Consider the following 72089-nt stretch of genomic DNA (forward strand, 5'->3'; position numbering starts at 1 on the left):
TACAGAGGCCAGTCACCTTCATAATGTTATTACCCTGCAGGTCAACCCTATATCTGAAGGTTAAAAGCTTTATCTGACCTGATAAGTTCATTCTCATAATTCTTTTTTTTGTAGAAGGCGAGTAGTAATAAAATATTTCCCTTTTTTCCCCCCTCAACGACCGCTGATACGCCTTTTAATGGCGGTAGTTAAGGGTACTTAAACCATAGCGCCGTTAATCAACGTTGCTGTGGAAAAAGTGAATAGCGCCCCCTAGAGTTGGATTTTCTCCAGGGTCTCGGCTGCCGTGAGTAGCCGAGACCCCAGAGAACATGATTCTGGTCGGTTTTTACCGATCCCAGGGTTGCAATCGCAGGTATTAACCGTATGCCGGCGATCGAAAAAAAAAAAAAAAAAAGAGTCTGCTGTGCCATTTAATTTTTCTGTCGCACATCAGAGGACAGAGAAATAGGGTCCCCGATCGCCCCCCAATACTTACCAGTGTCTCCCGGTGCTCCTCAGCCCTCCTGCTTCCCCCCATGGGTGCTGCCATCTTCTTCAGGTAAGAAAATGGCAGGCACCTGCTCAGTGCGCCCGCCGAGATCTGCCAGCCGGCACCCGGCAACAATAGGAAGGTTTTTCCTATTGGTTCATTTTGGTCACTGTGATAGACCCCATCACAGTGATCAACATAAAAAAGTAAATAAACCCCCCCTTTATCACACCCTTAGTTAAGAAAAATAATAAAATAAAGAAAATGTATTTATTTCCATTTTCCAATTAGGGTTAGAGTTGGGCTAAAGTTAGGGTTGGGGCTAAAGTTAGGGTTGGGGCTAAAGTTAGGGTTGGGGCTAAAGTTAGGGTTGAGGCTAAAGTTAGGGTTGAGGCTAAAGTTAGGGTTCAAGTTGGGATTAGGGTTGGGATTAGGGTTAGGTTTGGGATTAGGGTTAGGTTTGGGATTAGGGATAGAGGTGTATTGGGATTAAGTTTGTGGTTAGGGTTGGGATTAGGGGTGTGTTGGGGGTTATGGTTAGAGTTGGAATTAGGGTTAGGGGTGTGTTGGGGTTAGGGTTATAGTTAGGGTTGGGATTAGAGGTGTGTTGGTGTTAGGGTTGTGATTAGGGTTAGGGGCGTGTTGGGGTTAGGGTTGTGATTAAGATTATGGTTGGGATTGGGATTAGGGGTGTGTTGGGGTTAGGGTTATCTTTGGGATTGGGGGTGTGTTGGGGTTGAGGTTGTGATTAGGGTTATGGTTAGGGGTGTGTTGGAGTTACGTTTGGAGTTAGAATTGGGAGGTTTCCACTGTTTAGGTACATCAGGGTGTCTCAAAACGCGACATGGCGCCACCATTGATTCCAGCCAATTTTGCGTTCAAAAAGTCAAATGGTGCTCCATCCCTTCTGAGCTCTGCCGTGCGCCCAAACAGTGGTTTACCCCCACATATGGGGTATCGGTGTATTCAGGAGAAATTGCACAATAAATTTTGTGTTTTTTATTTTACACTTGTGAAAATAAAAAAATTGGTTCTTAAGTAAAATGTTTGTAAAAAAAAAAAAAAAAAGTTAAACGTTAAGTTTTTCCTTCCACGTTGCTTCAGTTCCTGTGAAGCACTTTAAGGGTTAATAAACTTCTTGAATGTGGTTTTGAACACCTTGAGGGGAGTTTTTAGAATGGTGTCAATTTTGGGTATTTTCTGTCTTGTACACCCCTCAAAGTGACTTTAAATGTGAGATGGTACCCCAAAAAAATAAAATAAATGGTTTTGTAAATTTTGTTGTAAAAATGAGAGATCGCTGGTCAACTTTTAACCCATATAACGTCCTAACAAAAAAAAAAAAAAGTTGTTTCCAAAATTGTGCTGATGTAAAGTAGACATGTTGGAAATGTTATTTATTAACCATTTTGTGTGACATATCTCTCTGATTTAAGGGCATAAAAATTCAAAGGTTGAAAATTGCAAAATTTTAAAAATTTTCACCATTTCCATTTTTTCCATAAACACAAGTAATATAGAATAAATTTTACCACTAACATGAAGTACAGTATGTCACGAAAAACACTCTCAGAATCAGCGGGATCCGTTAAAGCGTTCTAGAACTATAACCTCAGAAAGTGACAGTGGCCAGAATTGTAAAAATTGGCCCGGTCATTAAGCTGCAAATAGGCTCTGTCACTAAGGGGTTAAATTAGCAGTTCTGAGTTCCTTATGTTTGTGTCCACTCTGTCTACATACATATAAAATGTTGATATCAGCACAGGATGACTGTTCAAGCCAAGAAAGGTGCTTGGTGCATCAGGGCGGGAAAAATCATTTAAGTGCACCTTCCCACCTGCTTGGTATCCACCTATATCCGCCCTTCTCTGCTCTATAAACAAGCAGGTGGGAAGGTGCAATCTAATGACTGACCGAGCAGCGGGACTTCATTTGAACAGTCATTCTGTGCTGATACAGCCCCTTTAATCCGGTTGTGAATTCAGCCATGAGGCAGTTTTTCTGTGAGCCAAGGTTGTCCAACAGGTATCTTGTCTATCAATAGAATGATATGTAACAGAAGTATACCACAACATCTCCCTATGTATTGTATGAGCACCCCCTATTTGAAGTATGAGCCCCCACATAGCCTGCTATAATATGAGCTCATACAGTGTGAGCACCCCCACAGTTTCTCTATATACAGCGTCACAAAGCCCCTAAATACAATATGAGCCCCTAACTAGCCTCCCTATATACAGTATGGGCCTCCATATAACCTTCAATATACAGATTAAAAAGAACAAAGAAAAAAACATAATACCTCACAGGCGATCTGCTCAAATCCCCGATGCACTGACTCTGCACAGCAGACATGATGCAATGACGTAACTGCATCTGCTGTATTAGACACAAAAGATGTGGCACGGTGACTCAGTGGTTAGCATTGCCACCTTGCACCGCTGGAGTCCTGGGTTCAAATCCCACAACATCTGCAAAGAGATTGTATGTTCTCCCGTGTTTGTGTGGGTTTCCTTCCACACTCCAAAAACATACTGATAGGGAATTTAGACTGTGAGCCCCATCGGGGACAGCGATGATAACGTGTGCAACCTGTAAAGCGCTGCGGAATAGGTTAGCGCTATATAAAAATAATTATTAATTATTGGTGGAAGAAGTCGGTGGCTCTGTCCTGAACCAATGCATTCACCATTGTCGGCATCCTGAGGATGCGAATAGCGGTTACATAGGAAAGCAGACGAGGGCATGGTCGGGCCTGTGGGCCCTGGTTTTCAGCTGTCTCGATCCGTACTTTGCACAGGTCTGCCATAGAGTATAATACATACAGTATACCGGCATGTCCATACTGTGAAAAACACAAAACAGGCAAGTGTGGCTACACAGAGAAGATTAAGTTCTATTCTCTGTGTAGCCGATCTCTTCCAGGCACTGGGGTCCTGCAGGGAGCAGTCACCACAAATTACACAGTGAGCGCACCGTTATCACTCGGTAGCACTTTAATTGATATCCTGCTCGGCAGCGCATGTGTGTGTACACAATCACTGGAGTATTATTGTATACTAGATGGTGGCCCGATTTGAACGCATTGGGTATTCTAGAATATGCATGTCCACGTAGTATATTGCCCAGTCACGTAGTATTTTGCCCAGTCACGTATTATAATGCTCCATGCAGTTATGGCCCCATAGAGGCCGGCTGGCCTCGACCAATCAGCAAGGCGGGATTTCCGAGACAGACAATTAGTCCCTTAGACAACACAATGGCGGCACTTGACAGCAGTGGAGGACAATGATGATTCCAGAATTCGTGGCAGACTGTGCCCGTCGCCGATTGGTCGAGGCCGGCTGGCCTCGACCAATCAGAGACTGTGCCCATCGCATCCCAGCGACGCGGGATTTCCAGGACAGGCAGACAATTAAACCCTTAGACAATTATTATTGTACTAGATTGTGGCCCGATTCAAACGCATCGGGTATTCTAGAATATGCATGTCCCCGTAGTATATGGACAATGATGTTTCCAGAATTCGCGGCAGACTGTGCCTGTCGCTGATTGGTCGAGGCAACCTTTATGACATCATCGTCGCCATGGCGACCAATATGACATCTACGTCGATACTGTGCCCGTCGCTGATTGGTCGAGGCGAATTCGCGGCAGACTGTGCCCGTCGCTGATTGGTCGAGGCAACGTTTATGACATCATCATCGCCATGCTGTGCCAGTCGCTGATTTGTCGAGGCCTGGTGGCGATTCTAACGCATCGGGTATTCTAGAATATGCATGTCCCCGTAGTATATGGACAATGATGATTCCAGAATTCGCGGCAGACTGTGCCCGTCGCTGATTGGTCGAGGCAACCTTTATGACATCATCGTCGCCATGGCAACCATTATGACATCTACGTCGATACTGTGCCCGTCGCTGAATCAGAAACGTGGGATTTCTACGTCCTTTATGACATCATTGTCGCTGTGCCCGTTGCTGATAGGCCTCGACCAATCAGAGACGCGGGATGTCTATGTCCTTTATGACATCATCGTCGCTGTGCCCGTCGCTGATTGGTCGAGGCCTGGCGGCCTCGACCAGAGACGCGCGATTTCCAGGACAGACAGACAGACGGAAAAACCCTTAGACAATTATATATATATATATATATATATATATATATATATATATATATATATATATATATATATATATATGCAGTATTGTCTCATTGCCCCTTTAACACCTCAATGGCCAAGGCCTATTTATTCAAATCTAACAGGTCACCAAGTAATTAACTCCTGAATTCTTCACCATATCCCAGCTATTCTGATGCTTTTTTTTTTTTTTTTTTACATATTACATTTTATGTTAGTGGTAAATTTAGGTCAACATGTTTTTGTTTTTCTATGAAAATATATGAAGTTTGACAAACTTTAAAATTTTTTAAATTTTTAAACTTTGGATACTTATGCTTATATACCATATAGTTATACTACACAAACTAGATAAATACTGTTCCCAAAATATCTACTTTGTCAGCATTACTTTTCAAACATCCATTTTATTTTGTTAGGATGTTAGAAAAGTCAAAATATTTAAAACTGATGTCGGGTAATTTGTTAAACTTTTAGCTGCTTCATAGGAATTACTGCAAAGTGAACTGAAAAAGTAAATAAATTTCCACTAAAATATTGTATTAGCCCCAAGTTTTTCATTTTTCACAGTGGGTGATGGGGGAAAATTGACCTCACAATTTGTTACTCAATTTTCGCAATATCCCATATGTAGTTAAAAACTGCTGTTTGGGTAAATGACAGTTCAGACGGGTAGGAGCGCCATTTGATTTTTGAAGCACAAATTTGGCTGGAATAGATTGCAGATGCCATGTTGCATTTACAGAGATCTCGAAGTGCCAAAATAGTAGAGCCTCCGCTCAAGTGACTCAGAGTTTGAGAGCTAGACCCCTCAAGAAATTAAACTAGACGTGTGTTGAATATTTTCAACCCACAGGTGCTTCACAGGATTTTATTACATTTGGATGTGAAAACAAAAAGTTGTTTTTCCAAAGTAAAAATGTTGTTTTAGCTGCAAATTTGTCTTTTTCACAGGGTGTAATGAGAGAGATTGGACCCCAAAATTGAATATGCAATTTTTCCCATAAGTAGAAATACCACATATGTGGTCTACTCAAAAACTAAAGTGTGCGCACATGGCAGGGCTTGGAAGTAAAGGAGCATTATTTGATTTTTGGAGAACAAATTTGGCTGGAATAGATTGTGGATATCCTGATGAATTTGCAGAGCTCCTGAGGTGCCAAGAAAGTAGAAACTCCCCATAAGGGACCCCGTTTGGAAACTAAACCTCTCAAGGAGTTGATCAAAGGGTACGGTGAGCATAATGAACCTACAGGTGCTTCACAGGATTTTATAAGATTAAGCAGTTGAATGACAAAAAAACTGACTGGCACATTTTTTTGTCACTTGTATGTTAGCTTACTGACTGAGCACTCCGCCCTTCAACATGTGATGAATTTAATTATAGCAGGTTCCTACTTACCCATAAATGCAGGCATTGCTGAGAGGTATCCACATTCACCCAGAAATTCAGACATCAGCCTAAGAGGTGTTCACACACGTAGGTTTCCATCAGTTTTTGAGACCACCTTGACGTTGGTTGATGGGCAGATATAATTTGGCCAAATTTTATGCTAAGCGTCGCAATTTTTTTCCTAGTATTCAAAAGCCGTATTGCTATTCATATTTCATATATTTCACATTGATATGCCTTAGCGTGATAGAATGCAACCTTTTTTTGAAAATTAAGCAGTGACAGTGAAAAATTTGACATCAAATGTATAATTCTCACAAGGGTAATAGGAGACAATGGAACCCAAAATTTGTTATACAGTTTCTCCTGAAAGCAGGGATACCCCAAAAGTGGCTGAATATCACTGTTCGAGAATACGACAGGGCTCAGATGGGAGAAGCACCATTTGACATTTTGAAGGGTTGTAAATAGAGCCTAAAGAAGGATTAAAAGAAGGAAAAAAAGCAAACAAAAACCACCACACTGAGGTTATGTTCTTACTTTATTTTATATTTGGATAACAAAATACATTTTCTCTGTAAACAAATAGCACAGAAAATAGCATAAAAAAGTTTAACAATTTATATTTTCAGTTTCTGCGCTCCATTTTCAGACTTTATTGAAAAAAAAAAAATTTTTTGTTTAGTGAAGTTCAACTTTTCCAGTCTAGACCATATGTGCTGTAAGCTGTAAACCATTTATCATGAAGACCTAGTCTTCATGGAAACATTTTGATTTGTGAATATTATGCTTTGCAATCATGGTAGATATGCATTATTGCTACGTATGTACTAGAGGGAGCATCCATACTGCATGTGTATGTTGTTGGATTTTTTTTGGGTGGGAAACCACATGTAACCACCTATACATGTGCAATTTATTATGCTTCATATATTAGTGACAATAACACACCTTTTTACTGTAATTGCAAAATGTAATAAATTGCACTGTAGAAATGGCTATGGAGCCCAGGCCTAAGCCAGTTAGAGGATTTTTGGGGGTTGCACAGATAAATTGGGCCGTACTCTATAACACACCAGTACCTCAATGCTAAAATATAACCAGCAAAACATAGCAAGATACCTGCAGCCTATAGTACACAGCTGCTGCAGACGTTTCTTACAACCCGAGCTGGAAGAGAAATTAAACATAAAAGAACAAATCCAATGTACAGTGGGGAACATAAATATTTGATACACCGCCAATTTTGCAAGTTTTCCCACCTACAAAGAATGGAGAAATCTGTAATTTTTATTATAGATACACTTCACCGCTGGGAAACAAAATCGAAAAATAAAATCCAGAAAATCACTTTGCATGATTTTTAAATAATTAATTTGCATTTTATTGCATGAAATAAGTATTTGATCACCTACCAACCAGCAAGTATTCGGACTCTCACAGGCATGTTAGTTTTTCTTTAAAGGGAACCTGTCACCTCAAATTGGTGGGATATTAAAACGAGTTTTTACCGGTCAGATGGATGGCGTATCCTCGTCATTTCTCCACCCCATCCGTCCCCGTTTTCCGCAATATTTTAGTGAATAAGAGTATGCATGCGCCATAGTTGGCGCGTGCGCCATGCAGTCTTTAGTGGCGCACGCGCAGTATGCTTTGCCCTACTGCGGGCAAAGCCGAAAAGCATTACTGCGCACTATGTCCTGGAAGTATTTCGCTGTGTTCCGAGACATAGTACGCGGGAGCATGCACAGTAGTGCTTTTCGGCTTTGCCGGCAGTAGGGCAAAGCATACTGCGTGTGCGCCACTGAAGACCGCAAGGCGCACGCGCCAACTATGGCACACGCATACTCTTGTTCACTAAAATATTGTGGAAAACAGGGAAGGACGAGGTGGAGAAATGACGAGGATACACTGCCCATCTGGCCAGTAAAAACTCATTTTAATATCCCGCCAATTTGAGGCGACAGGTTCCCTTTAAGAAGCTCTCCTACTTTGCACTCATTACCTGCAATAATTGCACCGGTTTGAACTCGTTACCTGTATAAAAGACTGCTGTTCACACACTCGATCAATCACTCTCCAACCTCTTCACCATGGCCAAGACCAAAGAGCTGTATAAGGATACCAGGGACAAAATTATAGACCTGCACAAGGCTGGGATGGGCTACAGGCCAATAGGCAAGCAGCTTGGTGAGAAGGCAACAACTGTTGGCACAATCATTAGAGAATGGAAGAAACAATTGGACTGTCAATCTTCCTTGGTCTAGAGCTCCATGCACGACCTCGCCTCGTCAAGTAAGGATGATTCTGAGAAAGGTCAGGAACCAACCCAGAACTCCACGGGAAGACCTGGTCAGTGACCTGAAAAGAGCTGGGACCACAGTCTCAAAAATTACTGTAAGTAACACACTACCCCGTCATCTATTAAAATCCTGCAGGGCACACACGTTCCCCTCTGTTCACGCCAGCCCATGTCCAGGCCTGTTTGAAGTTCACCAATGACCATTTGGATGATCCAGAGGAAGCATGGGAGAAGGTCATATGGTCACATGAGACCAAAATAGAACTTTTTGGTATCCAGAAGAAGGATGAGTACAACATAAAGAACACCGTTCCAAACCGTGAAGCATGGTAGGGGAATCATCATACTTTGGGGGTGCTTTAAAAGGGTCAGGGTGACTGCACTGTATTGAAGGGATGATGGATGAGGTCACGTAAAAGTGAGATTTTGGCCAACAACCTTCACTCAGTAAGAGCATTGAAGATGGGTCATTACTTGGTCTTCCAGCATGACAATGACCAGAGACACACAACCAGAGCAACTAAGAAGCACTTCAAGGTCCTAGTGTGGCCTATCCAGTCTCCAGACCTGAACCCAATAGAAAATCTTTGCAGGGAGCAGAAAAATCAATGTTGCCCAGAAACAGCCCCGAAACCTGAAAGATCTGGAGAAGATCTGTATGGAGGAGTGGGCCAAAATTCCTGTTAACAGTTTGTGCAAACTTGGTCAAGAACTATAGGAAATGACTGATCTCTGTAATTGTACACAAAAGTTTCAGTGCCAAATATTAAGTTCTGTTTTTCTATTTTTATCAAATACTTATTTCATGCAAATTAAATATTTATAAATTATACAATGTGATTTTATGGTTTTATTTTTAGATTCTGGCTCTCACAGTTGAAGTGCACCTACAATAAAAATTACAGACCTCTCCATTCTTTGTAGGTGGGAAAACTTGCAAAATCAGCTATATGTCAAATTTACTTATTTGCACCACTATATAGCCGAAACAAAAAACAAAACTAAAAAAACAAAAAAAACAAACCACCATTACAATAGTAATTGTTTGCTTAATGCTATCCCCAATTTAAATCATTGGTAATAAAGAGCTTGCACCTGAAGGCTGCCTGTAACCGTTGCCTGTACTTCAACATCAAATCAAACTAGTCCAGATACATTTACACAACATTTCTGCTCAAAACCCATCCCTTGGTTTTATTAATAGCACACATGATTTTGAAAAACGTCTTTCAGTGCTGCTAACATCATCTTATCAATTAAGCTAACCAATAACTATCAATTTATCAGATTTTGCAAGAACTGGTGTGTAGCAAGACAATGGAAAATAATATAATTAAACTGATGATTTAAAAGGACCTTTCCCCCCCCCCCCAAAAAAAAAAAACCTGGCCACTTTGTAATGTAATGCCCCCTTCTCCCCTGAAAATGCCGGCTTTCGATTTTCTAAAATCTGCCATACGGTTCCAGAGACATGAGCCTTTTTATAGTGCTACTTTTAAAAAAATCTACCAAGGGGGAGTTGCTAATCCGCATATCTAGGGGGTGTGGTTCACCCGTTTCTCTAGGGGGCGCGACTCACCCGATTCTCTAGGGCGTGGCTCACCTTCTCTAGGGGGCGTGGCTTTAAGCTGCTCTCCATAATTACCCTGTGAGCCACGCCCCATTGAAAAGACAATAAAAAGTGGCAATAAAGTGCACATCTCTGGAACTCCATGCCAGATTTAAAAAAAACAAAAGCGACTTACTCAAGGGAGCAGCAGGAATTAAAACAAAAATACTGGCCACTTTTCACCCCGTGACAGGTCACCTTTAACAGCTGGAAACCAATTACGACACCTTAGTGTTGACGGCATTTCCTTGCAACAAAAAGTGATGTTCATATGGCATCAGTCATTAACACAGATTAAGACCCCGCCTAATCACCTTCCCAAGGCTTTGTAGATTTTTGTTTGTCGGTTACTGCCCCAATAAATCAGAAAAGCAATGTTACAAATGTTGTTGATTAAAAAAGATCATACCGATATAGCTCCTCCGCAAACTAATATGCCTCTATGGATTTAGGCAGTGAACCAATAAGTTCTGTTACTGGTCACTGCAGTTACTGGTTGCTACACACCCTCTACCTGCCAACTACAGACCATGGAGGAGCCAGACAGAAGAACGGCAGGATCAGACCAACAACTGGGTTTACAAGGTATAACCAAAGAGATGACATTTTGCAAAGAAGCTGCATACACAAAGCATTGCTATATTAGGAGTGTTGTCCAAAAACTTATCTAATCACAGGATAGGCGAGCAAGGTCTGACCACTGGGGCACCACCACTACAGTCAACCCCATGCTTCTTAACTGCTGGACCCCAACAAGAGGAATCTGGATAGGGCTAAAATGGGCATTCTCGACAGCCGTTCCAATGAAAGTCTATAGGACCGACAAACAGCTGAGTACGGAGATCAGGTTTTCTATCAGCCTCAAGTGTTCAAATGAAGCATCAGGGTAGGATCACACGACCGTCTTCTCTATATCCCAGCAAAATGGTCCGATTACTCTCATCAGAGTGGCATCAATTTTTCCGTAAAAGTAGAGAGGAGGGTGGTGGGTGGAGGGGTGGGAATTCTCTCTCTCCATTCTGTTAAACAGCGACGCTGCAGCGATCCGGATCGTTGTCGGTATCGCTGCAGCGTCGCTTAATGTGAAGGGGCCTTTAGTCTATGAACAAAACAAAAAAACATACCAGGACCGATTTTTTTCAAGGTCCCATAGACCTGCATCACCGATTTTGATCAGGTACTTGGATCAAAAAAATCAGACACGTTCATTTTTTTCTCGTAACGAGTGGTCCTTCAAAGAAATTAGAGACATGTGCACATCCAGATAAAAGGTCATAAGTATGAAAACCAAGGATAGCGCTTGTCTGAGAAAATAGGATGTGTGCATGAGCCCTCAGGGAGCATTTACTCAATGAGCTGGGACTCAGCGATCAGACATTTTTCACCTGTACTGTAGAACATGGTGGGACAGACCCTGTAGGACAATTTGCAAAATCCATCTATTCTCAATTTTTACATCAACTGGAAAAATCTATAGTATGGCCACTCATGTGCACATACTCTAAGTGAAGACAGCTTAGATTACCAACACAATACTGGCTCCAATGCTGCATTCACATATCTGCGTGTCATGGTCTGAGTAATAATGTATGGACTGTCTGCCGTGGATCTCCTGACCCAAACTTGACAACCTCTTTTATACCTGTCAGTTTTGGGTCAGTATACCCGCAGCCAGTCCGTGCATCATGGTCCGCACACAGACCGCACAAGCGGATGTGCGAATGTAGGCTAAAGATTAGTTGCTTTCTTGTAACAGCACTCACTTTGGTCAAAATCTCATTTTGTGGACAAAAATCCAGCTGTTCCTTGGGCCAAGGCGTGGATAGGTAACACTTAGGTCGGATTTACCTACATATGAAATAATACACAGATATGTCAGATAATTAGGTCTCTGAAATAGGCAGCTTACCACATCACAAGTGATGAGGACTGGCAAGTCATGGTGCAATCAGAAGCAAGAAGTGTTTTTCTTGGTGCAGCAACTGTACAAAGACAGACAGGAGACCACCACGTTCCACATTTCCTCCTCTTATACCCCCCACACTGCAATGCTGGCACTGATTGGCAAGCAGCTACTGTGGAGCAGGTAATCGGTGTAAACAGACCTGTAAACAGACTTACATTTTATCCTCCGTCACCGCATCTCGTTCTAGAAGGATTTCCATAAACATGTTCAAGTATCTGAAACAGGCCATATTTTGGCTGCACATGTAAACTCCCCTGATTGCACCATTATTTCTGTCCCGACAAGTGGGTAATGTCTGCATATATGGGACTGTGCCATTTACACTCACCAAGTCATGTCCGGATTTTCAGAATTCTTAAAAAAAGAGCACTTAATAGTTGAGAACAACAGCTTAGGCGTTTAGTTATCGTGCATACAATAGTTTGGCTCAGTTTCTTTATAAATGTCATATAAGATGTTACATAGATTGAAAAATATATGTTTACCAGTGGGCCAGTTGATAACATTTGATAGCACGCAGTTGCTCTGTAAATCGTACAGCATAAATCCACAATGTTACAAAAAAAAAAAAAAATTATGAAGATTGCACTGTATAGCTTCCATTAAACTGGTGTGCATGGGCTTATTCTTCGTCTCACGAACAGACTTATTCCACATGGTTTCCATTGTAGTCTCTTAAGAAAATACTGAAAATGAAGCAGCCTCTTCCTGCATCCATACAGACAAGTGAATGTAACCTTTGGGTTACTGCTGGATATTGCACAGTCAGATACAAAAAGGAAAATGCCCAAAGGCTCCACTTCATCTGATTTTTTTTTTTGCTTGGAGGAGACCGAATTCCACCATTAACAGAGATTGTCAACAACAGGTAATAAAACTGTAGTGAATGAGAAATAATAATAATAATAATAATAAAAAAAAGTCAAAAGGATGTTTACAGGTCAGTCCGCCAACGCTGATGAACTTCAACCTCCTCTGGCACTACCAAGAGCAGCTCGCAGTTTTTGCCCCTTAGTTGCTGATGTAAAAAATTTCTGCCAAGAGAAAATCAGTAGATTAGCAAAAAAATAAATGTTCTGTTTCTTCACAGTAGTTTAATGCAAAATAGAAAACATACAAATTTGTGAGCCTCTGGACATGACTGGGTCGAAGCAACGGAGCACATTCATAAAGCGAACAGATGTGACATCACACTGGGCCAAACTCTGCTGAACTGTGTTAGTTATAATCAGGCACCGCTCTGCAGCAGAGATCACAGCACTATGAGAGGATGAGTGCTGCTGTTCATTTTTGCAATGAGAGAGAGTTTACTTCTGCTGTTCCACGTTAGCTCTGGTCGCCTGTTGAACACCTGCAGTTTTTTTAAAAGAAGGTCACAGTGATGGAGAAGGAAAAACACCGGATTCAGGTCAGAAAGAAGATGATTTTACTATCACCTTCTGCACCTCTCATCCTTCACCAAAAAAAAAAAAAAAAACACAAAAAAAACCAAACAGACGCCTACAAGACCAGAAAAAGTGTAACTTGTCACCCTGCTCCTCCCCGCATCTCCAACACAAGGGACTCGCCTCAGGAAAGATAGCGTGCAGGTGAGTTGGGTACCACCTAGAGAATAATTTATACCCGACCTCTGAAAAAAGTATAGCAGAGCGAGGATTTCTGCGTTACGGTGAAAATACAATTCCACTGATATTTCGTTAGAGATGGACCCAAACCTCCTTCCCATTGGGTTTGAAACGCTTTTTAGGCTGCGATGGGGGTTCGATAAGCAAGGAGTATGAGAAGGATTAAGTATGTCTTAATGGTCCCATATCCGAGAACGAAATCTTAAAAGGTTCCTTGACATTACTGTAAAAAGGTCTAGGTGGAAGTGAGTGGAAAAAGTGGGAAACCTTACCAACTCTCCAGGTACCCAGGGGAGACAGGGAAGAGAGGCTGAGAAGGCATTCCTTTGAAGGCCAGATATGTACATCCTTAAAGTGAGACACGTTGCAGCAACCCCCATTTAGCCAAGCAGGAAAAACTGTCCTCTAACCCCAGGGAAAAAAAGGTGGATTACCCAAAATAGGGGACATAGAGGAAGAAGATAGCAGTAAGATAAAAACAGACAGTGGGATGAGCACAGCAAGCAACACTGGCCCCAATCGTAGGGTAAGACTTTAGAGTTTTCACCAAAAAGCAGTCAAACCAACCCAAGCTGTTGCTCCCATTCCAACATCAATCCAGAATTCTAGAGTGGCAAGACGTTATATAATAGGATCTGAAATCAGGCAAAGCTATGCCTACTGAGGATGTAAAACAATTTATTGGGTTTCTGCTGATACGGAGAGGTTTACACACCATATGAACTTGGTTTCAACTGAAGCAAGACTCCTGAAAAAGGATGAAGGAACCTCAATCGGAAGGGCTTGAATGACTTACAGGATCCTTAGAAGGATGTTCATCTTAAAGACTGCACTTCTACCAAACCATGTAAAAGCATTCCTCATCTATCTTGAGCAGTCTTCCTATAAAAATTGAAATAGTTTAGGGAAATTAAGAGAGTCAAACTTATGTCTCTAGGCTACAATATCCCAAAATTTTTTATAGCTGACTTAGCCCATTTAAAGCTGAAAGCAGCTTTAAGAGGCAGTAAAACGGAGGAAAAAGTTTTAATGTTCAGATCCACAAATTTGGAGAAATTGATTTTAAAATTAGATAGGCCACTGTGTGTATGGAATTCTGCCATCAAGTTTGGGAGTCACGTGGCCGATTTATTAATGAAGAAAAGCAGATCATCTGCATAGGCCGCGATCTAATACGAGGAGCCGCGAATACATGGGCCTATAATTTTCATGTTGCACCAGATCCTTCTGAGGAACGACTAATGAGAGTATGAAAATTAAAGGAAGTAGTGAGCATCCCTGATGTGTACCATTACGAATAGCAAATTCCTGAGACATGACTCCCATTTTCCTTTACCTGGGCAGTTGGCTTTGTGTACAGAGCAGAAAATCATCTAAGCATCTTTGACTTCAGCCCTATACTACAGAGTGTCTCATTCAAGAAGGTCCAGTTTACCCTGTCAAAGGCCTTTTCCACATCAGTAGATAGAAGCATAAGAGGTTGTGAAGTCCCTTTGACTATGAATGAGGTCCAATGCCTTAGTTGTATTGTGAAAATATGTTGCAAATTCTTAGTAGTAAGCTCCTCCTCTAGACTAGATGTTTGGTGTGCGTCTTCCAAGCATCTCACAGCTGCTACTCAGAAGAGGAAGACTGTAAGAAGTGGTCCGATTACTTATATGATGGTGAGAAACTGAATAAGGACGATGTTAATATTTGACAACAGTAAATTTATTGTTACGAATTGGCCATTTATGAAGGAGTCGGAGTTGGAGTCGGAACCTGATAAAATCCAGGAGTCTGTGTCGCAACTGCGGCTCACCGACTCCACAGCCCTGCATTTGAATGCGAGACTCGAGGTCCGCATTTTGTGTTACCGGATTATTTGAATGCACAGAGTTACAGGGAGTAACAGAAGCTTTTATCGGCAACGCGGGAATGAAAATGTTTGCGCTGTCACAACTGATACATGAAGAGGAAACATAAGTGTTGGATTTCTGTACCCAAAGGGCTCTAGCTAATGACTTCATTGCCTAAGGGGTACTTCCGTCTGTCTGTCTGTAACTTCCGTAATGGAAATCCTGGGTCGCTGATTGGTCACAGCCGGCCGCGACCAATCAGCGAGATTGGGGCGGGAATTAAACACTGCTTCACTTTTTACTATTGATGCTTCCTATGCAGCATCAATAGTAAAAACATAGAATGTTAAAAGTAATATAAAAAAAATAGAATTATTCTTACCGTTAATTCGGTTTCTAGTAACCCACCACGACAGCACACCTGGAGGATGTTACCCCTTTCCTAATAGGGACAGGAAATTGACAAGAGGTTAAATAACCCCTCCCTCATCCTCCCCTCAGTGTTATTATAAAGGACCACAGGAGAATGAATGCTTGAAATTATATTTATTCTTTTCAGAACGTATATTAAGCAAAGGGAGGGATTACTCCTGCTGTCGTGGTGGGTTACTAGAAACCGAATTAACGGTAAGAATAATTCTATTTTCTCTAGTAACCCCCCACGACAGCACACCTGGAGCAGTACCCAAGAGTAATTTTAGGGAGGGACTACAGCACTAAGGACTTTTTCTCCGAAGGCTAAGTCTTCTTTTGACATCAGGTCAAGCCTGTAATGTTTGGAGAACGTATGGACCGAGGACCATGTAGCCGCTCTGCATATTTGCTCGATGGAAGCACTGGCTTTCTCGGCCCAGGAGACAGCTGTTGCTCTAGTAGAATGGGCTGTAAGCTTTCCTGGTGGAGGAAGGCCCTGAATTTGATAAGCCTCCAGGATTGCTCTTTTGATCCAATTTGCAATTGTGGATCTGGAAGTCTTCTTCCCCTTATTCTGGCCGAGAAGATGAATAAACAGATTTTGATCTTTTCTAATCTTTTCTGATGCATGAAGATAATAGAGTACCATTCTTCGAACATCCAAAGTATGGAAATGTTCCTCTTCCTCATTCTTTGGTTCTTGATAGAATGATGGAAGAATTATCTCCTGCGATTTGTGGAAATCGGAGACGACCTTTGGGAGAAAGGATGGGTCTAATCGTAGGATAAGCCTGTCCTGAAGAATCTTCATGTAGGGCTCGTTGATTGACAGGGCTTGTAGTTCACCCACTCTTCTGGCTGTTGTTATAGCTACCAGGAAGGTGGTTTTCCAAGCGAGTTTATCCATGGTTATGGAAGATAAGGGTTCAAATGGTGGCAGTGTAAGTCCTTTCAGGACTATATTCAGGTCCCAGGATGGAACTATATTTATGGGTCTTGGAGATATGCGGGATGCCGCCGTCATGAATCTTCTTACCCATCTATGGTTGGCTAAAGACTGGTCAAAATAAGAGCTCAAGGCTGCCACTTGTACCTTGAGGGTGCTGGGTCTGAGACCCTTCTCCAGCCCATCTTGTAGAAAATCCAGGATCTTGGCTAGGTTTGGTTTATCTGGGTTAGGTTGCTCAGGAGCACACCACGAGATGAACGTCTTCCAGATCTTTTGGTAAATAGAATTAGTTACCGTTTTGCGACTTTTTTGTAATGTTTCAATTACTCTCTTTGATAGTCCTCTAGTTCTCAGAATTGAGAATTCAGAAGCCAGGCATTTAGGTGTAGCCTCTCGGGATCTGGATGCAGTATTGGCCCCTGGTAGAGAAGGTCTTTGACCGGTGGAAGTGCTATTGGCCCATCTATCTTTAGACTGATGAGGGCCCCAAACCAACCTCTTTTGGGCCAAAGTGGAGCCACTAGGATCACCTTGAGTTTTTCTGCCCTTATTTTCTGCAGGACTTTTGGAAGGATCGGCAATGGCGGGAACGCGTATGCTAGCGAGAATGTCCATGGCTGGACCAATGCGTCCACAGCTAACCCCGGATTCATCGGATCTAGCGAGAAGAACTGGTCTACCTTTGTGTTCTGACTGTTCGCGAACAAGTCCACTTCTGGCTGTCCCCATCTTTTGACTAGTATCTGAAAGACTTCTGGGTTTAGGCTCCATTCTCCTGGATGGACCTCTGTTCTGCTCAGGAAGTCGGCTTGTACGTTTATCTCCCCTTTTATGTGTAGGGCGGATATGGAGAGAACATGTTCTTCGGCCCACGAAAATATTCTTGCTGATATTCTTTTTAGATCTTCATGTCTTGTACTTCCCTGGTGGCGAAGGTGGGCAACTGTTGTCATGTTGTCTGAGTATATTTTTAAGTGGGAATTTTGTACAAGAGTTACCGCCGCTTTGAGAACTTCTTCTACTGCTTTTAGCTCTTTGAAATTCGAGGATTGTTGTGCTATTTCGGCTGACCAGAATCCCTGGAATATGTGCTGGTCTACCGTAGCTCCCCAACCTTTTCCACTGGCATCTACTGTTATGGTCACTGCTGGGACCTGCAACCAGGGAACTCCTCTCATTAAGTTCTCTTTTTGTAGCCACCATGTTAATGAGGACTTTACATGCGGTGGTATCCGGATCTTTTTGTCTAGAGAACCTGGGGATCCGTCCCAGCTTGACAGAATATGAGTCTGAAGTATCCTGGTGTGGGCTTGAGCCCATGCTACCATCTGGATGCAAGATGTCATGGTACCTAGGACCGACATGGCCCATCTTAGAGATACTCTCTTCTTGTCCCGCAATGTTCTTATCCTTGATGTAAGCAGGGACCGTTTTTGTTCGGGCAAGAAAGATGTTTGTCTGTGGGAGTCTAATAAGACCCCTAAAAAGATCTTCGTTGTGGACGGAACCATATCCGATTTTTTGGGGTTTATCACCCAACCCAGGGATGACAGGATCTGGACTGTTGTTTGAAGATGTTCCTGTAGAATTGGAACCGTGGGAGCCACTACCAAGAGGTCGTCGAGGTATGGGATTATGCATATCCGTCGACTTCTGATGTACGCCATCACCTCGGACATGACCTTTGTAAAGATCCTTGGAGCTGATGATAGTCCGAATGGGAGGACATTGAACTGGAAGTGGTCTATAACTTCTCCTCTGGTGACTGCAAACCTTAGAAATTTCCGATAGGTTGGATGGACTGGGACGTGATAATATGCGTCCTGTAAGTCGATGGTTGCCATGACGAAGTCTTGCCCTATTAAGGGTACTGTCGATCTGACGGACTCCATTCTGAATCTTCTGTAGGTTACATATTGATTCAGCGGTTTCAGATTGATTATCATCCGATGGGTTCCGTTTGGTTTCCTTATCAGAAATAGGCTGGAATAATGGCCCTTGTTTCTTTCGTCTTTTGGGACTGTGGAGATCACATTGTTGACTAAGAGATCTTCTATCCCAGTTATCAGGGTGGACTGTAGCTTTGGTGTTGATAACGTTGTAGTTTTCATTCTTTTTTGGGGATATGATATAAACTCTATTTTCATCCCCTCTTTGACCAATCTTAACGTCCACTGATCCACACCGATCTCTTGCCAGACTGGGAGGAAGTTCGAAATCCGACCCCCCACTATGACGGCGTCATTGCTTTCTCTGGTTTTGGGGTTGTGAAAGAAAAAGATTCCTGTCTTTCCCTCCTTTCGGATAGCTCCAGCGACCTGTTTTACCCTTTCCTCTGTATTGAGGAGTAGGCTCCTGCTGAGCGCGGAAGGGTCTTTTTCTAGGGTTTCTAGGTTCTGGTAAGGTCTTTTTCTTGTCTGAAGCCTTCTCCAAAAGGTCATCCAAGGCTGGTCCAAACATATACTTTCCTTTAAAAGGAATAGAACACAGCCTCATCTTGGAAGTCATATCCCCAGACCAGGATCTTAGCCAGAGTGCACGCCTTACCGAGTTTGACAGTGCGGAAGATCTCGCCGTCACTCTCACGGATTCTGCAGAAGCATCTGCTAAAAAGCCTGTTGCTTTCTGGAAGATAGGCAAGGAGGCCAGAATATCTTCTCTCGGAGTACCTGAGGACAAGTGCTCCTCTAGCTGCCCCAGCCAGCGATGCATCGATCTAGCCACGCAAGTGGATACTGAATTGATGTTCAGTAAAGATGCTGACGTTTCCCACGACTTCCTTAGTAGTCCGTCCATCTTCCGTTCCAGAGGGTCTCTCAGTTGGGAGGCATCCTCGAATGGTAGCGTGGTCTTTTTGGCTACTCTGGCAATCTGGACGTCCACTTTTGGGACTTCTGACCAGCATGACGCTGTCTCGGCATCCACAGGAAATCTGTCTTTAATTTCCGCTGGAGTAGTCAGCTTCTTTTCTGGGGATTCCCACTCGTCCAGAACTAAATCTCGGATGTTTTGGTGAATAGGAAACACCTGACGCTTCCTAGAACGAAGTCCTCCAAACATCTCTTCTTGCACTGACTGGGCCGTCTTCTCTTCCTCAACCTCCATAGTTTTCCTTACAGCCGTAAGGAGTTCTTCTATATCCGATGAAGAGAAGTAGTATCTCTCTTGCTGGACAGTTTCAGAGTCCAGGGATAATTCACCCTCCTCTGGGGGTTCGTCCGACGTCTCTCCCTGAGAGTCCTCCTGCTCTTCCTCCTGTGGATTAAGTTTCCTTTTCTTAGCCTCAGGAGGGGCACTAGGAGATGGTGTAGGCTGGGAAAGAGTGGCCAGAGATGTTTTAATCTCCTGCTGGATTAAGGTTTTAATCTCCTCTATCAGGGATGGCCGTTCCTCGCTGATAATTTTGTCTGTGCATTCTTTGCACAATGATTTCTTGTATGAAGAGGACAGCTTCTTCATACAAACTGCGCATTTGCGGGTAGTTTTTGTTTTGCTTCCTGATGTGGGTTCCTTGTCCCCCTAAAAAGAAAGGGGAGAAGGAATCATAAGACTACAACCCACATCAGGGAATGGACACCCGGGGCCAGACTACTCACTGGGGCCGGGATGGTGCTGTGTTCTGCAGGTGCAGAGCGCGAGGAAGCAGACATCTCCATAGTCTTCACCACACAGTGGTCCTACCTGCGATGTCTTCCTGTCCAGGGCCTGAATATATAGGCGACCGGACGCAGCACCTGTCCTCCTGGATGAGGACCTCCTCCTCCGGTGTCCGGAAGTACGTGGGGGGAGAACGCCGACGTCTTCCATGCTATCTCCTAGCGTTCCTGGCTGGAACGCACGAGGAACTTCCTGATTCAGAGAAGCCGGCCGGCGTCTGACGTCATATCCGGCCGCCGGCTTCAGACCGGAAGTACCCACACACGCGCGCGCGGTGCGGAGGAGGAGAAGGGCTGGAGAGCTCAGAGAGGCCTCCAGCCGAAGAACGCCCCAGACCTTACCCGCAGGCGCGGAATGGCGGCGGAGAAGAGTCCCGAGTCGGAGGAGACGGGAGCAGCGACAGGGAATGGACGCAAGTCTGATCCCAGCTGCCCGGCCAGATTATCTGTATTCCCCCCCGGTGACCGCTGCCGGCACAGTGCACCTGGGATGACCTCTTCATCCCTAGTAGGGACAGGAAAGAACACTGAGGGGAGGATGAGGGAGGGGTTATTTAACCTCTTGTCAATTTCCTGTCCCTATTAGGAAAGGGGTAACATCCTCCAGGTGTGCTGTCGTGGGGGGTTACTATAGAAAAAAAAACAAACAAAAAAAAAAAACAAAAACATTATATTCTCACCTTCCGAAGTCCGCCGCAGCCTTTCCCACTCTCGCTCCGGTCCCAAGAAAGCATTGCGGCAATGACTCAATATCACTTAGCGATCTCGCGAGATGATGACGTAGAGGTCACGCGAGACCGCTACATGATCACGGGTTATTGCCAAAAGGCATTACTGGGAACGGAGCGTCGCGAGGAGCATCGGTAAAGGCCTCAGCTGGATCCAAGGGCCGAAGGAAGGTGAGTATATAACAATTAAAATAAAAAATAGTTTTGTTTTTTTAACAGGGATATGGTGCCCACATTGCTATATACGGCGTGGGCTGTGCTATAGACGGCGTGGGCTGTGCTATAGACGGCGTGGGCTGTGCTATAGACGGCGTGGGCTGTGCTATATACTACGTGGCTAGGATATACACTACGTGGGCTGTGTTATATACTACATGGCTGTGCATTCTAGAATACCCGATGCGTTCGTATCGGGCCACCATCTAGTGTTCATAATAATGACGAGTACATTTAGAGAGCACAGCTTTTGCCTTATATAAGATTAGAAAGAGTGACTTGCGTCTAACCAGCAGTGACTCAACTGCTGGGGAACGATTATGTGGCATTTCCACAAGTCGCCAATCTCCCCCAGCGGACAAGCAATCTATCTCCTGTGCATGTTCACATTTTATATAGGCCCCATGCTTAATAGCAATCCCTTTGTCCACACTCTTGTGCCTCCCATACAATACAATGGTCTGTTTCCTCAATAGATTTAACAGCAAAGTATGTGTCAAGACAGAGACTTCTGTAGGTCCGACTTCACGATAGTGTCATCGGAAAGAGACACATTCAAGCGCCGGTGGCTGGTACAGGTTTTTCACGTACGTGTTTTATATGGACGTGTGAAGGAGGCCCGATTATGGGAGAAGTCCGTCAGACATTATATGTCTCACACTGGTAACACCTAATTTAATGTAAAATAATCTCTGGAGGCAGATTCTCGGGGAGATCAGTGTCCGGTCCATAGATCTTATCAGCTCATTTACATTTTTACATATAAAAAGAAAAACCCATGGATTTCTCTGGAATAAGACATCAGACTGCACATATCAAGTTAGAATTTTATTCAGGTTTTTATAGACTGTCTAGGAGGGTTAGGTTAATTCTACTAAGATTCCCATTAATGACTAGATATCATCTTTTTAAAAATGTACTTCGGTTACTCATATACCTGACTATAATTCTACAAAATCCAAGACTTTCTGCAAACATATTTCAAAGAATTGCTGCCATTTTGAAGGCAGAGGGCTGTCACACTAAATATTGACTTAAGATTTTTCTTCTTTATTTTTTCATTCATTTTGCATTCTGTTAATTGATAAAAATAAACCATCAACACTATTTTATAAAGCATTCTTACTTTGCAGCATTTTTTCCCCACACCTGCCTAAAACCTTTGCAAAACACAGTATATCTACATTCCTCCACATTGATATTGCAACACTAAGAAGGGAGAGTTGTGGAACTATGGAAGTCACAGGTTGGATAGGCAGGTTAATTATATGCAAATGATGAAAAAAAATATTCAAAACATATTGATTTATTCAGTATCAGGTATGAATGCCACGCACACTGGCATCTTCATCTGTCCTCGGCACTGCTCCGATTCGGCTTCTGCAGGTTGTGACCTAAAGGATTGCTCATATGTTTTCTAGGTGGCCTGGAAGTCATAACTCAAGGCAAGTATGAGAGCCAGAACGCGGCTCTCAAACTTACATTGGGGCTTGTGACTGTTACCTCTGACCTTCAGTCAGAAGTTGTGGTCACAAGATGGCGGATCAGGACCAGAACGGCACGGATAACAGTGGCTGGTAAATATATATTACTAGGGTCAGGGAAATTACATTAGTTGCACCACTCCAGTGGTGAAATTAAAAAATTGCTTAAGTGGCGCATTAATTGTTGACTGAATAAAGTTTTGCCATGTTGAATGCACTTGCGTAAATCATCAAGATCCGAGGTTGGCAGCTCCCTATGCTTTTGGTGACCAATGACATCACAGATGTGCACGATAGAAGACATGTCCAGAGACGCTGCAGGCTATGGTACCACCTTTAGCCCACACAGGCTGCTCACAACACGAGCAACATACAGTCTGGCGTTGTATTAAATAACGGCTCCTGGGACACTTTGGAGAAATGGTGGCACCAATGGTCCCACAGCCAAATCAATGTAATGCAGAGTTATTGTACCTGGAGTGAAGACTAGAGGGGTTTGGCTACCGTACATTATGCTATCTGTCATGCAAGTAACAGTCCCAGAATTATTGTTTCACCATTAAAACACGCCAAGGCGTCTAAGGCATCTCAGTGCACTCCAAAGACATACTGATAGGGAAATTAGATTGTGAGCCCCAATGGGGACAGTGATGATAATGTCTGTAAAGCGCTGTGGAATTAATAGCGCTACATAAGTGAGTAACATAAATAAAAGGTACCGTATTTCTGCACGTGACACTTGATACTGAGTAAATCAAAACACTTTGAAAAATGTTGTTCCCATTTTCAATCGTTTGCATATCATTAACATTAGAAATGAGCGAATCATTTTGAATGGAGTTCTACAAATAAATCGGCATGCGTCAAAATTTGGACTTTTGGAAATTGGCTTCTACAAGGACTAGCAAAATGGTGGCCGTGAGGTGACTTTTTTTCTGAACCATATTGGGCCATCACCTTACCACTCACCTCTCCAGACCCTCTGCTACTCAACGCTATCCGTCTGGTCCTCACCACATCTTCTGATCCCTGTTGCTCACAATGGAATCCTCAAAGATCACGAACGCAGAGTTAACTTCCTGCTCGCTTGCGCAGAACCCTCCCGAATGCCTTAATGGGCAAACACTAGCAGAAACAAAGACCCCTCCTCAAAGTGAACCAAGGACTTGATTATGCAAATATTTTGCTCAGAAGTGTATGCCACAGTAAATATGGCGCTGGTATGGTATATGGAGATTTATAGGGGCATTTATGGGAAAAGCCACTGAGCTGGGGAAGTGGACAACCTCTTTGATAGGCACCACCTGCTGTTCAGAACCACACTGTGCACACCAATCCAGTTTTACCTTTCACTAGAGCTTGCGCAATGGGTTTTCAGAAGTAGATAACTGTAGATATTTTTGGTATAGCACAAATGAGGTCCCCTGAAAATTCGATTTAGAGGCTGCCCACTCCAACTTTCCAGGAAAAAGATAGACATGCATATTTTGTTACTTCTATCTGCAAGTAAAGAGAATGCACTACTAGGTTTCACCTGGAAATGGCGCATGACATTCTTGTGATCCACAGGATCACAGGCCAAAGTACTTTACGGACATTATCCAGAACATTCCAGCCACAGATTATCTTCCTCTAAGGCTATGTTTCCATTGTACAAAAACGGTGGATTTTCCGCTGCATATTGGGATGCGGAAAACCTGCTGCTTCACAGCGCCACCAAGATATATCTGCTGCTTACATTGACCCAAGCTCCGGATTTAGGTGAGAATTTAACTTTTTGCAATGCAAATAGTGAAATGTCTGTCTCTCCGCTGCGCCATCTCATTGCGAGGTTGTCTGCAGTGGAAATGCTACCTGGGACCGTAGGCCAATAGTCATCCTTGCTGGAAAAAAAAAACCTCCTCAGATTCTGCTGGGAAGCCATGGTTTCACAGATGACTAATTATCCAGCTTACCTTAGGTCATCGTCATTGCCAATCCTCACAGGCCTCTTTAATTTGGAATCTAGGTTGAAGTAAGTGCCACCGACCTCACGCACACATATCCAATGCTGCCTCTTAAGGGGCAGCTTCAGGGGTCCCCAAGAGAGACTGGATGGAAGATTCATAATGAATCCAGTAACATTAGAGAGTGAAATCAAGCCAACATCCCTACGGAGAGAATGAGAAACAATATTAGGAAAGAAAAAACAACAACACAACCCATAACATATATTTGAATCCATGGTGCTGTACACGGAGTATCAACGGTGCTATATAAAATAATAGTAATAATAATAATCCGACATCCGGAAGGAGATGCAGAAATTTTATTAGGAAAAAAAAACCTAAATTCTTGTGTTCAGCATACTTAGGGCACATCCTGATCCGCCTTACATTGGTAAATTCCATCATAAACACTTACACAATGACTCAGAAAATGAAATCATAGATACACGGGATACGGGAAAATCAGGAAAATCCCTTATAATAATCGACAGTAGTGCTTTAGGAAATTAAGACAATGTCCGATTTATCTTACACCAGTCTGAAAGCCCACATACAGCTGGTGAAATAAGTTTTGGACTGGTCACCAATTTTCAAAGTAAATATATTTCTAAAGGTGCTGTTGACATGAAATTCTCACCAGATGTCATTAACAACCCATCCAATAAACACAGGCAAAGAAAGAAAACCATAGATGTTCTTAAAGTTATGTGTTGTCATAGATGTAAAGAATTTTTAGTTTAAATACGAAAATTTGGATAATAGTTTAGAGGTAATCATATAAAAACCCAACGTGAATTTTATTAAACCTCATATAAAATGCCACCAACCTGTGGCTACACCAAAAATCAACAAACAAACACACACCGTGAAAAAACTAGTGTGGGGAAAAAGACATTCCCTGCAAAATGTCTAGGCTGCGAGCTGCCTAACAGCAGGGGTTGCCGCCCTAGGGGGAACGCTGTGGCGCCCCCGCTCAACGATGGCTGACCCTGGGGTCCCTAGAAACACCCTAGTGTTCCCAATGGGCCCCTCTACCCACACATTGATGTACTAAAGGTACCCCTATCCACTATACATAAAGCAAACCTATAAATAGGGAGTCCTAAACCCCAAACCTGTGTAATAAAAACAATAGGAGGACATGTAATAGGCTGTTGACGGAGAAGGGATGCAGTTTGCACACTTATTCTGCGACTCTTATAACAACACGTCCCTTAAGGTACCTTCACACTTAACAACTGAACAACGATAACGATAGCGATCCGTGACGTTGCAGCGTCCTGGATAGCGATATCGTTGTGTTTGACACGTAGCAGCGATCAGGATCCTGCTGTGACATCGCTGGTCGGAGCTAGAAGGCCAGAACTTTATTTCGTCGCTGGACTCCCTGCAGACATCGCTGAATCGGCGTGTGACGCCGATTCAGCGATGTCTTCACTTGTAACCAGGGTAAACATCGGGTTACTAAGCGCAGGGCCGCGCTTAGTAACCCGATATTTACCCTGGTTACCTAAAAAAACAAACAAACATTACATACTTACATTCCGGTGTCTGTCGCGTTCCTCGCCGTCAGCTTCCCGCACTGACTGTGAGGGGCGGCCGGAAAGCAGAGCACAGCGGTGACGTAACCGCTGTGCTTGACGGCCGGCGCTCAGTCAGTGCGGGAAGCTGACGGCGAGGGACGCGACAGACACCGGAATGTAAGTATGTAATGTTTGTTTGTTTTTTTTAGGTAACCAGGGTAAATATCGGGTTACTAAGCGCGGCCCTGCGCTTAGTAACCCGATGTTTACCCTGGTTACCCGGGGACCTCGGCATCGTTGGTCGCTGGAGAGCTGTCTGTGTGACAGCTCTCCAGCGACCACACAGCGACGCTGCAGCGATCGACATCGTTGTCTATATCGCTGCAGCGTTGCTTAATGTGACGGTACCCTTAGTATATAATACTGCAATTCACCTCAACCTGCATTGTGGGGCACATTCACATGCATTGAAATCAATGTTATCTGTCAAACAGATCACAGCCGGTCTAGTGTTCAGATAAGCACCCCTTGGACCAAATTAAGTATCCCACACAGGCATGATGCCAGAAAACAAATACCATCCAGTGCTCATGTATATAATAGATCTATATCCCATACACCTCTGTCATATTCCATATGGAATGTATTACAAAGGTAAAGGCACATATGAGTAAAGTCGGTACTCATCGTCAGGTGAGGTGCCGTCCGCCTGCTGTCTTGTATAGCCTCACCCTTCCAATCCACACATGCAAAGGAAGCAAACCATAGATGTTCTTAAAGTTATGTGTTGTCATAGATGTAATTGTAAAATCTATAAAAGCCATCTCATAGTTATCATACATTAAATGGAGCAAAATTTAGCACTATATTAACCTCCATATGACCTCTGCAGCAGGAAGCCTCCCCCTGCTGCAAACAGGTAATTAAAGTTGGTTATTTGCTGGATCGCAGACCAGGCATGGCAGACAGGGAAATTAAAGAGACTATAGATTTATGGCTGGTGGAGACAACTTATCAACCATGGTCTTACTGTGACCTGAATGGCAAGCAAACTGATCGAGTACAGACTCCAGCATGAATATTGTGGTTTATATGAATGACATAGACATGATTGATATAAGAGACATATTTCAGGTTGGCGCCGTAACACTCATTAAAATGATACCTGGGTGATGAAATCCGCCTTGTGCTTGTTTAATCTTTATTTGTAGTTTTCGGTTAATGAGATTCTCGCTCTTCGGGGCGTCTATGTGGTGCTCTGCTTAGGTATTCATACTGATGGCTTATGGCAGGTCACTGATCCCTCACTTAGCTGCCCCCTATTTCACATACTGAATATATGGTTTTAAAAAACTAAATTTACACTCAGCCGCCGCTGTAGCATGACGGCATCTATAATATCGATTTAATTATTTTATTTTGAGATATAAGTAAATAAAAAAAACCTTAAAATGGTGCCAGCCACGCCTGCGCAGTTGCATCTATCGGGTCGACAAAAGCTGCTACCGTGCAGGATCGGCCGGCACAATTTTAATCAGTATAACGGAGCCAACCTGACACGGTCTGTAGGTTACTCAGCACAATCCTGCTGACAGGTTCTCTTTAATACTTCATACAAAAGCATGGTGATGGCAGCTTCTCCTATATGGAGAAACTACTCGCATGCATCGCTCAGGTGAGATTTTGGCCCTTTCTTTCACACAAACACTCTAAATAATAAATACATTCCATACATTTTCTATTGGATTCAGGTCAGGTGATTGGCTCGGCCATTCTACAGCTTTATTTTCTCTCTCTGAAACCAAGTGAGGGTTTTCATGACTGCGAGTTTGGGATTATTGTCATGCTGAAGTGTCCACCCTTGTTTCACCTTCATCATCCTGGTAGATGACAGATATTTACCAAGAATGTTGTGGTACATTTGTACATCCATCCTTCCATTACATGAAGCTTGCGGTGCTGTATGCTGTAAAACTGCCTCACACCATGATGTTCCCACTGTTAGTATGGTTTCTTTTGTTTTTTTTTTTATTGTGGGGGGAGGGGAGGTGACATGCAGTCCCTTTTGACCTCTAAACATGGTGTGTATTATGGCATCCATACAGTTCAAGTTTGGTCTCATCTGATCAGACTATATTCTCACAGTATATGACAGGCTTGTCTAAATGTTGTTGAACAAACTTTAAGGCTATGTGCGGATTAGGCTCAGGAATTTTTTGTGTGGATTCTGCGTCTCTTGGCAGAAAATGCAGGTGCGGATTTGTCACGTTTTCTGTGCGGATTTTTTGCGGTTTTTACCCCTGCGGATTTCTAATGGAATGGGTACAAAAACGCTGCAGATCTGCAAAAAAAGAAGTGACATGCTCCTTCTTTTAATCAGCAGTGTTTCCGCACGGAATTTTCCACACCATTAGCACAGCGAGTTTTCTCATTTACATTGTTCTGTAAATCACTTGTGGATCTGCAGCGTTTCTGCACGGTAAAAAATGCTGCAGATCCGCAGGAAATCCGCAACGTGTGCACATACCCTAAAAGCAGTTGAAATTTGAACTTTTTATTCAGCACTTGCGTGGCATACAGGCCATGAAGGTCGAGTGCATTACGTCTTGTTTCCTTTGAAACAATTGAGAGCGCAAAGATTGCAAATTAGGTTTATTAGCAAAATTTACAATGCGGGTTAACCAATTTTGTTTTTAACTCTATAGCAATTAAGAAATCATAAAATTACATTTTTGCATAATATTTACACAAAAAAAGTTGTAAATGTGCCTTACAGGTTATAATCAGAAGGGTAAGAAATCTAAATGTATAATAGTAACAGTTGGGCTACTTAAAAGCGAAAAAAAACAAAACCCTACGGAAGCAGTTTAACAAAGTAAAGCTATTCATGGGCACACAAAACCCTAGAAAAAACATTTACCTTTGCGAGCTGTACTTTGTTAAAGCCTTTAACCCCTTCACGACATGCGCCATACATGTACGGCGCATGTTGTGTCGCTCCCTTTGATGTGGGCTCTGGCGGTGAGCCCACATCTGTCCCGGCAGATATTAGGTGTTTTTAACAGCTGACATGTGCCCGGAACTGCCACGGGTGGAATCGCTATCCACCCGTGGCTGTTAACCCGTTAAATGCCACTGTCAAACAGACAGCGGCATTTAACGTGCGCTTCCAGCCATCATACCAGAAATCCGTCCAACGGTGACCCCATCACGTGATCGCGGGTCACTGATGGGTCGGCATGACAACCAGAGGTCTCCAGCAGACCTCCATAGTTGTCAATGCCGGATTACTATGAGTGCCACCTGGTGGTCGCCACTCATAGCAAGTCAGCAATTTTACTACATACAGGTGATCTGATCATCGCCTCTATGTAGCAGAGCTGATCGGGTTGTGGCAGCTTCTAGTCTCCTATGATTGTCGAAGCATACCAAAAGTTAAAAAAAAGCTCCCTAACAAAAAAAAATTTGGTTACAAAATTGTGCTGATGTAAAGTAGACATGTGGGAAATGTTACTTATTAAGTATTTTGTGTGACATATCCCTGTGATTTAAGGGCATAAAAATTCAAAGTTGGAAAATTGCGAAATTTTCAAAATTTTTCGCCAAATTTCCATTTTTTTCACAAGTAAACGCAGGTAATAGCAAAGAAATTTTACCACTATCATGAAGTACAATACGTCACGAGAAAACAATGTCAGAATCACCGGGATCCGTTGAAGCGTTCCAGAGTTATATCCTCATAAAGGGACAGTGGTCAGAATTGTAAAAATTGGCCCGGTCATTAACATGCAAACCACCCTTGGGGGTAAAGGGGTTAAATCACCCCCCTTTCAACCCAATCAAAATAAAACAAACAAAAAAACCATACACATATTTGGTATCGCCGCGTTCAGAATCGCCCGATCAATATATATATAAAAAAAAAAGTTAGCCTGATCGCTAAATGGTGTAACAAAGAAAAAAAAAAAAAACGCCAGAATTATGTTTTCTTGGTTGCCGCAACGTTGCACTAAAAATCAATAACGGGCGATCAAAAGATCGTATCTGCACCAAAATGATATAATTAAAAATGTAAATGTCAACTCTGCGCAAAAAATAAGCCCTCACCCAACCCGAAATCACGAAAAATGGTGACTCTACAAGTCTCGGAATATGACATTTTTGGGGGGGGGATTTTTTTTTCACCACTTAAATTAAAAGGAACCTAGACATGTTTGGTGGCTATGAACTCAATGACCTGGAGAATCATAATGGCAGATCAGTTTTATCTCTCATACTGCGCCTCAATCTTGTCATGTGCTCCCATCCTGCGCCCCCATCCTGTCATGTGCTACTCTCTTCCTGTGCTCGCATCCGGTCATGTGGTGCTCCCATCCTGCGCCCCCATCCTGTCATGTGCTGCTCCCATCCTGCGCCCCCATCCTGTCATGTGGTGCTCCCATCCTGCGCCCCCATCCTGTCATGTGGTGCTCCCATCCTGCGCCCCCATCCTGTCATGTGCTGCTCCCATCCTGCACCCCCATCCTGTCATGTGTTGCTCCCATCCTGCGCCCCCATTTTGTCATGTGCTGCTCCCAGGGCCATATTTAGAGTTTCTACTGCCCTAGGCACTTTTAGTACTGCCTCCCCCTTTGGTGAGTATGACACTATCAGCAGTGACTTTGGCAATAATCGCTGATGTGAAAGTAGCCTTTTGCAGCAGATCCAGCAGTTTTTCCACATCTGCCGCGCAACGGATCACTTATGGCAACACTGCGTTCGGCCTCATTCCATATGGGACTTGCGGACATGTGCGGCACTTGCGGTTTTGCCGCGATCCGGCAAATGCGGTACTTGCAGCAATGGAAAAAAACGCTACTAGCAGTGTTTTTTGTATCACCGCAAGTGCAAAACCGCAATTGCCGCACATGTCTGCAAGTAGCCATCACTACCTGTCCCTGCACCTTCCTAGCTCATCCCTAACCATCCCTCTCTGACCTAAAACTACACTATAAAGCTTTAGAAAAACAATTAACTGACATATTCCTATGATAATGAGGCTCCAGGCTACGGCGTAGACTGGGACGGGCAGTCTCCGGATCTCCATTCTCTCTGTGCACACCCTCAGTCCCTGCCTCACTGCCTGTGCACAGACATCCCTCCACTGGACCCGGTAATCACCGCTCGCAGTGGCATACCGGCCGAGGTGTATTTAGGTTTTCTGGCACCCGGGGCAAGAAATCATTTTCGCGTGCCTTCCCTCCGCCAATGACATATGCGATTTGCACACTCAGTCGTGTACCAACGAGCTCCTCTCCCTAATGCTCTCAATGTTCAGTGAAAAACAGAGAAGCAGGAAGAGAAGCTCATTGTCACAGGACCACAAGTATGAAAACCACATATGAGTGAAGTGTCCATGTGACGACTACTGGAACCTGCAGAGCTGAATCCTGACATCGCAGCTTCTGAATTCTCGCAACTAATGCATTGCACACTTTTAGGATTCTCCCTTGCCGGTGGACAGTAATGTCAGCACAAGCATGTGACTTGTATACTTCTGACCACATTCCGACTAGACGTGCCCGGCCTTACTCAGTTCATTTTCATTGACTGAGGCCACATATGTCTAGTCAATGTGATCGCATTAATGTAAATCGCCAGTATGAGAGAATCCTGACAGCGTGCAGGGCGCACTCTGAGAATTCAGAAGCCTGCAGTCACAAAGAATGACTGCAGACTCATCACAAACCTGGACATCCCCTTTAATGCTCCTAACATAAAAACATGAGAGTTAGTCAGTATCACAAATAACATTTACATCCAGGGACCTTATAGATGACGTAGTCTCTGGAGCCGTTCTCCTTTTCTTCATCTTGTTCAGACCCCATGATGAGTTTTCTCATCCACAGCCATTTCTGCAGACTTACATCTTCTCGGCTCTTTTGCGGAAAATCTCCACATGATGTCCTTAAAGATACAAGTGTCATTATAATGCTCCTGAATAAAAAATTGCCCCTCACTATATTGTCTGCACAAAGTATGACCCCCACACTGTCCCTCTTATGGTACATGCTCTTCACACCGACCTCTCCTTTCTATATACTGGTCCCGTCTTCACACTGTCCTCCTTTCTATATACCGGTCCCCTCTTCACACTGTCCTCTTACACTGTGTCACCCCTATAGGGCCTAGTATTTATACTCCATCTTCCCACCCTGCGTGCATAGCTTCCCCCATCCTCCCCCCCCTGCGTGCATGGCTTCCCCCATCCTCCCCCCCTGCGTGCATGGCTTCCCCCATCCTCCCCCCCCTGCGTGCATGGCTTCCCCCATCCTCCCCCCCTGCGTGCATGGCTTCCCCCATCCTCCCCCCCCTGCGTGCATGGCTTCCCCCATCCTCCCCCGTGCGTGCATGGCTTCCCCCATCCTCCCCCGTGCGTGCATGGCTTCCCCCATCCTCCCCCTGCGTGCATGGCTTCCCCCATCCTCCCCCGTGCGTGCATGGCTTTCCCCAGCCTCCCCCCCCCGCGTGCGTGCATGGCTTCCCCCATCCTCCCCCCCTGCGTGCGTGCATGGCTCCCCCATCCTCCCACCCTGCCTGCGTGCATGGCTCCCCCATCCTCCTCTGCGTGCATGGCTCCTGTCCTGTCATACTCACCTTTCTCTCACCGTGCGGCGCAAAACTTCCCGGCAACTCTGCAGCGTCTTCCTTCCTGTATGAGTGGTCACGTGGTACAACTCATTAAGGTGATGAATATGCGCATATTCATCACCTTAATGAGCGGCATCAATTGACCGCTGAAGACAGGACAAGCTGCCGGCGCTGAGACGAAGTTGCAGCCACCGCTGGAGGAAGGCGAGTATGACGTCTTCAAGGGGGGTGAAGGAGGGAGGGAGGGAGGAAGGAAGGGGGGGGGGGGGAAGAGGGAGGGAGGAAGGAGGGCGGGAACTTGACCCCGGACTTTTATTTAAAAAAAAAAAAAAACTTCCTCAAGTGCGTCCCCCCGCATCCTGCCGCCCTAGGCACGTGCCCTCAAGTGCCTAGTGGCAAATACGGCCCTGGCTGCTCCCATCCTGCGCCCCCATTCTGCAAAGTGCTGCACCCATCTTGCGCCCCCATACTGTAATGTACTGCTGCCATCCATATGCCCTCATTCTGTCACGTGCTGCTCCTATCCATATGCCCCGTATGCTGCTCCATAAAGGTTGATGGCCCCATAACATAATATGCCCCGTATGCTGCTGTGATTAAAAAAAAAAAAGTTACATACTCCCCTCTCGTCGATGGGCGCCGAGTGCCAGGGGCCTGAGCAGGTGGGGACACCGGCGCGCTATGGGGTTCAGGTGCTGAAGTCGCTGCTGGATCATGCCCCCGACACTTGCGATATTCACCTGTCCCCGATCCACCGCTGCTCTGTCTTCCGGGTCCTCTGGCTGAGACTGTTCAGTCAGAGGGCGTGCACTAACCACATCATCGCGCCCCCTGACATGAACGTCAGAGCCAGATGACGAGGAAGACAGAGCGTCGCGGGGACAGGTGAATATCTCCTGGCACATCTCTGCTTCTCCGTCGGAGATAGCGGTATGCGTTCAGTGTTTATGCATACCGCGAACTCTGTGGGGTCCAGACTGCGCAGGCGCTTGCGAAGTCTGTAAACGCTTTGGACAGAGTGATGCTCCCAGAGTTATGTGTATAATAAATATATATATATATATATAATTTTTTTTTTTTTTTTTTTTTTGTCAATTGTGGAGAACCATATACAAAAGTATATATAGAAAAAAAATCCAAGGAAGTGACATCATGATCATTAAGAAAGAAGCCATGCAAGAAAATACATTTAAAAAAAAATAAAAACAAGAAAACAATAAGTGAATAAATAAATCTTTTATACATAAAGAAGTAGACAATTATATAGTAGATGAGAAATTGTTGCATAAGGGTCACTTCCATCTTTCTGTCTGTCCTTCTGTCACGGATATTCATTGGTCGCGGCCTCTGTCTGTCAAGAAAATCCAAGTCGCTGATTGGTCACGTCAAAACAGCCACAACCAATCAGTGACGGGCACAGTCCGGAAGAAAATGGCCGCTCCTTACTTCCCACAGTCACTGCCCGGCGCCTGCATACTCCCGTCCAGCCACCGCTAACACAGGGTTAATGCCAGCGGTAACGGACCGCGTTATGCCGCGGGTAACGAACTCCGTTACCGCCGCTATTAACCCTGTGTGTCCCCAACTTTTTACTATTGATGCTGCCTATGCGGCATCACTAGTAAAAAAAATGTAATGTTAACAATAATAAAAAAAACAAAAAAAAACCTGCTATACTCGCCCTCCGTAGTTCGCCGAGCCGCTCGCGCCTGCCGCTATCTTCCGTTCCCAGCGATGCATTGCGAAATAACCCAGAAGACTTAGCGGTCTCGCAAGACCGCTAAGTCTTCTGGGTAATTTCGCAATGCATCCTGGGAACGGAAGATGGCACCAGCCGCGCCCCCATCGCCACAGTGCCGTTGGATCCCAGGGGTGAGTATGTATCTATTTTTTATTTTAATTTTTTTTTTTTTTTTTTTTTTTAAGAGGGATATGGTGCCCACACTGCTAAATACTGCGTGGGCTACAAGGCTGCTATATACAACGTGGGCAGTACTATATACTACGTGAGCAGTACAATATACTACATGGCTGCTATATACTACGTGGGCAGTACTATCCCCTTGAAAAAGCTGTATACCAAAGAGGCGAAACGTGCGTTGGGGCGTCTTTAAGATCCATCCCGGTATCATCAGCCCATCCAGCTCTGTTACCCTACCTTATAACCTTTTGGTAAGCGCTGCTCCAGTGTATTTACTAAGTCTATGTAGACTACTTGGTCGCTGCATGTGCTCATTATATGGAGAGTCAGTGTATTGCCTTGGAGTATTTTTCTATATTTATGGGGGGTTGATTGTGCCGGGGATCGTCCATACATCCTTTGTTTTTTAACTTTTGTACTGTTTGTCACCTGACGGATTTATTAATAAAGTATTTTGTTCTTAACCCTTTATACTCAGTTCTCCTCCGGTTCTCATGTATTTATGGAGTGGGTTAATATGTGGCTCCCTTTTGGAGAGGCATTTTGTAGCGTAATTTACACATGACATAGTCACTATGTGGGTATCCGGCATTCTGATGTTATACTACATGGCTGCTATATACTACGTGGGCAGTACTATATACTACATGGCTGCTATATACTACGTGGGCAGTACTATATACTACATGGCTGCTATATACTACGTGGGCAGTACTATATACTACATGGCTGCTATATACTACGTGGGCAGTACTATATACTACATGGCTGCTATATACTAAGTGGGCAGTACTATATACTACATGGCTGCTATATACTACGTGGACAGTACTATATACTACATGGCTGCTATATACTACGTGGACAGTACTATATACTACATGGCTGCTATATACTACGTGGACAGTACTGTATACTACATGGCTGCTACATACTACGTGGGCAGTACTATATACTACATGGCTGCTATATACTACGTGGGACTGGCCAATATGCTACGTGTCTGTGCTGTATACTACGTGGCTCTGTGCTGTACACTATGTGGCTGGGCAATATGCTACGTGACTGGGCAATATACTACGTGGCTGGGCAATATACTACGTGACGGGGCAATATAGTACATGGCTGTGCTATATACTACGTGGCTGGGCAATATACTACGTGGCTGGGCAATATACTACGTGGCTGGGCAATATACTACGTGGCTGGGCAATATACTACGTGGCTGGGCAATATACTACGTGGCTGGGCAATATACTACGTGGCTGGGCAATATACTACGTGGCTGGGCAATATACTACGTGGCTGGGCAATATACTACGTGGCTGTGCAATATACTACGTGGCTGGGCAATTTACTATGTGGACATGCATATTCTAGAATACCCGATGCGTTAGAATCGGGCCGCCATCTAGTAACACAATATTTTCGATGGAGAGAGATATATCTATCTCAAACTGTATTGATTAGTGAATACCTCTCTAGCGAATATCAATTTCCATGACTCAATAAATCTATTAATAATCTACCATGAACCTCACTACTAATTATTCTACTAATGCTATTATTATTTTCAATTTTTAGTTGTTTTCCCTAATCAGGATGTCACTTCCTTGGATTTTTTCTATATATATATATATATATATATATATATATATATATATATATATATATATATATATATATATATATATATATATATATATATATATATATATATATATATATATATTTGATTGTATAAGGTTCTCCACAGCTGACAAAAGCCTTGGATGGGCTGAAACGTGTTGTGTGGATTATGTGGAAGACGATTAAGTGAATTAACCTGCTTCATTTCTATATCCGCACATGCCCCATCAGAAGAACGGAGTGCCGTTCACCCATGTACTTTAATTGACAAACACTGACTGTCTCTAACCCGTGGCTTCTACAGGACAGGAAGCCATGATGTCCCGTTACTCAGAACTACGACTGGCTGTAGCAGTCAGGTGACTAGAGCGGAACATCATCCGCGGCACATCACAGATCAGATGACATCACTTCCTCTCCTGGTGGCGGCCACAGCTATAGCCATGGGGTTAGGGCTAGTGAGGATAGCCCATCTTAAAAATGTATAAACTTCCATTAAGATTAAAAAAGTTCTTTTTTTTCTTTGGAAGTCAGTCAACCTAGTTTACATAAACTGTAAAAGAAAAAATACACATATACCTGCTATGAAAATGCACACTCTTTCTCTAATACTCCAGCGTTGGGGACCCCTTGGAACGCCCCCAATGGTCTACTTTGCTCCAGTGAAGCCTTATGGTAGTGACAATTTACTATTGTGGCTAATCAATGACTACACGAGGACCTGCCAGCAGGATATCTGGCCCCTTCATATAGGCCTGAGTGTAAAGCGCCTTTAAACGCTTAATATGGTCACACCTTACTAGTAGTATCTCATTGGGATATTCCTGAGAAAACCATCCTTGACGTTTTAATAAGTGCAGCAGGACTGGGAACTTCGAGGTCTGCTGTGCTCGCTCCCATTATAGGAGAAAACGTAATTGTGGGAAGACCTCTCCAATCTTAGTGCTCGATTACTGTGAGCCTCATGTTGTTGAATGTGACAGTTTCTGCCAGTTATCAACATACCCTTACCATGTCCTAAAATCATTGTTCCAGCGACTAGGTCATTCACTCCGATACCTGCTAGCGGGGGTCACAATACTTTATAGAGGGGTCCTAGTGTACAACACAAGTGCTCGTTATACAAGATTACACCGTTACCTTCTCTTATCCCACCAAACGGCTTCATAACCCTTTGTCTGCAATGCTGCCATAATAACATTAACGTCATAGTTTCCATTTCCCAACATGTTTTTCTTATGTGGAGTCACCAATGTATTGGGGGACAATCTGCAAAGAATCACAAACATAACAAAAGAGATTTAATGGCAATAATACAAGCATTGTGCAAAAGTAAAAATCCATTAAAACAAATCAATAAATAAAATCAATAAGCCAGATAATGTGAAAAACAGCCACAGTGAAATGCAACAATACAGCACGGAGACTCGAGCACATCAGAGCTCTGTATGACTGGTACCGTGACTTTAGGAGGGCAGAATACACTTTTAGGCCTCCATCACATGTCCGTGTTCCCAGTATGTGTGGTAACCATTGTTTTCATGGATACACCACATGGCCATTATGATCTATGGGGATATGCACATGTCCGTGTTTTTTTTGTTTTTTTTTTACATGAACTGTGTGTCTGTGCACACAAGGAGACATGTCCGTTTTTTTCCAGCAGCGAGGATGACAAGGGCCAAAATAAGTCTATGGGTCTGTGAAAACCGCATACAACACACAGATGACATCAGTCTGATCTGTGCGCTGTCCATGTTTAACATTGCATAGGACAAACTTTCTCTTCGCCGGGGTTTGGAAGAAACTTTACATGCATTTTGATTTTCTTTCTTCCAGGAATGAAACAAATCCCCCTACTTCTAAGAAATAAAAAACAGACCTGTAACTTTCACTTTTCCATCGATGAAGCTGTGTGAGGAAAGTTTATGTATTGCTTTATGTAACATTTACAGTACTTTCGGTGACGTGACAGCATTTGCTTTGCCCTTATGATTGCCTTATATAGGTTGTTGCATCAGAGGTTGTTTTCTGCTTTTCTTTTTTTAGAATCTGCAAGTAAGCTGGATGCTAAGAGCTATCCCAAAGCCCTCCAACATGCACCAGTTGCCAGATTCAATATATTCGATGTACCTCCTGCTCTTTAAAAACGAAAATTAGGAGACCTTTCTGATATTGGCAAACGGCCCACCATTTCCTCTCATTTTGCATATGCAAGAGACTTTGTACACCTTAAAAGTAAATCTGTCAGTAGGATAAACCCTCTCAAGCCATCTATTTGGGCATGTAGGTCATAGGAAGCTGAATAAAAGGATATCTTGATATCTGTGATCTGATGTTTTATTACAAGAATAACGTGGATATCTCTGGATGTATATGAGCTGTTAAGATCTATGGGCTGGATATAGATCTGCACGAGAATCTGCCTTCAGAGACTATTTTGTATGAAAGGAGGCATTTACCAGTGAGTCATGTAATGACTGACAGACTGATCTCCATGCCTCACTCTGGTTACATATATAGGTATGAAAAAAAGCACAGCAGCACTCAAATGCCAAGACATAGTGTCAATGGAAATAACTATCAATGTGACTATCAACCACGGCAAGGTGACACTTCTCTGCTCGGTCCTACCATAACCCTACCTTATCCTACTGTATGCGCCATTTTGGGGCTAAGAAGCCTACTTAATGGACAAACATGTCTGTCTTGGGCTGCAAGCCTACAATTTGAATGGGCAAGTAGAATTGGTTGAGAACACCTGCAGGTCAATGAACTGGCCAATTTATGCGCTAGAACCTTCGCTTTTTTTGTAAGTACATCTTGCTGAGGGACAATGCAGTTGGAAGTTGTTATTTCCGTTGATACTATGTCTCGCCATTCACAGAGTGCTGCTGTGCTTTTTTTAGACATAATTTGCAGTCACTACAGCTCGCACCTATTCACACTGAGGAGGTTTCGGTCACTTTTTTTTGTATAGCTGATCTGGGGGGGGGGGGGGAGGCGGGGTGGCTACCTCTGCTCTGACACTGCACTCCTCCTATTGACCTGCAGGTGTTCTCAACCAATTCTACTTGCCCATTCGAATTGTAGGCTTGCAGCCCAGGATAGACATGTTTTTACACAAAATTAAACAGCGTACGTTTGGATAGTCATGCTAAATAAATGTACCCCAAATGATCTGAACACACAACACAATCTTAATAATAATCTTTATTTTTATATAGCGCTAACATATTCCGCAGCGCTTTACAGTTTTTTGCACACATTATCATTACTGTCCCCGATGGGGCTCACAATCTAGAATCCCTATCAGTATGTCTTTGGAATGTGGGAGGAAACCGGAGTACCCAGAGGAAACCCACGCAAACACGGAGAGAACATACAAACTCTTTGCAGATGCTGTCCTGGGTGGGATTAGAACCCAGGACCCCAGCGCTGCAAGGCTGCTGTGCTAACCACTGCGCCACCGTGCTGCTTTATCTTATTCTACAACATTACGGCACTTTTTTTTTTTTTTTAAATCTTTCTGCTCTTTGTGAATTTTCCAAATGTTTAACCACCTACAGGTGTTATTGAATCAATGGTTACCACGTGACTTCCTCCCAAAAGTTTTGGAACCACTCTTTGTGAATCACTTCTTATACTAGAACTAAGGGCCAGTTGTCCCATCTGTGGAATCTCATTTTATATAGGGTTTTAATATGAAGAAATAAACTAAATTTTATCAATGTTTGGACACTGGTTTCTCCTTCCTCAAAGTTCATCAACTTTGCTGAAGGGGGCCAGAGCCTGTGTCACAAAGTGACTGCAGACTTTCATGCAAAACTTGGACAACCCCTTTAAATTGCACCAATTATTGTGGTAAAAAAATTACTAGACTTAAGTAAGCCAACCAAAAGGTGGAAGAAGCAAAGAAAGTAACGTGTGCACTAACGGTGAGCGAACATGCTCGGATAAAGAGTTATCTGAGCATGCTCATGTGCTAACAGTGTATTCAGCGTGCTTAAATAATATGTTCGAGATCCCGCGGCTGCACGTTTTGCGGATGTTCAACATAATAAAGTTGTCCCAATATTCCTGACAATAAAGATCTATATTTCACAGGTATTTCCTTAACTTCTCACCTCTGGAATATTTCCTGAAGGGCTTCCCGAGTAAATGCTCCAGCATCCTGGAAGACATTGTTCAAGGCATGAAGGGCACAGAGCTCCCGGCGCTGCTTTTCGTGGTAGATGTGTGCTGGCAGAGGCTCCTGAAACTCACTTCCAGATTTCGCCTTATCCCCTTTCCATGGTACACAGCTCATGGTTGGAAATCACAGTTGGGGCCAAGCCACAGCAATGATGAGGAGATCCAAGAAAAGCCCTTTAGAGCGAATGTGCACAGCAGGTCCTAGTATGGCTCATGTGATTTATACCCCATGTTCTTTCACACACGTAACAAGAAAAACAAAAAACAACAGCGCCTTGTTCCTTTATGAAAATGGTCCAGAGCAATATTCCTTGTGAAGTAGGAGAATAATAAGAAAAAGGGGTTCTTAAACCTTTCATTAAGACCGGAATCTCTCTCCACATCTCTCTTTTTCCTCCATGCCACCGTGCTCTTTGGGCTGGCACAATCCCCTCTTACTATTTACATGGGTTTGATAACCTGATTAAAGAAAAGGAAATGGTTAATTTCATATAAAAAGGCTTTGTTCACACAGCGGGGGTTTTTTGCTGCAGGTTTTCTGCATAAAAGAAGCTGCGTTTTACAGAACCAGCAACAGCTTATGAGATTTTAGAAAAGGTACCGTCACACTAGACAATATCGCTAGAGATCCGTGACGTTGCAGCGTCCTGGCTAGCGATATCGTCCAGTGTGACAGGCAGCAGCGATCAGGCCCCTGCTGTGCTGTTGCTGGTCGGGGAAGAAAGTCCAGAACTTTACTTGGTCGCTGGACTCCCCGTAGACATCGCTGAATCGGCGTGTGTGACACCGATTCAGCGATGTCTTCGCTGGTAACCAGGGTAAACATCGGGTTACTAAGCGCAGGGCCGCGCTTAGTAACCCGATGTTTACCCTGGTTACCATCGTTAAAGTAAAAAAAAACAACCGCTACATACTTACCTACAGCCGTCTGTCCTCGGTGCTCTGCTTCTCTGGTCTGGCTGTGAGCACAGCGGCCGGAAAGCAGAGCGGTGATGTCACCGCTCTGCTTTCCGGCTGCCCGGCGCTCACAGCCAGACCAGAGAAGCAGAGCGCCGGGGACAGACAGCGGTAGGCAAGTATGTAGCGGTTGTTTTTTTACTTTTTAGGATGGTAACCAGGGTAAACATCAGGTTACTAAGCGCGGCCCTGCGCTTAGTAACCCGATGTTTACCCTGGTTACCGGGGACCTCGGGATCGTTGGTCGCTGGAGAGCTGTCTGTGTGACAGCTCTCCAGCGACCAAACAGCGACGCTGCAGCGATCCGGATCGTTGTCGGCATCGCTGCAGCGTCGCTTAGTGTGACGGTACCTTAAGTCCATGCAGACTTTGTCCTTGCTTTAGGCTATTAATATTATTTATTATTATAGGGCCATTTACATGTGAGGAGGGGTATACATAATAAAAACAAGTATATTATTCACATGCTTTATTTTTGCGGCATTATTTTCTGTTGCCAAAACCTATTCTCTTTTCAGTAAAAACGCCATGTCCAAAACACAGGATTTGCTGTGCTTTATTCTGCCGATTACGTGTGATGTCTATAGTACATGTTTAATAAAGGTCGTTTTAGTCACCAAAACTGCAGCAAAAAACAGCAAAGCTTGCGTGCTGGTGTCTATGGATGAAAAAAACTTGCCATAAAACACTGAAATAATGGACATGCTGCAGATTTGAAAAAAAGCTATGCGTGCTCAAATTCATAGGAGGAAAAAAAAATGAAGTGTGCACATGAGAATTCTGAAATCCCATAGCTTTTGGCAGTACTGTAAAGTGCAGCTTCTTTTCTGCAGAAAAACAAAACATAGCATTTACATACCAATGTATTAGAATGGGACTTGGCACAATCTAGGCACATGCTGAAGAAAACCATTTATGCAGCAGTCGGACTTCCGGTAGTCACGTACTTGTTCCATCAGTGTTTGGCTGTGGACATGTCAGGTTTTTTGCAGACCAAATGTGAATTGTCAGATTTTGATCAGACTCATGGATCAAAGTCAATTGTACAAGTCTGTGGTTGTTGAAAATTACGGACAGCACACATTGGGTAGGAGAGGCTTCGAATGTTTTTTTTTTTTTTTAGAGGGAACCTGTCACCAGAAAATCATAATATAAACTGTGCAGGAGGTGTGGGTTAAATCCGCGCTGCATTAATGATGAAGTTCCAAGGATAATAAATTTAGACGGTGGTTTATTCAACGCGTTTCTAGGTCAGTGCGACCTCTTCTTCAGAAAGTTCCACATACAACATACAGATACAACGTGCTTACATTGTTTAAATACGTACAGAATTCAAAAAACGGCACCAAGTAGTCAGATGACATGTGGTGTCAAAGTTCATGATTCACAAAAGGTTAAAGCATCTTTGTTGGCACAGGATTCATTGAAGGATAATCTCGCATTAATTTAGGTTTACAGGATATCAAGATAAAAGAGATGGTAATCAGTTGGTTAAATTAAGGTACCGTTACACTAAACAATTTACCAAAGATCACGACCAGCGATACGACCTGGCCGTGATCGTTGGTAAGTCGTTGTGTGGTCGCTGGAGAGCTGTCACACAGACAGCTCTCTCCAGCGACCAACGATGCCGAAGTCCCCGGGTAACCAGGGTAAACATCGGGTTACTAAGCGCAGGGCCGCGCTTAGTAACCCGATGTTTACCCTGGTTACCATTGTAAAAGTTAAAAAAAAAAAAAAAAAAAAAAAAAAAACAAACACACTACATACTCACATTCTGGTGTCTGTCACGTCCCCCGGCGTCAGTTTCCCGCACTGACTGTCAGCGCCGGCCGTAAAGCAGAGCACAGCGGTGACGTCATGACGTCACCGCTGTGCTCTGCTTTACGGCCGGCGCTGACACAGTCAGCGCGGGAAGCTGACGGCGGGGGACGTGACAGACACCAGAATGTGAGTATGTTGTTTGGTTTTTTTTTACATTTACAATGGTAACCAGGGTAAATATCGGGTTACTAAGCGCGGCCCTGCGCTTAGTAACCCGATGTTTACCCTGGTTACAAGTGAACACAACGCTGGATCGGCGTCACACACGCCGATCCAGCGATGACAGCGGGAGATCCAGCGACGAAATAACGTTCTGGACTTCTAGCCCCGACCAACGACATCACAGCAGGATCCTGATCACTGCTGCGTGTCAAACACAACGAGATCGCTATCCAGGACGCTGCAACGTCACGGATCGCTATCGTTCAAAAGTTGCTCAGTGTGAAGGTACCTTTAATCGGTTAAATGTCTCTTCAATGAAAAAAGAGAAAGAAAAAAAAAAAAAAAGAAGAAGATAGCTGATAGGAACCTGTGAGATGAGGTTCCCCAGTTACCAAGTTCTGCTGCATAATGCACAGGCTACTCAGCCACACAATTCATTTCTTTGCGTATAAAAGCTATCGATTATTACACTTGAATTCCGCCTTAAACAAAATGTATTATTAAATAAAATAGAAATCTTTTATTATTAAAACAACTACTAAAAAATAAATAAAAATATATACCGCATATATTTCTAAACTGGTTGTTTCTATTTCTTTTTTGGGATTGTTCCATTCTATAATATCGGGATTGAAATAAAGCAAAAAGTCTGCTTGCTGCTGTAGACAAAAGGAAACAAAACCACAGCATAGCAGCAAAAAAAATCAGCTTTGTCATAGGATCGCCCCCCAAGTAAAAGTATATCACTAGCCCCCTTGGCGACCATACACTTTTTATATTTCAAATAAATAATTTCATTAGTGGGGATTCTGAATTAGATGATCGTTGTGCATGTGTCACCTATTTTTAAGAAAGAAAGCCCTTTAATTGTCTAGGACTATATATCTGTCAAAGTTTCTTATAGCACGACCTACTTTATAACTTATGTGCTTCGTATGTATATGGATGTGAAGCAAATGTCTTTTGAGTGGACTGTCTGTGCGATGTGTTTATTGTGCTGACATTCGTTTGGATTGTGACTTCTATGACTTAATGAATCCCCACTAATGAAATTATTTTTTTGAAATATAAAAAGTGTATGTTCGCCAAGGGGGCTAGTGATATACTTTTACTTAGGAGGCGATCCTATGACACAGCTGATTTTGTACTGCTATGCTGTGGTTTTGTTTCCTCTTGTCTACAGCAGCAATCAGACTTTTTGCTTTATCTCAATCCCGATACTATAGAATGGAACAACCCCAAAAAAAGAAATAGATTTAATAATAAAAGATTTCTATTTTATTAAATTAATACATTTTATTTAAGGCGGAATTCAAACGTAATAATCGATAGCTTTTATACGCAAAGAAATGAATGGTGCGGCTCAGTAGCCTGTGCATTATGTAGCAGAACTTGGTAACTGGGGAATCTCATCTCACAGGTACTTATCAGCCATCTTTTTTTTTCTTTCTCTTTTTTCACTGAAGAGACATTTAACAGATTAACTTAACCAACTGATTACCATCTCTTAAAAGGGAACCTGTCACCCCGTTTTTTCAGATTGAGCTATAAATACTGCCGAATCCAATGCGCGCACGTGAAGAAACAGCGCACGATCTGCGCTATTACCCTTGTCAGGAAAATGGCCGCGGGATGCCGCGTGTGCGCAGATGGAGATCGCGGCGGCCATTTTCCTGAAGGCGAGATGCAAACTCGGCTTTGGGAAAATGGCCGCCGCGATCTCATCTGCGCACGCGCGGCATCCCACGGCCATTTTCCTGAAGCCCCGTGCAGCAGAGCACTCCATCTGCGCACGCGCGGCCCCAGGAAGATGGCCGCCCCCACCGATGACAGGGGTAATAGCGCAGATCGCGCGCTGTGTCTTCACGTGGGCGCAGGGAATTCGGACCTTGGACATGCGCACACCACTACGCCACCAACGGAAAGCTGGAGAAGAAAAGAGCGCTGTGAACACGCCCACCTGACCAGACCAGCCTGATTGACAGGCGAAAACGGCGACTTTGGTAATGTATTTCTCAGCATACATGGGGAATCAGGGTACACTACATACACTATAGTAACGCACAGCGCAGGCCCTATTTAACAGTATTTATAGCTCAATCTGAAAAAACGGGGGTGACAGGTTCCCTTTAAGAACTGACACATGGACCAAACTCTGATGAACAACAGTCCGTGTTTTTATGAGCAAGAAAAACCACCAGACATCTGATTGGGCCTTAATTGCACGGAGGAGGAGGAGGAGAAGGAGGAGGAGGACGAGGAGAAGGAGGAGGAGGACGAGGAGAAGGAGGAGGAGGACGAGGAGAAGGAGGAGGAGGACGAGGAGAAGGAGGAGGAGGACGAGGAGAAGGAGGAGGAGGACGAGGAGAAGGAGGAGGAGGACGAGGAGAAGGAGGAGGAGGACGAGGAGAAGGAGGAGGAGGACGAGGAGAAGGAGGAGGAGGACGAGGAGAAGGAGGAGGAGGACGAGGAGAAGGAGGAGGAGGACGAGGAGAAGGAGGAGGAGGACGAGGAGAAGGAGGAGGAGGACGAGGAGAAGGAGGAGGAGGAGGTCTTCAAATCTCTGCTGTATTAAAGGTGGAATTTGACATTTCTCCTCTGAACGTCATTCTTCGGTCTGATCGCCGCCATCTCCATATCATCGTGTAAATTGTGATCATGAATAACAAAATCACAATATGGGAACTTTCTCATCAGAGCAAAATATCTTCACACTAAAATGCCAAGGTCATTAGAATGGCCCTTATCACTGTACGGAAATCCAGACAAATCAGCAGTGGGAAAGCAGTGTGTATACGACTTTACATGTCCTGACGGAAAGGTAGGAAAAATGTCAGGGAAAGGGTCCAAAACTGATATCAGGAACAAATAGTGAAGTCTGTCCACCAATAGCGAAAGCCGCCAGTGAGAAAGGGGGTCTGACCACTGTAGATAGCAGTCAGATGAACAGACATTGTTCCAATCCCCCCACATGCAAGGAGGCTCGGCCAAAGTTTTATGCATTTTTTATGTTGCTGCTAGCTACCAGTTCTCTCCAGAGGGGGGAAAAAAATGGTGCTGCAATTCAATAAGCCCAATTTTCTCTTCCTTCCCAACCTACAGATTGGCAGATTAAGGTGGCTTTAATGGGTATGTCTGGGCATATGATAAGTACAATCCTGGAGATAGGACAAGAGTATCAGCTGTCATCAGCGCCTACAAAAGAGGAGCTGTCCCACAGTACCGAGCAGTGGCCGCTACACAATGAATGGTGCGGGACTGTGCAGCTCCACTCAGTGTTTACATCAGCGGATCGTGGAGTAGCAGGTGTCAGACCCCACTGATCCGATACTGACCTACACTAAGGATCGGTAATCAGCAGCACATGCCCAAACAACCCCATTTACTTAAAAGGGTTGTCCACAACTCAGGCAAGCCCATCTCTCTCAATCAGCAGTTTTCCCCCAGCAAAATAGTAACACTCAGGCCACAGTCACATATTCAGTATTTTACCTCAGTATGTGTAAGCCAAAACCAGGAGTGGGTGATAAATACAGAAGTGGTGACGTGTTTCTATTATACTTTTCTTCAGATTGTTCCTCTCCTGATTTTGGTTTACAAATACTGAGGTAAAATACTGAATGTGTCTTTATAACTCACCATTCTAGTGGCACCTGCGCTTGCTTTCCCGGGGATTGTGTGACATTATGTGATGTGATCCCTGCAGCCAATCAGCCCTGGCTTTCCCGGGGATTGCGTGACATTATGTGATGCGATCCATGCAGCCAATCAGCATTGACTTTCCCGGGGATTGTGTGACATTATGTGATGCCACCCCTGCAGCCAATCAGCCCTAACTTTCCCGGGGATTGCGTGACATTATGTGATGCGATTCATGCAGCCAATCAGCCCTGGCTTAACCGGGGATTGCGTGACATTATGTGATGCGATCCCTGCAGCCAATCAGCATTGACTTTCCCGGGGATTGTGTGACATTATGTTATGCCATCCCTGCAGCCAATCAGCCCTAGCTTTCCCGGGGATTGCGTGACATTTTGTGATGCGATCCCTGCAGCCAATCAGCGCTGGCTTTACTCTCCCGCCTTCAGACAAATCAGACATTAAGAGTAAGTGAGATCTCTGGCTGTCGCTCACTCCAGCACAGGCGGAGAGTGTAAGTGTTATTATACTGGCGTTCTGATTGAGAAGGGGTTGTCCAAGTAGTGTACAACCCCTTTAAAGTTTTGGGGGGTCTTCACATTACAATAACTGCTGATCTAACCAAGGAAACATTTCCACTGACCTTACAAGTCCTTCTGTTGCTCACCCTGGGTACAAGTTTTCCCTTACAAATTAAAAGAAATGACATGAATGGCTATAAATTCAGTGGTGGACATATACAGTAATTGGTGCAACCTATATAGGCGTACAGGGGCCCAAACGGAAAGGGGGCCCATTTCCAAAGCACATAGAACTGTGCATTATGATGAGCTGATGGAACGGGCCATATAATGATCTTGCACAAGGTCCTCATGGAGGTAGACTAAGGAGGTGTTAGTGGGATGGAGGGGCTGGAGGCCATGGGGGGGCAGGGACAGGCTGGAGGCCATGGGGGGGCAGGGACAGGCTGGAGGCCATGGGGGGGCAGGGACAGGCTGGAGGCCATGGGGGGGCAGGGACAGGCTGGAGGCCATGGGGGGGCAGGGACAGGCTGGAGGCCATGGGGGGGCAGGGACAGGCTGGAGGCCATGGGGGGGCAGGGACAGGCTGGAGGCCATGGGGGGGCAGGGACAGGCTGGAGGCCATGGGGGGGCAGGGACAGGCTGGAGGCCATGGGGATTGGGGGCAGGCTGGAGGCCATGGGGGGGGGGGGACAGGCTGGAGGCCATGGGGGGGGGGGGACAGGCTGGAGGCCATGGGGGGGGGACAGGCTGGAGGCCATGGGGGGGGGGGCAGGCTGGAGGCCATGGGGGGGGGCAGGCTGGAGGCCATGGGGGGGGGGCAGGCTGGAGGCCATGGGGGTTGGGGGCAGGCTGGAGGCCATGGGGGTTGGGGGCAGGCTGGAGGCCATGGGGGGGGGGGCAGGCTGGAGGCCATGGGGGGGGGGGGGCAGGGCAGGCTGGAGGCCATGGGGGTTGGGGGCAGGCTGGAGGCCATGGGGGTTGGGGGCAGGCTGGAGGCCATGGGGGGCTGTTTCCCGTACTGCACTGTAGAATATGCCAGTGCTGCATCACACAAAGCAATGTCTTTACATGGAGAGAAGCAGTCAGGAGGGGGGGCTCCATGTCTTGGTGTACACACTTGTGAAGCCAGGACGACGAGCCCTGCGTGAGGAGAGGTTGTCAGGAGAGGTCATCTGTGAGCTACAAGGGAAAGTTGTCAGGAAAGAGGAAGCATGGGCCACAAGTTGTCAGCACAGAGGGCTCCGAGGAGGCCATGGCGGCTGAGGCCCCGGAGCTGCGCTGACACCACGCCATGGAGCCACAGACAGCGCTGACCTAGCCGGGTGCTCGGCCTGTCACACATGACCATGTAATGAAGTCCCTCAGGTTCCACTGACCCGCTCCAGATGATCCCCAGCGCGGAGACTTCCTCACCGGAACCTTGATCTCCACTAACCGCTCAAGTTCACATCCTTCCCCGCTCCCAACCGAATGGACAGCCGTTCCCGTGCAGCTCGCCAGCCGTGTGACGTCACTCGTCCTAGCATTTCACCAGTACCAGCCCCATGGCATTGGTTCCGTACGCTGATTGGTGCTCTGATGACGTCACGAGGGTTCCACGCCTCGCTTTCGATTTGCAACCTAATTGGTTGAGCAATTCCCTGTGGTCCCGGACGCGAGTATTGAATTCGCAGGTTGAATGTGTTGTGGGCGTGTCAGGGGAAGTGGCAGTCTCTGTGAGCTGCAGCGCTGATTGGTTCATCAGGGTCTTTGTGAGCTGCAGCGCTGATTGGTTCATCAGGGCATGGAAGGCGGTGCATTTAGGAGCGCGCTCTGTTCCTGAGACGACAGGCTTGCAATATGGAAGGAGCACTTTCAGGAGCGCGCATTTGGAGCGCGCATTTGTGCCGATGCCGAAGCGCAATTCCCGCATTTCTGCCGGCGCGCATTCAGGAGCGCGCATTTATGCCTTTCGGCGCGCATTTCGAATGTAAGGAAGCGCGCATTCAGGATCGGAGGATCTGTCACTAGTCTGCCTATAGTAATCTGTTGCGTTTATTCCCAGCGGATCCGTATTCTGCCTATAGTAATCTGTTGCGTTTATTCCCAGCGGATCCGTATTCTGCCTATAGTAATCTGTTGCGTTTATTCCCAGCGGATTCGTATTCTGCCTATAGTAATCTGTTGCGTTTATTCCCAGCGGATTCGTATTCTGCCTGTAGTAAGCTGTTGCGTTAATTCCCAGCGGATCCGTATTCTGCCTGTAATAATCTGTTGCGTTTATTCCCAGTGGATCCGTATTCTGCCTATAGTAATCTGTTGCGTTTATTCCCAGCGGATCCGTATTCTGCCTGTAATAATCTGTTGCGTTTATTCCCAGCGGATCCCTAGTCTGCCTATAGTAATCTGTTGCGTTTATTCCCAGCGGATCCGTATTCTGCCTGTAATAATCTGTTGCCTTTATTCCCAGTGGATCCCTAGTCTGCCTGTAATAATCTGTTGCGTTTATTCCCAGCGGATCCGTATTCTGCCTATAGTAATCTGTTGCCTTTATTCCCAGCGGATCCGTATTCTGCCTGTAATAATCTGTTGCGTTTATTCCCAGCGGATCCCTAGTCTGCCTATAGTAATCTGTTGCGTTTATTCCCAGCGGATCCGTATTCTGCCTGTAATAATCTGTTGCGTTTATTACCAGCGGATCCGTATTCTGCTTGTAATAATCTGTTGCGTTTATTCCCAGCGGATCCGTATTCTGCCTGTAATAATCTGTTGCGTTTATTCCCAGCGGATCCGTATTCTGCCTGTAATAATCTGTTGCGTTTATTCCCAGCGGATCCGTATTCTGCCTGTAGTAATCTGTTGCGTTTATTCCCAGCGGATCCGTATTCTGCCTGTAATAATCTGTTGCGTTTATTCCCAGCGGATCCGTATTCTGCCTGTAATAATCTGTTGCGTTTATTCCCAGCGGATCCGTATTCTGCCTGTAGTAATCTGTTGCGTTTATTCCCAGCGGATCCGTATTCTGCCTGTAATAATCTGTTGCGTTTATTCCCAGCGGATCCGTATTCTGCCTGTAATAATCTGTTGTGTTTATTCCCAGCGGATCCGTATTCTGCCTGTAGTAATCTGTTGCGTTTATTCCCAGCGGATCCGTATTCTGCTTGTAATAATCTGTTGCGTTTATTCCCAGCGGATTCGTATTCTGCCTGTAATAATCTGTTGTGTTTATTCCCAGCGGATCCGTATTCTGCCTGTAATAATCTGTTGCGTTTATTCCCAGTGGATCCGTATTCTGCCTACAGTAATCCGTTGCGTTTATTCCCAGCGGATCCGTATTCTGCTTGCAGTTATCTGTTGCGTTTATTCCCAGCGGATCCGTATTCTGCCTGTAGTAAGCTGTTGACTTTATTCCCAGCGGATCCGTATTCTGCCTGTAGTAATCTGTTGCGTTTATTCCCAGCGGATCCGTATTCTGCCTATAGTAATCTGTTGTGTTTATTCCCAGCGGATCTGTATTCTGCCTGTAATAATCTGTTGCGTTTATTCCCAGTGGATCCGTATTCTGCCTATAGTAATCCGTTGCGTTTATTCCCAGCGGATCCGTATTCTGCTTGCAGTTATCTGTTGCGTTTATTCCCAGCGGATCCGTATTCTGCCTGTAGTAAGCTGTTGACTTTATTCCCAGCGGATCCGTATTCTGCCTGTAATAATCTGTTTCGTTTATTCCCAGCGGATCCGTATTCTGCTTGTAGTAATCTGTTGCGTTTATTCCCAGCGGATCCGTATTCTGCCTGTAATAATCTGTTTCGTTTATTCCCAGCGGATCCGTATTCTGCCTGTAATAATCTGTTTCGTTTATTCCCAGCGGATCCGTATTCTGCCTGTAGTAATCTGTTGCGTTTATTCCCAGCGGATCCGTATTCTGCCTGTAGTAATCTGTTGCGTTTATTCCCAGCGGATCCGTATTCTGCCTGTAGTAATCTGTTGCGTTTATTCCCAGCGGATCCGTATTCTGCCTATAGTAATCTGTTGTGTTTATTCCCAGCGGATCTGTATTCTGCCTGTAATAATCTGTTGCGTTTATTCCCAGTGGATCCGTATTCTGCCTATAGTAATCCGTTGCGTTTATTCCCAGCGGATCCGTATTCTGCTTGCAGTTATCTGTTGCGTTTATTCCCAGCGGATCCGTATTCTGCCTGTAGTAAGCTGTTGACTTTATTCCCAGCGGATCCGTATTCTGCCTGTAATAATCTGTTTCGTTTATTCCCAGCGGATCCGTATTCTGCTTGTAGTAATCTGTTGCGTTTATTCCCAGCGGATCCGTATTCTGCCTGTAATAATCTGTTTCGTTTATTCCCAGCGGATCCGTATTCTGCCTGTAATAATCTGTTTCGTTTATTCCCAGCGGATCCGTATTCTGCCTGTAGTAATCTGTTGCGTTTATTCCCAGCGGATCCGTATTCTGCCTGTAGTAATCTGTTGCGTTTATTCCCAGCGGATCCGTATTCTGCTTGTAATAATCTGTTGCGTTTATTCCCAGCGGATTCGTATTCTGCCTGTAATAATCTGTTGTGTTTATTCCCAGCGGATCCGTATTCTGCCTGTAATAATCTGTTGCGTTTATTCCCAGTGGATCCGTATTCTGCCTATAGTAATCCGTTGCGTTTATTCCCAGCGGATCCGTATTCTGCTTGCAGTTATCTGTTGCGTTTATTCCCAGCGGATCCGTATTCTGCCTGTAGTAAGCTGTTGACTTTATTCCCAGCGGATCCGTATTCTGCCTGTAATAATCTGTTGCGTTTATTCCCAGCGGATCCGTATTCTGCTTGTAGTAATCTGTTGCGTTTATTCCCAGCGGATCCGTATTCTGCCTGTAGTAATCTGTTGCGTTTATTCCCAGCGGATCCGTATTCTGCCTATAGTAATCTGTTGTGTTTATTCCCAGCGGATCTGTATTCTGCCTGTAATAATCTGTTGCGTTTATTCCCAGTGGATCCGTATTCTGCCTATAGTAATCCGTTGCGTTTATTCCCAGCGGATCCGTATTCTGCTTGCAGTTATCTGTTGCGTTTATTCCCAGCGGATCCGTATTCTGCCTGTAGTAAGCTGTTGACTTTATTCCCAGCGGATCCGTATTCTGCCTGTAATAATCTGTTTCGTTTATTCCCAGCGGATCCGTATTCTGCTTGTAGTAATCTGTTGCGTTTATTCCCAGCGGATCCGTATTCTGCCTGTAATAATCTGTTTCGTTTATTCCCAGCGGATCCGTATTCTGCCTGTAGTAATCTGTTGCGTTTATTCCCAGCGGATCCGTATTCTGCCTATAGTAATCCGTTGCGTTTATTCCCAGCGGATCCGTATTCTGCTTGCAGTTATCTGTTGCGTTTATTCCCAGCGGATCCGTATTCTGCCTGTAGTAATCTGTTGTGTTTATTCCCAGCGGATCTGTATTCTGCCTGTAATAATCTGTTTCGTTTATTCCCAGCGGATCCGTATTCTGCCTGTAGTAATCTGTTGCGTTTATTCCCAGCGGATCCGTATTCTGCCTGTAGTAATCTGTTGAGTTTATTCCCAGCGGATCCGTATTCTGCCTATAGTAATCTGTTGTGTTTATTCCCAGCGGATCTGTATTCTGCCTGTAATAATCTGTTGCGTTTATTCCCAGTGGATCCGTATTCTGCCTATAGTAATCCGTTGCGTTTATTCCCAGCGGATCCGTATTCTGCTTGCAGTTATCTGTTGCGTTTATTCCCAGCGGATCCGTATTCTGCCTGTAGTAAGCTGTTGACTTTATTCCCAGCGGATCCGTATTCTGCCTGTAATAATCTGTTTCGTTTATTCCCAGCGGATCCGTATTCTGCTTGTAGTAATCTGTTGCGTTTATTCCCAGCGGATCCGTATTCTGCCTGTAATAATCTGTTTCGTTTATTCCCAGCGGATCCGTATTCTGCCTGTAATAATCTGTTTCGTTTATTCCCAGCGGATCCGTATTCTGCCTGTAGTAATCTGTTGCGTTTATTCCCAGCGGATCCGTATTCTGCCTGTAGTAATCTGTTGCGTTTATTCCCAGCGGATCCGTATTCTGCTTGCAGTTATCTGTTGCGTTTATTCCCAGCGGATCCGTATTCTGCCTGTAGTAATCTGTTGCCTTTATTCCCAGCGGATCCGTATTCTGCCTGTAGTAATCTGTTGCCTTTATTCCCAGCGGATCCGTAGTGCAGTAGTGCGGCCCTGCGCTTACTAACCCGATGTTTATCCTGGTTACCAGTGAAGACATCGCTGAATCGGCGTTACACACGCCGATTCAGCGATGTCTGCGGGAGATCCAGCGCCGAAATAAAGTTCTGGCCTTTCTGCTCCGACCAACGATGTCACAGCAGGATCCTGATCGCTGCTGCTTGTCACACTAAACGATATCGCTAGCCAGGACGCTGCAACATCCCGGATCGCTAGCGATATCATTGTTAAATTGTTCAGTGTGAAGGTACCTTAAGAGGAGAACTCAAACTCAAATACTACTTCAGAGGGAGATTGCAGATGAGGAACCCAGATAAGGTATTTAACCGTGGTGCAAAGACAAAGCGTGAGCACTACTGAAGAAGGTGCACGGGTAGCTTAGGTTCCCACACCATGTATATGCCTAAAGAGAACTCAGCACTCAACTTAGGATTATGGGATGAACTTCTGTTTATTCGTAGTTCCAAAAATAAATGTTTCGGTCCTGAAGACCTTCATCAGTTACGTACTAACGTAAGAAAAGATGGTGGGTGATGAACTGCGGTGAGTCCAAAGGAGGTCTTTTCTCTGTATTTAGAGTAGTAACCCCTTCTGGTCGGATCCGGGAACATCCGTGCTGGTTGAAGAGAAGCCAAGGATGACGCGGTGTCCACACGCCGTCACTCTAACTGACAAGCATTGGACACCACGTCATCCTTGTCTTCCCTTCAACCATCACGGATCTTCCCGGATCCGACCAGAAGGGGTCACTACTCTAAATACATGAGAGTGAAAAAGTTGGCGTGTGCACAGCCATAAAGAGGTGCCAGAGTAGGTTCCCACACCGTAGTATATAGAAAAAACTCAGCACTGAACTTAACGTAAGACAGGTGATTTAATGATGTCCACAAAATAACAAACATTTCGGTCCTACATCCAGACCTTCATCAGTTACTACCCGGTATGAACTAATTTAAGAAACATTTAATTCCACAGGGGTTACGTATCCAAATGTTCCCTTCCTTTCCCGTGATTGATGATATTTTTTCCTCCAAATGGCAGGAGGTTTGTACTAAAAATTCATTTCAATTTATGGAACTGCTCATTGATCTTAATAAATCGGTGTCTCTGTTGGAAACCGAAATTGATTGTCTTTACCTTGATTTTAAGAAGTTGGCTACTACGGAAGGTCTTACAGCTTTTAACAACATGATGGATAAAAATTCTGCAGCGTGGGAGACACAGATTAAAATCATTCAAGCTAAAAAAAAAATTCCATGACAGCACTGACTTCCAACGCAAACCAATCTATAGGTGGAGACGGCCATTTAACACAAATAGGAATCACAGATCCCCTTCGGTTTCTTCAGTTTCCTCTTCTGGGGAAGCATCAGACACTTCCCAACGATCTATGCAAACTCATTTTGGTAACTGGAATGAGCAAGTGGGACCAAAAGCCGTCTAATAATAAACGTGGACCCGCCAACGTACAGAAAATGGATACCCTTAAAGGGGAACCTGTCACCCTCCTCAGGCGTTTGTAACTAAAAGAGCCACCTTGTGCAGCACTAATGCTGCATTCTGACAAGGTGGCTTTTTAGTTACAAATGCCTGTACACGCTGAAATAAACACTTATAAAAAGTGCCACCACATACCCTGAATCCGTCCCGGGGCATTTATTATGAGCATGTCCTTAGTCCCGATGAGATTTCCCTGCCTTCTAACGGCTTAACATTTTCCCCCAGCATGCAATTTGATCCATTTCTGACCCTAAAGGACCTACATATGGTTGCACGGTCCCTCCTTTTTAAAAAATGGCACCATAGTGAAGATATTCAGCAGGCTTTCACTTTACCTGAGGAGCAATCTTGCCTTGCGCAGGCGTGTGCTACGGAGGACAGAGAATGAACTTCAATCCAATATTTCGGCCAGCATGCAGTGAGCAGGTAAGGAAAGGGTGAATCAAACACCCGAAAACCCCGCCCATATGACCCAAAACCAGCCCCGCCAAATTCAGGTGACAGGTTCCCTTTAAGGATGTAGTGATTAAACCGGTAGACAAGGGCGGGAATATTGTGATTTGGCCTTCTAACCTATATCTAGCCGAGGCTCATCGTATGCTTAGGGACCCTCTTTGCTATAAAAAAATTACTTAATCCCCTTATTTCTTACAAGGAGTAACTAATTAGAATCTTGTACAGGGCTATAAGTGGTGACGTTATAACTACAAAGGTACGGGACGTTTTCGTGGTTAAGGACCCCCTTATTCCAACATTGTATCTCCTCCCCAAGGTACATAAGAACCTGCAAAACCCTCCAGGTAGGCCAATAATCTCTGGGATGGGTGGGTTTACGGACTTGACTCGCTTCTCAAGCCCCTGGTGGAGAATATCCCGTCCTATCTGAAGGATACTTCAGATTTCATTATGAAAATTGAGCGGTGACATATGTATCCGTCACTTGCGCAGGCGCTGTTCGTGGCCTTGCAGACACAAACTGCTCCTGCAAGTGACACTGCCGCGGTGCCTTATGAGATTCAGGGGCAGCGGCCGGAAGTCCCAACTGCCGATTATATCCAGTATGTAGATTGGTCACACAGAGGACACAAGATCTTTCTGATCAAAATGTTTTGAAATGTAAAAATAATAATTTAGAAATAGTTTTTAATTCGGACACTTTGACAAAATAGGTGTGGTGTTGCTGAAGGGAGGGAAAAAATTTATTTCTGTGTGGCCTGTCTGCATGGAAATTCGACAGCCAATTCAGTAGCCAGCAAAGTGAATGGGATTGCATGAAATCTCATCCCCATGCCGCGAAATTTTTTTGTACAGAATCAATGCGGAATTTGACATTTGCGACACCACATGGTTGGGAGGGCTCTACAAAATGGCGGCTCCGCAGTGTCACACCCAGGAGCCGCCGTGTGCAGACGTTTATCTTGGCAAACATCCATGTTGCCGGGACACTGCTTCATGTGTGACCCGTCAGCAGCTTCACCGGGAGCCTCCACAAGTAATTACTTGTGGAGGCTCCCGGTGACGGTGGAGGCTGCGGCAGTCACCTGGCCCCTAAGTAGGGGCCAGGTAACTGCGGCATCCTCCACACACCTTGGAAACGCCAGTCAAAAAGGTGACAGCAGTGGGCGGGATGGGGGTGACACCATGATACTCTGACTCCTCACCTTCCCTTTAAAGCGGTTGTCCAGGACTTTAACGGCGCTAAGAAATAATTGTGTGGCGCCCCCAGCATCAGCAAATCTCCAGGGAACATGATTCGGGTCGGATTTTACTGATTTAAGGGCACAAAAATTCTAAGTTTGAAAACTGTAAAATTTAAATTTTTGCAAAATTTCTGGTTTGTTTCAGAAATAAACGCAAGTCATATCGAATAAATTTTACCACTATCATAAAGTATAATATGTCACGAAAAAACAGTGTCAGTATTAGCAGGATCCATTGAGGCTCCAGAGCTATAACCACAAAGGGACAGTGGTCAGAAATGTAAAAATTGCCTTGGTCAATAAGGGGTTAACATTGATAGCCCGTCTTTACCACTGGTTACACCTGCCATCTTGGCTGTTAGCTCTTCCCTGGTGTCAGCTGGAGCTGCTCAGTTAACGACACCCACAGCACAGCGGCGTCACCGGAGTCCAAGGTTGGGTACAGCACGTCTGTCAGCGGAGCTGTGCAGCGCAGGGACTGACAAGTTCCATCCAACAACTTAAAAGGCGGAGGTGCCAGTGTCGCACCCCCACAGATCACACACAGATGACATACTCTAATGAGAGACCATTAATGTCACGGTCATGGACAAACCCCTTTAAAAAGAGAACAGTTCAAGGGATGAAAGCTCATGCCCACCATGGTAGCGCCTCCAACGCTGCTGCAGCAGATCAGCACCGCATCGTCGGCCGTACCGATGACATCTGTACACAAGAGACCCGTGAGGACGAGGACCACGAGCTGCTCGTGTTTATATCGTGGCAGTTGTGAAAATGCAAGAACGGGGATGTTCAATTCACTGCTTGCAAGCAGCTACAAAGAGCCATTACTTATGCTCTGCCAGCTGGGCCCACCTTTATAACATAGTTCTAAAAAGTGGGACGGGCTAAGTGGGAGGGGTGGAGTCTGCTAGCGGTTTAATTAATTAAGCCATAAACTTGATGTAAATTATCTAATGCTGAGGACACGGCCCATTACCGAGAAACCAGCGACTCAGTATCGCAAAAACATAGAAAATATAAAATTTTATTATACAAAAATGACTAAATACAGATATAAAGGAGAAAACCATGGAGCACATAGCGGCGCTCGCTTCTCCAACGGAGCAGATGCGACGTGGAGTCTCCCAACTTCCGAAAATAGTAGTCGAGTTCTCACAGAGCTTCTCCCGCAGCTGTAAAGGAAATGGAGGAAGACATTAAAGGGAACCTGTCACCTGAATTTGGCGGGACTGGTTTTGGGTCATATGGGCGGAGTTTTCGGGTGTTTGATTCACCCTTTCCTTACCCGCTGGCTGCAATATTGGATTGAAGTTCATTCTCTGTCCTCCATAGTACACGCCTGCGCAAAGCAATCTTGCCTTGTGCAGGCGTGTACTATGGAGGACAGAGAATGAACTTCAATCCAATATTGCAGCCAGCGGGTAAGGAAAGGGTGAATCAAACACCTGAAAACTCCGCCCATATGACCCAAAACCAGTCCCGCCAAATTCAGGTGACAGAGTCCCTTTAATGGTGCACACATGGTCTGACCCCGGCTGCCATGGCTCTAATCCCTCACAGTTTCTGAGTGTGGCATTACGTCACCATGAATGACATCACCATTAGTCACGACGGCCATGTGATGTGAATTCTCACCATAAACGGTCAGGGAGTCCAGGCGCATGCGGAGGACAAGCTTTGGCTTTGCCGGTTCTCATCCTTAGGCTTCAGACCCATTTGTGATATAAAAAAAAGGTCAGATTTCTGGACAGAAAAAAAAGAAAGAAACATATGCGAGTGTCATGCGAGGTCAATGCGATTTTTTTATCGCAACATCCGTATGCAATGCGATTTGAACATGAGCTTTTACATACAGCAGTTCTCTGTCATTTACACATCATTTTAATACTACATATTTATCAAAACACATATGTATATATATATAAATATATATATGTGATAGATAGATAGAACAGCTGGCAATTCCTGTGCGCCTACAGTAAAATCACACTGACAGGTTACAATACAATAGATAGAATAGAAATATACACATAGTATAGGTGTGTGTGTATATACATATATAGTGCCCTGCGATAGTATTCGGCCCCCTGGAACTTTTCAACCTTTTTCCACATATCATGCTTCAAACATAAAGATACCAAATGTACATTTTTTGTGAAGAATCAACAACAAGTGGAACACAATTGTGAAGTTGAACGAAATTTATTGGTTATTAACAATTTTTCTGGAAATTCAAAAACTGAAAAGTGGGGCGTGCAATATTATTCGGCCCCTTTACTTTCAGTGCAGAAGTTCATTGTGGATCTCTGAATGATCCAATGTCGTCCTAAATGCCTAATGATGATAAATATAATCCACCTGTGTGTAATCAAGTCTCCATATAAATGCGCCTGCTCTGTGATAGTCTCAGATAGTCATCAGTCATCATCATGAAGACCAAGGAACACAACAGGCAGATCCGTGATACTGTTGTGTATTAATCCTTTAAGGCTGCTTTCACACTAGCATCGTACAACGCACGTCGCAACGCGTAGTTTTGGAGAAAAAACGCATCCTGCAAAGTTGCCCGCAGGATGCGTTTTTTCTCCATAGGCTTGCATTAGCGACACATTGCCACACGTCGCATCCGTCTTGCGACGGATGCGTCGGCACAAAAAACGTTACATGTAACATTTTTTTGTGCGTCGTGTGCGCCATTTCCGACCGCGCATGCACGGCCGGAACTCTGCCCCCTCCTCCCCGAACATTACAATGGGGCAGCGGATGCGTTGGAAAAACTGCATCCGCTGCCCTAGTGCTTCTATTTCACAGTATGCGTTGGTACGACGCCCATCCTGTCAGCTTCTGTAATGATTATGCAGAAGCCGTCAATTGAATTACCAGCTTTTCTGCTATCTATCTATGAAATAGTAAGATATATATATATATATATATACACACACACACACATACATACATATTCTATGTATATAGATATCTACGGTATTCTATTCTAACCTGTCAGTGTGATTTTCCTGTACACCGCACATGAATTACCAGCTTTTCAAAGGACACCGGTGCGTAAAATAATCGGAGAGCACTCGCATGGTGCGTTTTTTTTTTTAATCAGTCCTATTTAGGATGAGAAAAATCTCGCTAATGAGATGTCCCCTATTGAATAGCATTGGTCCGAGTGCAATCTGATTTTTTTATCGGATTGCACTCGTCTGTTTCTCGCACAAATGGGTATGAAGCCTTACATGTAAATCATCCCAGCAGCACAGACTTAGGGTACCGTCACACTAAGCGACGCTGCAGCGATACTGACAACGATGTCGATCGCTGCAGCGTCGCTGTTTGGTCGCTGGAGAGCTGTCACACAGACAGCTCTCCAGCGACCAACGATCCCGAGGTCCCCAGTAACCAGGGTAAACATCGGGTTACTAAGCACAGGGCCGCGCTTAGTAACCCGATGTTTACCATGGTTACCAGCGTAAACGTTAAAAAAAAACAAACACTACATACTTACCTTCAGCTGTCTGTCCTCCGCCGCTCTGCTTTACTCTGCACTGTCAGCGCCGGTCAGCCGGAAAGCAGAGCGGTGACGTCACCGCTCTGCTTGCCGTCTGACCGGCGCTCACAGCCAGTGCAGAGAAGCACAGCGCCGGGGGACAGACACGGAAGGTAAGTATGTAGTGTTTGTTTTTTGTATGTTTACGCTGGTAACCAGGGTAAACATCGGGTTACTAAGCGTGGCCCTGCGCTTACTAACCCGATATTTACCCTGGTTACCAGTGAAGACATCGCTGGATCGGCGTCACACACGCCGATCCAGCGATGTCAGCGGGAGATCCAGCGACGAAATAAAGTGCTGGACTTTCCTCAGCGACCAACGATCTCCCAGCAGGGGCCTGATCGTTGGTCGCTGTCACACAACGATTTCCTTAACGATATCGTTGCTACGTCACAAAAAACAACAATATCGTTAAGTGTGACGGTACCTTTAGAATGGGGTCTCCTGTGGCATCCGGTAAGTATGGCGGCAGAATGTGCAGCGACTCATGGAGGACAAGTCCTATAATTGGAGCATATACCAAGCCCTCCGAACACCAGATGCATGTGTGACGGTGACTGCGGCTCTTTCCTCGTGGTTTAGCCGACTGTTATTTTCTTCCAGCGCTTGCAGAAGGTGATCAATGGACGAATACAGCAGCTAAACCAAAGGAGACAAGGCGGACACTCGTGAGAAGTATACTGGATCGCAAAGAATAAAAATGTATAACAGAAGTTTCTAGACGGAGAAGTTTATCAATCTGGATCATGCAAACTAAATTGCTCTGGTTATGTGGGGTAAATAAAAGGGACTTTCTTATCTCACTCACTGATGGGAACATGTCAAGTGTTCAGAGTTACAGACACATCGGCCGGAGCTCATCCACTTACAGAAATGGCATTGCACGACCAGCTCAGACATTTCCACAGCTCCGACCAGAGCATAGACGGAGTTCGTTCACGGCTTGGACCCCAATATAAGTCTAAGGGTTGAAGCTACGGATATGGGTGTGCTGCGCCGGTTCTGTGACTCTTAATGAAGAGTTTGGTAAATGGCGTATTATAGCGTCCTGCAATAAATGGTGCTGTAATAAAAAAAATGGCGCTGTAATAATAAATGGCAAACACTTGTGCTGACTGACAGATTTTACCGTGAACGCCTGAGACGAGAATCCACCCCAGGACAGGAGCACCCCTGTAACTAGACATTTCTTTCCCACTGCCCCCGACACCGGCTGCACAATCCAGGAGTATTCGGGCCGTATAAGCCGCAGACAGGTCAGACACACCAGGTACGCATTCACTTGCTTCTGAAGACCTTTAATGGTTCGGACCTCTCTGCTGAGATGCATCCTGTACACAAACATCACGGTGCCGGCTGAGGAAGGAGACAACGACATTCAGCAGAGACAGAAATCAAAAGAGGAATGGAGAGATCACTAGAGGGGACAATCTCAAATATGACGGATAACTACCTGACCCCCGAGTGTGCCTCCCCCGCCCCCGTGTGCAAAGACAAATGGAGGGGCTTCACATAATGTCCAGGAGGAATGTACAGTACTAAAATTAGCGGCTCCAGAATTTGTAATACAATCTCTTACTAGAGATAAGATCAGAAGAGTAAAACCCCCGATACCTTTCGGATAGTTGTGCCGATGAATATGGAAAGCATATTATGGGTCAGCAGATCTGCGGCTCGAGCCCGAGCTTCAATGATGCTCACAACCTGAGGGAGACACAGCAGCGATATACAGCCGGCTCGGTAAGAAGACGATGGCTCCGGCCGGGCGACGCTCACCTCACTGTAAATTCACGTAAGGGAATTCCACAGGTTCATGGAGCTGTGAACGTTCACACAGGATGATGACCAGCTGCCGAAGGCAATCCAGCTGTCTGCAAAAAGGGGGGACGTGGGATGAGGAAACAACCAGCCCCTAATATTCCAGCACTCCTGACCGCAGCGTGTAACTGGGCACCTACTCTGGCTAAGTGATGGTTAAAGGGAACCTGTCACGTCGTTTTCGCCCTAGGCTTCTTTCACACTTCCGTCTTCCAAATCTGCACAGGATCCGTCAAGAAGTTGAAATGACGGATCCTGTGCAGATTGTGGAAAACGTGTGCACTGGGCCCGTTTTCCTGACAGACCCGTCGAGGCTATGTGCACATGTTGTGTATGCGTCTTCGCAGCAGTTTCCCGCTGCGAAAACGCATACATAACACAACACAACCCAGGTGAAAAAAAGAAAATAATAAAACAAAAAAGATTGCAATATTCTTACCTTCCGGCGTCCCGTGCAGCGTTACCGATGCTCCCGGCAGCTAGCGTTGCCAGTAATGCATTGCGGCAATAACCCAGAAGACCTAGCGGTAATGCTGTAGATAAGCCTCCGATCAAACCTGAAATAGAGGAGAAACAAGATTATACTCACCCGGGAGGGGGGGGGCTGTCCCGTTCGATGGGCATCGCGGTCCAGAGCCTCCCATCTTCATACGATGACGTCCTCTTCCTTGCTTCGTGTCGCGTCTCCTGCGCAGCCGTACTGATCTGCCCTGTTGAGGGCACAGCAAAGTACTGCAGGCGCAGGGCCTCGCTGACTTTTCCAGGCACCTGCGCACTGCTGTAATTTACTGTGCACTGCACTACGGATCCGCTGGGAATAAAGGCAACAGATTACTACAGGCAGAATACGGATCCGCTGGTAATAAACACAACAGATTACTATAGGCAGAATACGGATCCGCTGGGAATATACGCAACAGATTACTACAGGCAGAATACGGATCCGCTGGGAATAAAGGCAACAGATTACTACAGGCAGAATACGGATCCGCTGGGAATATACGCAACAGATTACTACAGGCAGAATACGCATCCGCTGGGAATAAAGGCAACAGATTACTACAGGCAGAATACGGATCCGCTGGGAATAAACGCAACAGATTACTACAAGCAGAATACGGATCCGCTGGGAATAAACGCAACAGATTATTACAGGCAGAATACGGATCCGCTGGGAATAAACGCAACAGATTATTACAGGCAGAATACGGATCCGCTGGGAATAAACGCAACAGATAACTGCAAGCAGAATACGGATCCGCTGGGAATAAACGCAACAGATTACTACAGGCAGAATACGGATCCGCTGGGAATAAACGCAACAGATTACTACAGGCAGAATACGGATCCGCTGGGAATAAACGCAACAGATTACTACAAGCAGAATACGGATCCGCTGGGAATAAACGCAACAGATTATTACAGGCAGAATACGGATCCGCTGGGAATAAACGCAACGGATTACTATAGGCAGAATACGGATCCACTGGGAATAAACACAACAGATTATTACAGGCAGAATACGGATCCGCTGGGAATAAACACAACAGATTATTACAGGCAGAATACGGATCCGCTGGGAATAAACGCAACAGATTACTACAGGCAGAATACGGATCCGCTGGGAATAAACGCAACAGATTACTACAGGCAGAATACGGATCCACTGGGAATAAACGCAACAGATTACTATAGGCAGACTAGTGATCCTCCGATCCTGAAAGCGCGCTTCCTTACATTCGAAATGCGCGCCGAAAGGCATAAATGCGCGCTCCTGAATGCGCGCCGGCAGAAATGCGGGAATTGCGCTTCGGCACAAATGCGCGCTCCTGAAAGTGCTCCTTCCATATTGCAAGCCTGTCATCTCAGGAACAGAGCGCGCTCCTAAATGCACCGCCTTCCATGCCCTGATGAACCAATCAGCGCTGCAGCTCACAAAGACCCTGATGAACCAATCAGCGCCGCAGCTCACAGAGACTGCCACTTCCCCTGACACGCCCACAACACATTCAACCTGCGAATTCAATACTCGCGTCCCGGACGGAGAAACGGTTATTACTTGTAACTTCCGCTTTTGTGAACTAAATGGTCTGTGACTGTGTCTCCGGCGTTCAGACTGTGCGTTTCGTTTGTGTTGTTGTGTGGATGGCGGCACTGACCTGTGTGAGGAGATGCGCCTGGGGCGCCCCGTGCTCCCGGATGCTGCGATTTACACTTGATGGTTTTATTTTTGCAACATCTAAATATAACAGTACTAACAGGAATGAGATGTAGCCTTCACCTTTCCTGTCCGCTTTTTACTGCAGTGCAGACCTGTATTGCACAAGGTGTTAGGTAACGTTCACATTTGCGTTGTTGGGCGCAGCGTCGTCGACGCACCCAACAACGCAATACACAACGCTGCGTTTTTTGTTGCATGCGTTGACATAAACTAGTAATGTTCCTGAGTTTTGGCGCAGGGAAAACGCTACAAGTAGCGTCCTCCGCGCCCTGTCTGGTGCGTCAAACTGACGCATGCGTTGTAAAACGCATACCAGCGCATGTCCATGCGCCCCCCATGTTAAAGACAGGGACGTATGTGTCGGTATGCATCGACGACGCTGCGCCCAACAGCGCAAATGTGAACGTAGCCTGACTGGGCGGCTTTAGAACTTATCATAAATGGTAAAAAGCTATTTGTAAAAGAAAGAAACTTGGTAATTCGCTCATTATTTAAAATGTAGTCATTGCAAATATTAATTGATACGTTTATGCTGAATAATAAGGTACACAGACTTTCTAATTCTATTGTTTACTGCTCATTGCCTAGGTTACCGACCACCTCTGCAGTCTATCAGTAGTGGCCAATCTTCTGCAAAGAGCAGGTTGCTTGCAAGCTCTTCTACAGAGAGGATCCAGCCATCTCCCATGGTCTGCTGGCAGCATCACAATGCAAACAATTCAGGGCAAGGTTCGATGATGCTGCTGGTCCGAACTGTCAATCAATCGGGAGCACACCACCCCCAGGAAGCTGGGAGGCAGGGGAACAGCTGGGCAAACTCCTTATACTATACACAACTTTGCTTCTGGTAACACCATATGTACTAACATGATGGGCGAGATAAAAATTGTAACAATTTACAATTATTGCAGGCAGACGCCGACCGTGGCACCTGCTCTGCAGCATTATCACGTTTAGTGTCCTAGCAATAACTGTTCTTGATGTTGAGCAAGAACAAAAAAAAAATCAATTTGAAAATGGCGTCCTCCATGCCTGCGCGCTAGCAGCTATCAGTGTGTATAGAGATCCGACGGCTGCTACTGCGCAGGCACGGGTGGCGCCATCTTGGAGGAAGACATGTTTTTTTCTCCAGAAAGATGTCGCAACAGGGCCTGCACAATAGCAGCTATCGGATCTCTATACACACCGGTAGCTGCTACTGCGCAGTGATTGCTAGGCAGGGCCGGTTTTAGGCAAAGTGGGGCCCCTAGGCAAAAGTTTAAAATGGGGCCCCAAATGCTGACATATTGCACATCACACAGAAGCATTTCTGTTGTAGTTACATGCGCTGTGTTCAGGCCGCTAAACGAGTGTGATCGACAATATTGAAGTCGTTCACTTGTTTCCCGACCTCTTTACAGCAACTGAGAAAGAATGATGGGAAAAGAACAATCACTATTAGATCAATCTGTCCCCATACAGTATCATGTTAATCTGTGTAGATTTTTCAAATAAACGACTTTATTCTTGCCCTGTCTTTAACATTACAACCAGGGCAGGGCTGGCCATCTGGCAAATGCCAGAAGGGCCTGTCTGGTTGTGGGCTGCCTTGTCTGCTATGTTGTTAACAGAATCAGTGTTCTCTCTCTCTGTTCAGTAATCATTTATATGCAATGGTTGATCTCTAATTTTTGTATTGGAGTGGTGCCCGCTTTTCTTTCTCTCTATAACAGAATCAGTGTTGTCAAGACACCCATACTGTTAAGAGTTGTGACGGAGCACAAAGTCGCTGACTCGGTCACTTATCTCAACAGGCCACGGGTATCATTAGAAATATTGGTTTTGTAGTAAATGTTGCTTTCTTCAATCCAGGGAAATATTAGTAATATATTCCTATCTGATGCTCTGGGGCAGGGATGGCATGGGCCTGTGCGATTTTAAATGCCAGGGCTCAATTTCAGTCCCAGTCCGTACCTGATTACAACTATTGATTAGTAATGGATAGGTTCTTATAGACGCCTCCCCATTACTAAGCCGTGGGTTTGATGTCACCTGAAAGGTGACATCAACCCTACAGATATTACCCCACTTGCCACCGCTACAGGGCAAGTGGGAAGAGCTGGGCAAAGCACCAGAAAAGGCTTATCTAATAGATGCGCCTTTTCTGGGCAGCAGTGGGCTGCTTTTTTAGGCTGGGGGGGCCTATATCAATGGCCTTTTACCAGTTTGAAATAGCAGCCCTCAGCTGTGAGCTTTAGCAAGGCTGGTTGTTAAAAATGGGGGGACCCCATGCCATTTTTTTAAATTATTTATTTAAATAATTAAAAAAACAGTGTGGGAACCCCTCTATTCTTGTTAAACAGGCTTGCAGAAGCTGACAGCAGAGGGTTGCAGCCACCAGCTGTGAGTTTAGTCGGTTGGTTAATAAAATAGGGGCGAACCCACGTCGCGTTTTTCATTTATTATTTATTTATTTTATTTAGTGTCAGTTATTAGCGGCAGCAGGTGTCAGAAGATGGGGGTAACAGTCCCAAAAGCCACCACCTGCTGTCATTCGGACTTTAATATAACGCTCATCATTCTCCTTTGCTCGCCGGCAGAGCAAGGGAGAATGATGACAGCCGGCTTCAGCACTAGCCGCCGGGGAACAGCGCTTACTGAAACGCTTCTTCCCCGGCGGCAGTCCGTGTGGTACTGATGTGGCACACGGGTGGCACATGGTTGCCACACATAGTACACACACGGACACGGATACCTTTGGTACCGGAAGTATACGGACGTGTGAAACCGGCCTGACACACGGTCTGGTCCGATGGCCATCCTTTTTCTTTTCACTGCAACTCCTCAATCTCTGCCACTACCGTCCTCCTGGCTTGATTGATGTGGATGATGAGTCCTATGTCATCCCAAGCTCACCACAAATGTTGTACCTGAGCAGTAGAAGTGCAGGCGCTCTATGCTTCGTTGTACTGAAGGCAGAGCAAAGGGCCCCGTTCTGTGCATGCACTGACACAACTTCATTTCTGGGTTAATGGGTTTGCTCTGCCCTTAGTAGTGTTCAGCATGGAGTGCCTGCACAGGCCTCAGCTTCTACTGCACTGGGACAAGATTTGTGGAGATCTGTGGTGGATGATGTAGGACAAGTTCCACATCAATCAAACCAGGAGAATGGCAGCTGCAGGGAGTGAACAAGTGCTGAAAACAGAAAAAAGACGCCCATCGGACCATGCCATATGTCAGAAGTATAAAGTATTTTGGGGCATTAGCCGGCTTAGATACAGATCGATGGACTGCGGTAATAGCGTAGTTAAGGGTCGTGGCTTTAGTTTAAATTGGGAAAACCCTATTGCATGCTATGAGTATGGACCATCCGTGGGTCTCCTGACCTGAACACAACAGGCTCTTAAACATACATTAGGCTGTCAAGGAACCACGGGTGGTTCACAATGAAACAATCATGCTTGATTCTGGCCTAAGTGTATGTGTACACAACGTCCTATAGACGGAGGTGTAAATTCTTCAGGAAAACGATGGTGTTTTTTTCCTGAAGTACCTTTTGTGACGTCTACTTGGACGTACTTTCTGGTGGTTTTGTCGCCGCCATCTTTCTTTTTTTACTTTCTATATATAAAATAGTGATGTTCCAAACTTAAAACCACCAGAAGAATGGACAGGGCATTTCTTGTAGCCACTTCATGGCTTTCGATGCCTGAAGCGGTTAAACGATGGACCATATGTGCCGCAAGTCGTTTTCACATTGCTGGGAACATGTTCATTCTTTTTGGTATTTTTTAGTGCTTTTTCATAAAAGCCTGAAAAAGAAAACGTGTGCATAAACCCTATGGCTGTGTTCCCACCACGAGTTTTTGACACTGAATATTTTTCCTGTGTCAAAAACACAGCATGTAACAAGTCCAGCAAACTGCATGGGATTTATAGAGATCTCATGCCCAATGCGCTTTGTTTTCTATGCAGCATAAGTTGATGTGCGGTGCCTTTTTGAAATTCACAACATGTCGGTCTCTCTTGTGGGCATGATGCTGAGTTTAAGGTGCAGATATTGTCCATAGAATCACATTAGAGGTGGAAAATCAACAGGGAAAAAAAATACATGTGGGTTTTTAGTGTATTTCTGCAGTGGGCTAAAAATGCATATAATCTACACATGACAGTCAATAAAGTTTTGTCAAAGCCAAATACCAGGAAGTATCAAAAACAAACCAACTTTATTTAAACACAATAAAAAAACACACAAGTAGCTTAATTTACATAATAGGTGTAGAAAATCTGCGACATTAAAAACTCCCTAAATACTCACTGTGGGACATAGCCTAAGGCCACGATCACACACAGTATTTAGTTAGTATTTTTCAGATGACGAGGCACCAGAAGGTAAGCGATACGCCAGGTACCGCTGACCTGGACCGCTCTCCCGTGAGTGGAACGACTCATCTCCGATGAGGGCCATTGTGGCTTCTGGGGGAAGCTGCCTCCTCCCATTTGGCTGCAGGTGTTTTAAATGAGCAGACAAAATGGTCGCTTCCTCTAACATTATGTGCAGAGTGAAGCAAAGAGAGAGGTAAGTGTCATATCAGATAGTGAAGGTTTTATTTATGTCACAATGGGGGACGGGAAAAATATTTCCAATATTCAAGTGTTGACCCCAAAGCATGCTGAAGGAAGATGTGCCAAATTTATGAGACAGCGTCAGGAGAGCGGACGACCACTCCGAGGACTGTGATGTGATCCTTGCACGCATAACATGGCTGCCTGTCTGAGCCCTAAGGTCGGGGTCACATTGGCGAGTGCAATGCGAGAAACTCGCGCATCAATACCCAGCACTGCCAACTGGAGCGTGCGGCTGCATGTATTTCCCATTTTTTTCAGGACATTGTACGGTATAGGAGCTAGCGTTACTGAGCCGGCATTCGCTCACAGCTCCACACACACTGCCGTACACTACAAGCTCACTATTATTACTGAGCTGGCAGTCGCCCGCAGCGTCACACACACTGCCGTACACTACAAGCTCACTATTATTACTGAGCTGGCAGTCGCCCGCAGCGTCACACACACTGCCGTACACTACAAGCTCACTATTATTACTGAGTCAGCTGTCCCCGCAGCTCCGCACACACTGCCGTACACTACAAGCTCACTATTATTACTGAGTCGGCAATCCTCGCAGATCCGCACACACTGCCGTACACTACAAGCTCACTATTATTACCGAGCCGGCAGTCCCCGCAGCTCCACACACACCGCCGTACACTACAAGCTCACTATTATTTCTGAGCCGGCAATCCCCGCAGCACTGCACACACTGCCGCACACTACAAGCTCACTATAATTTCTGAGCCGGCAATCCCCACAGCACCGCACACACTGCCGTACACTACAAGCTCACTATTATTACTGAGACGGCAGTCCCCGCAGCACCGCACACACTGCCGTACACTACAAGCTCACTATTATTACTGAGCCGGCAGTCCCTGCAGCTCCGCACAATGCCGTACACTACAAGCTCACTATTATTACTGAGCCGGCAGTCACCGCAGCCCCGCACACACTGCCGTACACTACAAGCTCACTATTATTACTGAGCCGGCAGTCCCCGCAGCACTGCACACACTGCCGTACACTACAAGCTCACTATCATTACTGAGCCGGCAGTCCCCGCAGCTCCGCACACACTGCCGTACACTACAAGCTCACTATTATTACTGAGCCGGCAGTCCCCGCAGCTCCGCACACAGTGCCACACACTACAAGCTCACTATTATTACTGAGCCGGCAGTCCCCGCAGCTCCGCACACACTGCCGTACACTACAAGCTCACTATTATTACTGAGCCGGCAGTCCCTGCAGCACTGCACACACTGCCGTACACTACAGGCTCACTATTACTGAGCCGGCAGCACCGCACACTACAAGCTCACTATTATTACTGAGCCGGCAGTCTCTGCAGCTCCGCACACACTGCCGTACACTACAAGCTCACTATTATTACTAGGGTTGAGCGACCTTGACCTTTTTAGAGTCGAGCCGTGTTTCGCGAAACCCGACTATCTTAGAAGTCGAGTCGAGTGGAATCGGCCGATTATCGCGAAAAGTCGGGTATCGCCCGAAACACGAAACCCAATGCAAGTCAATGGGGGAGCATAGTCGGCAGTGAGTGGAGGCCAGGAAAACACCTACACTGCCCATTTTAATGGCAAAAACATCCATTCTTGTTAAAGAAGCTTGTCAATCGTAATTTACCTTATAATAATTGGAAGGCATTTGAAATTGGGGGTCATTTGGCTAAAGTTGTGGGGGGTAGGGCTGGTTCAAGTAATTAGTGGGCCCAGTAAATCTGGACCACGTCACGGCAGTGGAGCAGGGAGAGGTATTTAAACTTTGCAAGTGCTGTGATCCTGAGCAAGCAGGGGGGGCCCACTCGTTGGCATTGGCACTGGCACAGGGCCCCTCAAAGTACAGCGGTGTGTTTGCACGGCGGGGGCTCCTCCCACCGGCAGCAACACTTTTGCGTACTATGAGAGGCCCTGTGCCAGTGACGTCGCCAACTAGTATTCCTCCCCCCACCTGATGAAGGAACCTGCACTTTCATCTGCACCTTCCTCTTTGTCCCCGTGTAAGGTGGTATGGTATGCGGGAAGAGGAACCTGACTTTCAGCAGGGTCACAATCTTGCTGTGTAGCGTGCACGGGGAATTTTGCGTTATGGGTCAATGTACCAGCAGACTCATCTATCACTGGCTGGGCAATGGGCAGGATGAGGAGGAAACACAGATATAGGCCCAAAGAATAAAGTGGGCTAAATGCAGTTCAAAATTGGTAACACAGGACTAACCAGGGGGCATTGCAGTGGAGGACAACTGGAATGAGAGGCTGACACAGAGAGTAGGCCCAAATCAGTAAGTAGTCGACATGCAGTTTAAAATTGGCAACCGTAGTAAACAGGCGGCCCAGCTTTGTTCAGTTGAGGAGAACAGCAAGGAGTGGCAGACACCGATAGTAGGCCCCAACCCAACTAGTAGGCCAAATGCAGTCTAACATTAACAACTACTTAACAAGAGCCTGAAAATGGAATTTCAGGACAGGAAACCAGGAGAACAGCAAGGAGTGGCAGACACCGATAGTAGGCCCCAAACCAACTACTACGCCAAATGCAGTTGTTCCATTTAACTACAATTTAATGAGAGCCTGAAGATAGAAGTTCAGGAAAGGCAACCTGGAGAACACCTTGGAGTGGAACACACCATCTCTCTACACCCCATACCCAATTTGTAGGCCTAATGCAGTGTAGTTTTCAA

At 45.2% G+C, this 72089-nt stretch overlaps 1 protein-coding gene and 1 long non-coding RNA gene across 8 annotated transcripts; both read right to left on the reverse strand.

Moving 5' to 3' along the window:
- Positions 1 to 7847: 7847 nt before the first annotated feature.
- On the reverse strand, positions 7848 to 49339 carry JOSD1 (Josephin domain containing 1). Of its 2 annotated transcripts, none has more exons than XM_069737023.1 (5): positions 49161 to 49339; positions 40612 to 41137; positions 37625 to 37753; positions 24749 to 24943; positions 7848 to 12917 (listed from the first exon to the last, which is right to left on the reverse strand). In XM_069737023.1, the coding sequence occupies exons 2-5, from the start codon at positions 40791 to 40793 to the stop codon at positions 12818 to 12820; spliced, it is 606 nt and encodes a 201-aa protein (XP_069593124.1). In that variant the 5' UTR covers positions 40794 to 41137; positions 49161 to 49339; the 3' UTR covers positions 7848 to 12817. The 2 variants fall into 2 exon arrangements, with proteins under 2 accessions (XP_069593124.1, XP_069593123.1); XM_069737022.1 differs by lacking the exon at positions 7848 to 12917 and adding an exon at positions 22081 to 24676.
- An 8872-nt stretch (positions 49340 to 58211) lies between these two features.
- LOC138647769 (uncharacterized) lies at positions 58212 to 64419 on the reverse strand. 6 transcript variants are annotated; one of them, XR_011315035.1, is made up of 6 exons: positions 63014 to 63860; positions 62533 to 62627; positions 62371 to 62460; positions 61184 to 62112; positions 58839 to 58946; positions 58212 to 58375 (listed from the first exon to the last, which is right to left on the reverse strand). It is a non-coding gene; the product is annotated as an uncharacterized lncRNA (long non-coding RNA). The 6 variants fall into 6 exon arrangements; XR_011315036.1 differs by adding an exon at positions 64312 to 64419 and having other exon boundaries at positions 62371 to 63385; XR_011315034.1 differs by having other exon boundaries at positions 62371 to 62627; positions 63014 to 63861.
- Between the last annotated feature and the right edge of the window lie 7670 nt (positions 64420 to 72089).

The sequence above is a fragment of the Ranitomeya imitator genome, chromosome 8 (genome assembly GCF_032444005.1).
Source record: "Ranitomeya imitator isolate aRanImi1 chromosome 8, aRanImi1.pri, whole genome shotgun sequence".
Classification (NCBI taxonomy): domain Eukaryota; kingdom Metazoa; phylum Chordata; class Amphibia; order Anura; family Dendrobatidae; genus Ranitomeya; species Ranitomeya imitator.

Coding starts and splice junctions, on each gene's coding strand:
- JOSD1 (XM_069737022.1), bottom strand. CDS start 40,793: ATGAGCTGTGTACCATGGAAAGGGGATAAGGCGAAATCTGGAAGTGAG. Junction 37,754..40,611: donor CTTCAGGAAATATTCCAGAG/GTGAGAAGTTAA, acceptor GATTCTTTGCAG/ATTGTCCCCCAATACATTGG. Junction 24,944..37,624: donor GTTTGGTGGGATAAGAGAAG/GTAACGGTGTAA, acceptor TTCTCTCCGTAG/GGATGTTGGCTTGATTTCAC.